This window comes from Brachionichthys hirsutus, chromosome 9, assembly GCF_040956055.1.
Source record: "Brachionichthys hirsutus isolate HB-005 chromosome 9, CSIRO-AGI_Bhir_v1, whole genome shotgun sequence".
Lineage (NCBI taxonomy): Eukaryota > Metazoa > Chordata > Actinopteri > Lophiiformes > Brachionichthyidae > Brachionichthys > Brachionichthys hirsutus.
The window spans coordinates 624,040-696,128 of NC_090905.1; the positions used below are offsets into that span (position 1 = coordinate 624,040).

The window sequence follows — 72,089 nt, forward strand, 5'->3', positions numbered from 1 at the left end:
TTTGTCCCGCTCTCCATCAGGGCCCTGAATGCAACAGAAAGGAGGTGAGCCTGCTTGTGTTTATGTATATAAGTTACCGGTTTGCACTGGTTTTAATACGTAGTCTGTATAACTTTACAACTATGCTGCTCAACTCATTGTGTTCTATACGTCCCTTAAATGTTGTAGAATGTGTGATTGCTGTAAAACAAATTGCCCTCCGAGGGACAAGCCAATAAAAGTGAAGTGAAGTGAAAGCATGGACAATTTTTTCTGCATCTTTTCGGGTCCGTAGGTGCCTGATTTGTTTAATATTCCGAGGGTGAAAGAGCACAGTCCTAGAAATATGCTTTATCTGGGACTGAAAGGACAGGTCCTGGTCAAAGATTACCCCCAGATTCTTGGCAGTGGTGCTGGTGGACACCGAGACTCCATCTAGTTCAACTCCAACACTAGAACAAGCATTTCTGAGATGCTTTGTCAGGAGGTGATCGCCGGCTCATGAGTGGCTCCAGCCAAAAGGGGCGTGGACAGCGTTGCAACATGTTCCAGTGGTGTCAGCCTGCTGATTGGTGTCTCCCTTCCTGCCCTCGTCCAGGAAGTTCTTGGTCTGAAGTCTAACTGACTGATCAACTGTCGTCGAGGCCCAGACCCCAGTGACGGGCTCAATCTACACACCCTCAATTTCCACTGAGGGATTTCAATGTCAGGCAGCTCGTTCTTTCTCCTGAGGAAATGTACCCTTTCATGTGAATTGCATAAAGACATTCTTTGGCTTAAGTTTGAGGCCAGCTGCCTGGGGGAAATGCTAGATCAACAGATTGGGACACATGACACCATAATATCCATGCCCCGGAGCTGCAGCCTACCGCAGGAACCATCCAACAAGGCATGTCGTGCAGAGAGGAAGTTCAGCCCAAGAATAGTTGACTGGGTGGACTTCCTGAGAACATGGAAAACACGCCGCAACAGCTGACTGGCCGTCACAGTCCCTAAAGTATCTAATAACTGGCCATATACAGCACTGGCTGCTGTAATGTCTGTGGACGGAGGCCGCTGACGCAAAGCAGGAGTGGATTCAGTGGAACCAGAGTCAATCAAGATATTAATTTCAGTACCTTCATTGCAACCCTGAACGTACAAGATGTCCTGCACAGCATGCTGTTTGTGGACTTCAGTTCAGCTTTTAACACCGTCCCGCCGGACATGCTGGCTCTGAAGCTCCACAGCCTGGGACTGTCTCCACCGCTCTGCTCCTGGGTCAGAGACTTCCTCAGCAACCGGCCCCAGGTGGTGAGGATAGGAGACACCACATCCTCCCCTCTGATCCTGAACACTGGGACCCCCCAGGGTTGCGTTCTCAGCCCTGCTCTCTTCACCCTCTTCACCCACGACTGCTCTGCATCCACTCCACAAACATGGTTGTGAAGTTTGCTGATGACACCACCGTGGTAGGTCACATCTCCAACAACGATGAGACCCACTACAGAGAGGAGGTCCAGAACCTGATGCTGTGGTGCTCGAATCATGAGTGCTCGAGTAACAGCCTTGTTCTGAACACCAGCAAGACCAAGGAGGTCATAGTGGACTACAGGAGGTCCAGGAAGACTGAACATGCCCCCCTGTGCATACGAGGGGAAGCAGTGGAGCGTGTGGAGAACATTAAATTCCTGGGCATCCACATCTCCTCTGACCTCTCCTGGACACTCAAAACCAGACACCTGGTGAAGAAGGCCCAGCAACGGCTCTTCTTCCTCAGGAAGCTGAAGCGGGCTGGACTCTCCTCTGTGCTGCTTGAAGACTTTTACCGGGCCACGATAGAGAGCATCCTGTGTCTCAGTGCGACCGTGTGGTACGGCAGCTGCACCGCGCAGGACAGGAAGGACCTATCCCGGGTGGTGAGGACAGCTCAGGGGATTGTGGGTCACCGTCTGCCTGATCTGGACTCTGTTTACACCTCCAGAGTCCAGAGGAGGGCCAGACGCATCGCCACAGACCCCACCCACCCGGGCCACAAACTGTTTGTCCCGCTTCCATCAGGGAGGCGGTTCAGGACAATAAGAAGCAGCACTGCGAGGCTCAGGAACAGCTTCTTCCCCCGAGCTGTGAAAGCAGTCGTTCCCTCGTAGCGATCTGGGACGCTTTATGCCGGCCCTGTTGCTGCTGCTGCTGCTATTTTGCACTACTGCCTGTGATTCTCACTCTCTCTGTGTGTATATATATTGTTTCTTAAGAGAGAGAATTTAGTTTATGTTATGATGTGTGCCTTAAGCCGTGGGCCTTCTCACGATTTTATTATGTTCGCATAATGACAATAAAGTATCTTGAATCTTGAATCTTACGGGCCGGGCCGCAACATGCTGGGAGGGTTCATCCTTCCAAGGCGCTGTGGATGTCGTAGCTGGGGTCTGGCCTCAACGACAGCTACATCTCGTTTCCCTGCTGTTGGTGTGGTCATCTCGGCCTGGAGAAAGACATCTGACCGCTCCCCGTTATGGCGAGTTTGTTTTGTGAAAGTTACATTAAAGCTTTGAAATATACAGCAATACTGTTACTGTATTAGAAGAAAAAAGTGTTTGTCGGAGTGTGGGAAAGGGTAATACGGTAGATCAGCTATTGCAGGGGTCCTGAAACGTAACAGCCACTGCATTATCCTTCGTCTGTGTTATTAAAAAGTGAACCGAAATAAAATCAATTCATAATAGAATTCGGTTGTAACCAATGAATGCACTGTTTGGGAGAGAACCATGGTCATTTTGGCAAAAGTACCAAGACTGTTGAGAATGTCCGGCCTGTTTCAAGAAATGGCCAAAGAAAGTGAGAAGGATTCTTAGAAATTTGGTGTCAATGACTATTTACATGGGAATTTTATTCTGAAACATGAGTGAACGTTTTATTCTGAAACATGAGTGAACGTTTTATTCTGAAACATGAGTGAACGTTTTTTGGGAGATATATTTTTGCCGGTAAGGTATGGTTTTGTGGTGAACTGTAAAACTGTTTCGCCAAATAAGCTAGTTTTGTTATTTCGCCTTCAAGAAATGAGCCAAACCAATTGAGAAAAACGGTAATATCAAATGTGCAATCGACTAGATTATTACCGAGGAGCAGGCGCTCCACAAAAGAGGCTTTCATAGATCCCAAATTCAAGTGGAAACTCCCAAAAATATTTAGGGAATCAAACATTTCAAGCCCCACTGAAGCAGCTTGATTAGTCAATTATGGATTATGGTCGGGACTGGAAATAAACTACAGAGCTGTAGCAAGCTGGTATTATTTTCTTGGCATGTTCTTCTTCAGAGGCGCACTAATAACAGAAAACTATTTAGGACAGAAAGAAGAAATTAAAAGAGTTTATTTTCACAAGTATAACTTGGCATATTTAGTCAGCTCCCCCGACAGTTGATTTATAATGTTGTAGTGACGAAAGAAATACAGAATTAAAGTATTCTCAGGTACATTTCGAAGTGCATTAAAAAAGCAAACAAAAGGAAGCTCAGTGAACAAAATATAATTGGAACTAGTAGATAACAGTGGAAAATCATGCACAGTAAGAGAGCAAACATTTATACTGTATGTATTCGTGAAGAATGAATATGTACACTCACATAGCATCTACTTTAAATATACACACAGCACAGGCACACTGTAAAAGAATCTCTAAGAGTGAGGCAGCAAGATAGAAATGCTTTTATTCTTCTTAACCAAATCTCTTAAATGTTAAAATCAAAGCTTTATAAAAGCTGGAAGTTTTTAATTTAAATGTTGGTTAATTATAGTAAGTAATATTAAATATGTGTACTTGACTAAAAGAAAAAGAAAAGTGAAAGCAGGTAATATGAAGGTCACTCACGGAGGGGAAAACAGCACATTACAGGACGGGAGTCTAAATAACGGCTAGTGCTGCTCTCCAAAGCAGTGAAAACATTTCAAAGTGACATTTGGAGAGGCATGGAGTCCAGAACACAGACACGATACTCGTTATCGTTAGAGAACGCCAACGACTGTCTGTAGGCAAAACCCAGAACAGTATTCAGCAAGTTTCAGTCAAACCGCTCAAAGAAATTTGCTGAGATAATCCATGAGCGAGAGCAGAAAGGTGCAGACCGCCCTTCATTTTTACCAGAGCCAATCACAGAGCGCCCCTGAGGATGACGCGGTACCGTCCCACTTTGATCCCACTGAGTGTGGAAAGATGCGTGAAAACCGGTCAGTCGTTATTGTCTTTGCCATATTTGTTCCTCAGCGAGACGGCGTTCTCAGATAAGGTGGGTGGTTGAACGACTGAACGTGTGGTACTTCCTCTCAAACATGGAAGACAGGTTGGCCATGGAAGGGGAGCGCTGCGCCTGCAGAGACAAATAGAACCATGGTTGTTGTCTGTTCCCAGCCGGGTTCATATATGCAGGTCAAAAAAGCTGGGACACTGTAAAAGAGAACAGCCAACCAAACGAGGACGATTCGGAGCACGCTTGCCTGGAACATTTGTAAAGCCAATAAATGTATTGCTGAACTTTGAAGAGGCAACAGGACCGTTACATTTAGTCCAGATTTAGCAGATTTCTAGGATTTCTTTCCTGAAAAGACAAAAACTATGGAAATGATTTGCGTGAAACAGCAAAGAATGACACTGGTAAAATGTGAACCCTGTGTTTGGAACATCCCTGAGGCGAACAGGTCCACTGGTAACCGGATCAGAACGACCACATTGGCAGGGGAACGTGCGGCGCTACTGCTGGTAACCAGGTTTAAGTCCCTTGTTTTTCAGTAACGGTGCCGTTACCTGCTGACGGTCAGGATGGGTGAGGTGGAAACACGAGCATTCAGACACCTGTTACTGAAATGTCTTTGATGATACAAAATGGCACAGACTTGAAAGGATGCGGTAAAATATAAGTAAATAGTAATGAAACATTTAAATAAGGTTGACAGACACACCGTGTGGAAAAAGAAATGAGGAAAGTTCAACCCGGTCTGATGCCAGCGGCTCTGCGCCGCCTCATTTTAATCACTGATAAATGATTCCTGCTTTTCTGTCTCAAAAGCAAACGTTGGCACTGAACTAACTGAGACAAACTGCAGTGGATTTCCACCTGTTAAATTGAAGTGTCTCTCCTTTATAAAGCGCTTGGCGTTCAGGGCCACACCCACAAACTAACCGATGTCTCATCTTGCATCAAATGAGCTTCATAGAACTGGATCCGTGTGACAACATGGATTTACACTGATTTAAAAAGAATACGTTTCCTAAATGTGCTTGTTGATCATTTTGTTTTAAATACATTATATTTGCTACCATGCATCATTTCTTTAAAAGAGAAGGAAGGGAAGAGTCGCACCAGCAACCCGCCTAACATTCCTCTGTATTTAGTTTCATGCCTAAATCCAGCATGAATCTCAAGAGTAGAATGACATGGTGATTCACCCAGTTGCCGTTTGTGTGGTTCACATCTAAAGGCACTCATCCCATCACGCAAAGGCCCATTTCCTCAGCGAGAGTGCGCCTCACGCAGGCGGGGCAGTGACGCACCTGCTTCTAAAAGTAGATTGAAACAGGCTGACAGGAAAACAAATCATTCCTCATGCGACGGCATGCTTTTAGACGGAAAGCTTTTCATCTGGGCAAAAGCGCAGCTCTTCACCTACAGCCACCGAGTGAGCAGTCCCAGCCAGCACCAGCACCAGAACCAGAACCAGCACCAGAACCAGCCCCAGAACCAGAACCTCCCCAGAACCAGCACCAGAACCAGCACCAGCCCCAGAACCAGCACCAGAACCAGAACCAGCCCCAGCACCAGAACCAGCCCCAGAACCAGCCCCAGCCCCAGAACCAGCACCAGAACCAGCACCAGAACCAGAACCAGCCCCAGCACCAGCACCAGAACCAGCACCAGAACCAGCCCCAGCACCAGCCCCAGAACCAGAACCAGCCCCAGAACCAGCACCAGAACCAGAACCAGCCCCAGCACCAGAACCAGCCCCAGAACCAGCCCCAGCCCCAGCACCAGAACCAGCACCAGAACCAGCCCCAGCACCAGCCCCAGCCCCAGAACCAGCCCCAGAACCAGAACCAGCACCAGAACCAGAACCAGCACCACCACCACCACCAGCACCAGAACCAGCACCAGCCCCACCACCACCACCACCACCAGCACCAGAACCAGAACCAGCACCAGAACCAGCCCCAGAACCAGCCCCAGAACCAGCACCAGCCCCAGAACCAGCACCAGCCCCAGAACCAGCACCACCACCAGAACCAGCACCAGAACCAGCCCTAGCCCCAGCACCAGAACCAGCCCTAGCCCCAGAACCAGAACCAGCCCCAGCACCAGCACCAGCCCCAGAACCAGAACCAGGTCATTCATAGGGGCAAAGCATGTCCAAATCAACCATTAAAATCGATGCCAGACTCAGACCCCCATCAATAAATGACTGGAGCTCAGACTTCCGCTGTAGAGCAGACCATGTCAGATTTGATTTTCCAAGGGGCTGATTTGGAACCAGAACCCTCTGGATTGTGCAGCAGGGACATTGTGAACATGCACGGTGCACCCAGTTAAGACGACAGCACTATTCATGACGGCGCTCACATCAGACTCCAGGGCTGAACTTAGCGATGGTCTAGAGCAGAGTCTCCTTCCGAGGACTGGTCAGCAAAGCCTTGTGTGGGTCCACGGGTATTTTAGGGTCCCTGCATGCCCCAGGAAAGGCCTTCCCTTTGGCATTAAGTGTCTGAGGAGCGGGGGGCCTTGGCTGTAACCCCACAGGTGCATGGTGACTCAATGCCCGAGAGGTTCTGAACTTTTGGACAGCTGGAATGGAAGTGAGCTCCGTTGAAGCGGCCCGCTGGGACGCGTGGAGGCCTGAATGAGGTTGAGCTGACTGCGTCAAGAACGGGGCATGAAGAATGGACTTATAGTTGGGGCAAAGGTTGTGTCTAAACTCAGGGGCAGTGTTGCAGGCAGGACTGCGGCCTGGAACTGGAGACGGGCTGCAGGGGGTACGCATGCAGACAGGGACCCTGGCTCTGACAGGAGGATGATCCAGAGAATTAGAGCGCTGCACCACGGCACCGCCGCTAGACGAGTCACTCAAACTGAACGTGGATGCAGAGCGAGACATCTGGAGCACATAACAGGAGAGAAACACGGAGCAGGACATCAACAAGGGATAAAACATCATCTGTAGGAGCAAGCAAAGACATCTGCCAGGGGCCATGCTTTTCATCTCTCTCTCAGTTGCTATTCTTCTTTTATCACTGCAACAAGCAGGATTTTGGGTCTCCCAGTTTGGGCCACCTAATATTTACGCATTTACCGCTAGGCTAAATAAAGGTGCAACAGTTCCGTACGGACAGGAAACCATCAGAACTTGGTCCCTTGCTATTTTTGAGGCCTTTGGGCTCGTTGTCATATTTATATGGAGCCTGTCAAGGGATGTTTTTAAAAACTGCTTCTTAGTTGGAGACTTAAGGAAGGCATGTGGACAGAACAAACCGTCTCCGGCTGCCGTGCGACACTGACACATCCAGCGATGGCCAGTGGACGATGGCCAAAACAGCGGTAGCATTCGTCACATGTTCACATATCAACGTCCAGTGGACAAGGACCGTCTCCGGAGACACAACCCAACGGCAGCGAGAGCTCGGCCCCGCAGCCAGCGCAGTAAAGCTGCTCGGATGACTGTTCCCAACGCTCTTGGGTTGCTAATCAGGGCTGTAGCAGCATTCTGATCCCAATACCATACACACATCATTTTCTGAAAGATTTTAAAAGGGACGGTGAATTTGGTGACTTGGATCAAATGAATTGAACTGAAAGCATCAATTACAGGTGAGTGAAAATAAACCATGGCGGCCAATTGGAGCAACGTTTAAGCCAAATTAAAACGGTACCCCTCTTAGCAGAGCAGCTTCAGGCCTGTAAGCTCTGACCCTAAACAGAAACCTCCTCCCCACCAGACTGCAGACCAAGGGATCGACGTTCTCTTCAGATTTGTGTTCACGTTTGTGCGACAGCCTGCAAGCCGCCGTACTTCTGTCCAAATTGTTGCTTTCCTTTGTGTTTTTAAAGCCGACACATCCCACATCTGCTTTAAGCATGCGGCCGCTGGATTGATACTCGCCGCTCCGCTTTGTTAGAATCGTGAGATTTGACCTCTTCTAATTCACGCACAATTACTTAAAACCTGTATGAATAGTTTAAGAAAAATGCTACAATCAATTCTCCGCAAGACCTGAAACGTGAGGGCAAAGATCCTTTCCCTGCGTTTTAACGAGGTCGACCCCAATGGCTGACGCAATGAGGGTTTGATGCAGAGATCAAAGGAGAAAACGATGGACAGAACAGAAAGGAAATGAGAAGATGGAAAGGCAGAGCAAGCACACTTTGTAAACACTTACTAGTCCTGACTATCTGACGCATTTATCAACGAGGGATCGACCGATATTGGTTTTTTATGGACGATACCGATTGTTAGTAGTCAGGGAGGCCGATAAGCGATATTTGGAGCCGATATTCATTTGCAGTAAAAGTGAAAATATTGGCACGCGCACGCACACACACACACACAAGCACACACACAGACACACACACACACGCACACACACACACACACAGACGCAAGCACACACACAGACACACACACACACGCACACACACACACACACATACGCACACACGCAGACAGACACGCACGCACACACACACACACACGCACGCACACGAACGCACACACACACACACACACACACACGGGAACACTCAAACAACGCAATGTAACTACAAGTCAATCCCACTTCTGTGAGATCAACGACACCCCCAATAAAGGAGGGTTCTGTAGGTGGTGACCAGACCACCTCTCACTTCTCCTACGCCCTCTAGTGGTAGCATGGGGCGGAGCCTACAACCCACACAAGTGGTTTCCTTTCAATTTTAGGGATGACAAGAACTTGATAATTTTGGTTTTGTCATTCGGGCCCAACGGTGGCGCCGTTGCCTCACAGCAAGGTCACAGCAAGGTCACAGAATGTTCTGCATGTTCTTCCCTGCGTCGCCACCAAAGACATGCAGATCAGAATTGGTTCCCCTGAATGTGTGGCCCTGCGATGAACTGGCGGCTTGTCCGGGGTGTGCCCCGCCTCTCGCCCGTAGGCTGCTGGGATCGGCTCCAGCACGGTAAAGATGAATGAAGGTGTTGCTATTAATTTAACAGAAACGACGTGTCTGCTCCGCCCTTCGTCCATGCTCATTTGCATACAGAGCAGAGGAGTGGGCAGACACGACGATGCCAGGTGGGCGTCGTTCAGACAGGAAGCTACGACTTACAGCCAAGGTGGAGCTGCTGCCAATGTGGTTTTCACAGCTCAGCATCCGGCCTTTGTCTTCTGGGGTACCGCTGGCCATGAACGCCCTCTGGATCACACGCTTTGGGGTTTTTGTGAAGGAAAAAGCCCTCGTTACCTAGTCCATATGAAAACAGACACAAAGAGAGAGAGCGAGAGAACAAACTTAATAACAGTCCTGAGGAGGCCGGCCTCCGTGAACGTCTCCCTCTCAACTCCCTCAGGTGTCGTGTGCTGGGGTGGCAGCGCCTGGACACTGTGGAGACAGTACTGGAGGGGAGGACCATGTCCAAGCTCAGAGCAGCAACCCCCCCCCCGCACGCCGCCGTCAGAGATTCAGGACCATTACCGCACTGGGAGAGGAGGGGGCCCCGTGTCAGGTAGACAATGTGGATGACGATAACGGCTGCACCTGGTTGTCGTTTATTTTTTGGATTATACGTCGCTCCGGATTGTAGGTCGCACCAGCCAAAAAATGCATAATTAAGAAGAAAAAACCATATATAGGTCGCACTGGAGGATAAGTCGCATTTTTGGGGAAAATTTATTTGATAAAATCCAACACCAAACAACATATAGCACAAAGAACATGCTAACACGTTTACCAAAATATCAGGTTTTACTCCGAATCACGAAATCCAAGGAAATCTTCATCCTCGGTGTCACTTTTGAACAACTCCCCCAACTCGGCAGGTAGACAAGACGCCGCTTCCTCTTCTACGTCGCTTACATCAGACTCGTCGTCAGTTGCAGTTCCAATTATTCCAGCCTTTCTGAATCCCGACAGGATGGTTACGGTTGTCACTGAAGCCCATGCTTTGTCGATCCATTCAATGACTTCCAGGAAAGTTGCATGGCGCATTCTCCCGGTTGCCGTGAAGCTGTGCTCTCCATCCGTCATCCACTGCTCCCACAGGTTACGCAAAACTGACTTAAAGCTCCTATTCACGGAGTATTTTGGTTAAGCCTCCAGGGATGATGGCAGGTATGGAGTTGAAAACTTTTAATTTATTTTTTAACTGTGGTGTGATGTGCGCTCTCATGCTATCCATCACAAGCAGAGCTTTGCGTGCTCTAAAGAAGCCATCCGGTCGCTTATTGTAGCACTTTGTAAGCCACAAGTTCATCATTTCTTGATCAATCCACCCTTTCTCGTTCACGGCGACTTCAACTGAGGAGGATTGGATTTTTGGCATGGTTTTTCGTTTGAAAATGACCATCGGTGGCAGTTTTGATCCGTCTCCACAACATGCCAGCACCACTGTGAAGTGTGATCTCTCATGACCAGTTGTAACGATATTCACACTTTTTTGCCCTTTCTCTGCAACACTTCGGCCCATGGGGATGTCAAAAGTGAGGGGGACCTCGTCCATGTTAATAATATGATCCGGTGTCACGTTGTGATCACTTACATGCTTTTCAATGAACGCGCGGAAACTGTCAACCTTGGCTTGGAAGTCCGCTGGCAGTTTTTGGGACAGTGTCGTCCTTGCTCTGATAGAGAGGCGTTTGCGTTGCATGAAGCGGTAACACAAAGAAGGTCCTCCCGCAAAGCCGTTTATATTCACCGCCCTGGCAACCACCTGGGCATGGAGACGCAACTGCACCGTTGACAAACCTCTCCCAGAAGCACGTTGTTCAAGCACCCATGCGTGAACTCGTTCCTCCAACTGCGGCCACCTAGCTTGTCGCCCGCGATTAGCTTTCTTTGTTTTCTTCATTTCAGTAAGCGTAACCTCCGCTTTTCGCCAGTCCCTTACAAGTTTTTCGCTCACTCCAAACTTTCTTTCTGCTGCTCGATTGCCGTTTTCGGCTCCATATTTCACTATCTGAAGCTTGTAAGCCGCGGAATATGACTTTCTTTTCGGCGCCATTTTCAATCAGCCCTTCTAATTTGTGTTTTTAGATAACAGGTGTGACAGATAACTCTGAACCTCCAGAAACCGCGACAGATTCTGACGGGTCACAGAGTTCCCTGTAACACCTGTTATAGAAATGTGTAGGCTACTGTCTCTGCGCTCACAGATTTTGTAAAAAAAAGCATATATAAGTCGCACCCCCGACCAAACTATGACAAAAACCGCGACTTATAATCCGGAAAATACGGTATATATATATATATATATATTGTACACACACACACACAGAAGAGCATAGCTTCGGGATAAGTAAAGTATCTCGTGTGTCTTTGCCTTTTTAGAGGTCTTCTTGATGGCTCTCGAGGCCTTGCTGAGGGTGCTCTCCATATCCTTGGTGTTAACCTGCAGTGAGTCTGGTTCTGTGCTCTGAATCAGGTCCTCCTGGTGACAAGAAAACAATACAAAACACATCATCAATGCAAACAGAACCCCCCCCCACACACGTCATCAATGCAAACAGAACCCCCCCTCACACACGCATACAAAACACGTCATCAATGCAAACAGAACCCCCCCTCACACACGCATACAAAACACGTCATCAATGCAAACAGAACCCCCCCTCACACACGTCATCAATGCAAACAGAACCCCCCCTCACACACGCATACAAAACACGTCATCAATACAAACAGAACCCCCCCTCACACACGCATAAAGCATAAAGGCTCTGCTCCTCGCCCCCCCTCACCCTGCAGAGCCCAACAAGCAAGGCTCCGTTTCATTGACCCAAAGAAATCAGCATTAGGAATGCACCTGCGTTGTGGCAGCCGCCAGAGGCCAACATCGCCCCCTGCCTGCTGTGGTTAGTACAGCACATAGCGTTTACCACTGGCCTCTATCATCGTTGAGCGTAATCAGCCCTTAACAAGTCTGCACTCCATGAATCCCCTAAACTAAAAAGAATAGTCTGGAAAAAATACAAGGAAACAACTATTCTGGAATAAATGCCTGGCATAACTAACATGGATTATCTGTGCAGCCTGAAATATAGTAAAACACATCAAAATACACACAAGCTGCTCGACCGGCATTACCACAAACACAGGGATGAAGAGAACCAAATGTGGATTAAAGAAAGAGTCAATGGTCCCAACAGATATACTTTTTAATCTTCCATTTGAATCAGGTCTAACATTTGATTCCATAGTTCCTCAAATCAGAACACGATCATGTGACGATACTTCATCACAGCAACCGATCCTGGTCTCATCTCATAATGAATTTCATTTCAAAATACAGAGGTATATATATATATATATATATACAGTACACAATTTGTAGAATTTCCATTGTATTGATTAGAGTCTGACAGGTGTTTTATTTGGAAACATTCACCATTCTTCAGTCACATGATAAAAATAAAGCCGTAAACTAGAAAAGGTTTGTACGAAACAAACGTCTTTGGAGAGCTTCTTTGCAAAAGGGAAATGCCCAATTGAGGAGAAAGATGAGGAGAAAGATGAGGAGCCGGAAACCTCCAGGAGACCTTTCTGCCCCAGAGAGGGACAACGCGTCTCCTGGGGCCTCATTTATCAACCTCATTTATCAACCTCATTTATCAACCGTTTGTACGCAAAAGAGCCAAATGAGCAATGCGGGTCTGCTGCGAACGTCGAGCGGAAGAACCTGAGGGTGAAGGGGGGGGGGGCATCGAGCCTCATTCCGCTCTACCATCAAAAATATTGTACCGTACTATGAAAAACACAACAACCCGTAATATCAGGGTCGACCGAACAAAGGAATGGAGCTTCCTGGACAGAGCAGGGAGAAGCAGCAACTCACCGCGTCAGCCTTGCAGATGGTGTTGGCAACATGGCGGCAGAGCGTCTGCAGCCATGTGCTTTTAACCGTTTCCTCGCCGGCGAGCTGGAAGCTGAACAACAAGTTATCTTGTTCAGTTGGAGGATGAACCACCAAGGCAAACGCATTCACACACTCTGAAAGGAAAAGGGGAACGAGTGAGCAATGGCATACATCGATAGAGAATAAGAGGCACCATCAGAGCTACGACCACCGGTACCGGTCCGTGAGACGTTTGGTACCGGTCCGCTGAGGGAGAATAAATCATTTGACAGGTGTTTTATTTTGAAAACCTGAGTGGACTTTCTCTGAAGTGCTTCAAAGTGGAGAGCTTCTTTGCAAAAGGGAAAAGATCAACTGAAGAGAAAGAAGAGGAGCCGACAACCTCCGAGAATAGAAACGTCTTTCAACAGACCAGGAGTCGTACTTAAAGCAACGGCCGAGTCCGCACCGAGTCCGCGCCGAGTCCGCGCCGAGTCCGCGCCGAGTCCGCGCCGAGTCCGCGCCGAGTCCGCGCAGAGTCCGCGCCGAGTCCGCGCAGAGTCCGCGCAGAGTCCGCGCCGAGTCCGCGCAGAGTCTGCTCTGCGTTCACGAGCCCTCTTCATCAAAGAGAAAACGTGGACACGGACAGAAATGACCGAGACCACAACTTAAAAAACGTGTGCGAGCAGATATTGGTGTAATAATCGTTTAATAGTTATTACAAGTTTTGTGGTGGCATAACTAACAGTCACTTCACAGCAAGAAGGTACCGGGTTCGAGTCTCTCCATCAGTATGGAGTTTATATAGATATATATATATTAGAGCTCTGAGTCTGCATCTCACTAGTACTTATAACAAACTATTCTTTTCGTTATGTATTTTTTTAATGTTTGTTCAAATATTGTGCCACCTTGACAGATGAGCTTGCATGAAGTGTGTTTCACTAACACAAAGAGAGCGAGGGCGAGAGAGCACCGTTTGAACGGGGGGAAAACTTCACACAAAGTTCTCACCTGATTTTGAAGAAAACGGGAGAAGGGAGAAATAAATACAATAATATGATAAGTATGAAATATATACTGCATTTATTTATTTTTACTGCATTCATAGCCAGGCATGTTGGGGGCCACAAAATAAGGCGGGCCGCCTGCTGAGTACCGGTAGGGTTACACCATTTATTCACCCCGGCCTGTCAGTCTGTCATCAACGTTCTCCACCTCACCCTGTCCTTTGATCGTCCTCCCCCATGTGTCTTCTCCTGGGTCGTCCTCTAGTCCTGTCCTTTGCATCGTCCTCCCCAACACCAGCCACTCTCAAGTCCTACCTCACTACGTCCATGTCTCTTCTCCTGGGTCGTCCTCTAGTCCTGTTCCCTGTTTCCATCCTCATCATCCTTCTACCGATATAGTCCCTGTCTCTCCTCTGGACATGTCCAAACCATCAACGTCTGGTCTCTCTGACCTTGTCTCCAAAACGTCTAACCTTCACTGTCCCTCTTATTGTCTCATTTCTAATCCTGTCCAACCTGGACACTCCCAAGGAGAACCTCAGCATCTTCATCTCCTCCTCTTCTAGCTCCGCCTCCTGTCTTTGCCTCAGAGACACTGTCTCTAAGCCGTCCATCATGGCTGTCTTCACCACTGTCTCTAAGCCGTCCATCATGGCTGTCCTCACCACTGTCTCTAAGCCGTCCATCATGTCTGTCCTCGCCACTGTCTCTAAGCCGTCCACCATGGCTGTCCTCACCACTGTCTCTAAGCCGTCCACCATGGCTGTCCTCACCACTGTCTCTAAGCCGTCCATCATGGCTGTCCTCACCACTGTCTTGTAGACCTGTCCCTTCGTCCTATCACAGAGCACACCTGATACTCTCCTCCCCCCGTTCCAGCCTGCCTGCACACGATTCTTCACCTCCTTTCCACATTCTCTCCATCACTCTGCTCTGTTGACCCGAGGTACCTGAAGTCCTCTCCCTTCTTTAAGTCTCGTCCTTGTAGCTTCACTGTCCCCCCTGGGACCTTCTCATGTACACGCTGATATTTAAATGCCATGCTGAGGTGGTATTAAACCATTAGGGCTGATGTTTAGTCTCACCTCAAGGCAGAGGAAGGGCAGAGGAAGGGCAGGATTGGCATCGGGCGTTAAACATTGCCAGAATAAAGCATGTAATCAACTTTGCACAGTACTATGTTTAAAATGTGAAAATGAATCAACCTGTCCAGGGACAGACAGACAAAGACGCTTTCAGTGTGTGAGCATTGTAACCGTTACCCTCCGTTTCCTGCAGGTCCAAAACTCTTCGAATCTGGGAGAGAGGCATCAATGCAATGTGTTTGAGTGGCGGGGGCGGTCTCTGTCCAAGTGGACTCTTAAATGTATTGATCACTTTGTGTCGCTTCCTGGCAATCTGCAACGAAGAAGAGAAAAAGAAAGTCACTTTTCAGACAAGCTGTGTGTGTGTGGCCTGAGGGAGTACACGCGTTCCAGCGTGCTTCTGTAGCTGCTGTCGGCTATTTGGCAACAAATCAATGATGCAACTCATTAATTCCAAATTAATTAGACACCCGGAGAAAGACAAAAGGAGGTCGTTATTTTGCCAGTGTGAATGAAAAGGGTCAGGCAATGATTCGTTATGACAAGGATGGAGGCCACACACACTCACGCTTTCATTCTACATACTTACAAGCTGTTAGAAATCCGTCAATGTGGTAATTACACACATCCACACGCACACGCACACGCACACAAACCCATTCGGAGGAAGTCAGTGACATCCTGATTCAGCACAGCCACACAGATCCCCGTCTCAAAAGGCCGACGCCTTCGGGGCTACAATTATCAACACACAATACGTGAACACATCAGGTACCGGTAAGCAAAGAAACGTCACCCAAGCGGAAGCGAAAACTAAAGCAGACACTGAATTTATTCAGAAGCCATGTTTTCTGCACCGTCTGTCTGGGCAGGGTTACATGGAAGGTACCGGACTTGTGTTTCTAAAATCGATCAGAGGAACAGGACGGAGTTCAGCCTGTTACATGTGCCCAAAAACGGAAAGATTAAAGCAGCTAGTGTTTAAGATCAGAGGAAACCAGGGGTGATGGTGCAAATTCCAGAAGCCCGTTCCGCTCCGTCAGAGCGAGCCACGCTACTCCAGAGTGGGTCGTTGACTGTTTACAAAGCAATACAATAAACTGCTGCGTCACAAGCCACACCTCTTTTGCATGTCAGAATGATATTTAAATGCCAGGCTGAGGTTTGTTCAGGGTAAGCAGAGCAGAGGAGTGGCACAGTGGCACCATGAGGGCTAACGTTGAGTCTCACCTCAAGGCAGTCATTAAAGAGGAAGAGTGTAACGTGTTCCCCGCGATCACAGGGCTGCTCTCCCAGGGCAACGGTCTCTACTCGGTAAACCAGGCTGCGGTGGGAGGACAGCAAGTTGGCCTGGAGAAAAGACGAGCACGAAGGGCAAGACAAGGTCAACGGCAGCAGCAACACACGCAAAGTATTTAAAAAAAACGGAAGCTTCTTTTTTATCCACTTGGATTGTCTTAGATTCTAAACATGTTAAATCTCCCTGTTTGTTTGCATCACTTACAGGACAACCATCCACTTCATAAACAACATCAAAGATCTGCTTCTGGCCTTCAGTCTTCCGTTTGTCTTCATTAATGTGACTGGTGGACGAAGGGACAAGCAAAGACAGATGAGCGATGAAAACAACAGCAGCGTCCAGCCCATCAAAGCCGAATACAACACAGAATAAATCAATAACATCAAAGCCCATCATTTGTCCAATCGGCATGAACTAAACCGCTATGGGTGTGATGTTGGCAATACATTTTAGAAATGCTCCTCTTAGACAGGATGTTTGACTGTATTTGTACTGTAATACATGCTACTGTGTGACTGCACTCGTACTGTAATACGTACTACTGTGTGACTGTACTCGTACTGTAACAGATGCTACTGCCTGACTGTACTTGTACTGTAACAGATGCTACTGCCTGACTGTACTTGTACTGTAATACATGCTACTGCGTGACTGTACTTGTACTGTAATACGTGCTACTGTGTGACTGTACTCGTACTGTAACAGATGCTACTGTGTGACTGTACTCGTACTGTAACACATGCTACTGTGTGACTGTACTCGTACTGTAACACGTGCTACCGTGTGACTGTACTCGTACTGTAACACGTGCTACCGTGTGACTGTACTCGTACTGTAACACGTGCTACCGTGTGACTGTACTCGTACTGTAACACATGCTACCGTGTGACTGTACTCGTACTGTAACACGTGCTACCGTGTGACTGTACTCGTACTGTAATACGTGCTACTGTGTGACTGTACTCGTACTGTAATACATGCTACTGTGTGACTGTACTCGTACTGTAATACGTGCTACTGTGTGACTGTACTCGTACTGTAACACGTGCTACCGTGTGACTGTACTCGTACTGTAACACATGCTACCGTGTGACTGTATTCGTACTGTAATACGTGCTACTGTGTGACTGTACTCGTACTGTAATACGTACTACTGTGTGACTGTACTCGTACTGTAACAGATGCTACTGCCTGACTGTACTTGTACTGTAATACGTGCTACTGCGTGACTGTACTTGTACTGTAACAGATGCAACTGTGTGACTGTACTCGTACTGTAATACGTGCTGTGTGACTGTACTCGTACTGTAACACGTGCTACTGTGTGACTGTACTCGTACTGTAACACGTGCTACTGTGTGACTGTACTCGTACTGTAACACGTGCTACTGTGTGACTGTACTCGTACTGTAACAGATGCTACTGCCTGACTGTACTTGTACTGTAATACGTGCTACTGCGTGACTGTACTTGTACTGTAACAGATGCTACTGTGTGACTGTACTCGTACTGTAATACGTGCTACTGTGTGACTGTACTCGTACTGTAACACGTGCTACTGTGTGACTGTACTCGTACTGTAACACGTGCTACTGTGTGACTGTACTCGTACTGTAATACGTGCTACCGTGTGACTGTACTCGTACTGTAACACGTGCTACCGTGTGACTGTACTCGTACTGTAACACGTGCTACCGTGTGACTGTATTTGTACTGTAATACGTGCTACCGTGTGACTGTACTCGTACTGTAATACGTGCTACTGTGTGACTGTACTCGTACTGTAACAGATGCTACTGCCTGACTGTACTTGTACTGTAACAGATGCTACTGCCTGACTGTACTTGTACTGTAATACATGCTACTGTGTGACTGTACTCGTACTGTAATACGTGCTACTGTGTGACTGTACTCGTACTGTAATACGTGCTACTGTGTGACTGTACTCGTACTGTAATACGTACTACTGTGTGACTGTACTCGTACTGTAACAGATGCTACTGCCTGACTGTACTTGTACTGTAATACGTGCTACTGCGTGACTGTACTTGTACTGTAACAGATGCAACTGTGTGACTGTACTCGTACTGTAATACGTGCTGTGTGACTGTACTCGTACTGTAATACGTGCTACTGTGTGACTGTACTCGTACTGTAACACGTGCTACTGTGTGACTGTACTCGTACTGTAACACGTGCTACTGTGTGACTGTACTCGTACTGTAACACGTGCTACTGTGTGACTGTACTCGTACTGTAACAGATGCTACTGCCTGACTGTACTTGTACTGTAATACGTGCTACTGCGTGACTGTACTTGTACTGTAACAGATGCTACTGTGTGACTGTACTCGTACTGTAATACGTGCTGTGTGACTGTACTCGTACTGTAATACGTGCTACTGTGTGACTGTACTCGTACTGTAACACGTGCTACTGTGTGACTGTACTCGTACTGTAACACGTGCTACTGTGTGACTGTACTCGTACTGTAATACGTGCTACCGTGTGACTGTACTCGTACTGTAACACGTGCTACCGTGTGACTGTACTCGTACTGTAACACGTGCTACCGTGTGACTGTATTTGTACTGTAATACGTGCTACCGTGTGACTGTACTCGTACTGTAATACGTGCTACTGTGTGACTGTACTCGTACTGTAACAGATGCTACTGCCTGACTGTACTTGTACTGTAACAGATGCTACTGCCTGACTGTACTTGTACTGTAATACATGTTACTGTGTGACTGTACTTGTACTGTAATACATGTTACTGTGTGACTGTACTTGTACTGTAATACATGCTACTGTGTGACTGTATTTGTACTGTAATACATGCTACTGTGTGACTGTACTTGTACTGTAATACATGTTACTGTGTGACTGTACTTGTACTGTAACAGATGCTACTGCCTGACTGTACTTGTACTGTAACAGATGCTACTGCCTGACTGTACTTGTACTGTAATACGTGCTACTGCGTGACTGTACTTGTACTGTAATACGTGCTACCGCGTGACTGTACTCGTACTGTAACACGTGCTACCGTGTGACTGTACTCGTACTGTAACACGTGCTACCGTGTGACTGTACTCGTACTGTAACACGTGCTACCGTGTGACTGTACTCGTACTGTAATACGTGCTACCGTGTGACTGTACTCGTACTGTAATACGTGCTACCGTGTGACTGTACTCGTACTGTAATACGTGCTACCGTGTGACTGTACTCGTACTGTAATATGTGCTACTGTGTGACTGTACTCGTACTGTAATACATGCTACTGTGTGACTGTACTCGTACTGTAATACATGATACTGTGTGACTGTACTTGTACTGTAATACATGCTACTGTGTGACTGTACTCGTACTGTAACACATGCTGCTGTGTGACTGTACTTGTACTGTAATACATGCTACTGTGTGACTGTACTTGTACTGTAATACATGCTACTGTGTGACTGTACTTGTACTGTAACACATGCTACTGTGTGACTGTACTCGTACTGTAACACATGCTACTGTGTGACTGTACTCGTACTGTAATACATGCTACTGTGTGACTGTACTCGTACTGTAATACATGCTACTGTGTGACTGTACTCGTACTGTAATACGTGCTACTGTGTGACTGTACTCGTACTGTAATACGTGCTACTGTGTGACTGTACTTGTACTGTAACACGTGCTACTGTGTGACTGTACTTGTACTGTAATACATGCTACTGTTTGACTGTACTTGTACTGTAATACATGCTACTGTGTGACTGTACTTGTACTGTAACACATGCTACTGTGTGACTGTACTTGTACTGTAATACATGCTACTGTGTGACTGTACTTGTACTGTAATACGTGCTACTGTGTGACTGTACTTGCACTGTAATACGTGCTACTGTGTGACTGTACTTGCACTGTAATACGTGCTACTGTGTGACTGTACTTGTACTGTAACACGTGCTACTGTGTGACTGTACTCGTACTGTAATACGTGCTACTGTGTGACTGTACTCGTACTGTAATACATGCTACTGTGTGACTGTACTCGTACTGTAATACATGCTACTGTGTGACTGTACTCGTACTGTAATACATGCTACTGTGTGACTGTACTTGTACTGTAACACATGCTACTGTGTGACTGTACTTGTACTGTAACACGTGTTACTGTGTGACTGTACTTGTACTGTAACGCGTGCTACTGTGTGACTGTACTCGTACTGTAACGCGTGCTACTGTGTGACTGTACTCGTACTGTAACGCGTGCTACTGTGTGACTGTACTCGTACTGTAATACATGCTACTGTGTGACTGTACTCGTACTGTAATACATGCTACTGTGTGACTGTACTTGTACTGTAATACATGCTACTGTGTGACTGTACTTGTACTGTAATACATGCTACCGTGTGACTGTACTTGTACTGTAATACATGCTACCGTGTGACTGTACTCGTACTGTAATACATGCTACTGTGTGACTGTACTCGTACTGTAACACATGCTACTGTGTGACTGTACTTGTACTGTAACACATGCTACTGTGTGACTGTACTTGTACTGTAATACATGCTACTGTGTGACTGTACTTGTACTGTAATACATGCTACTGTGTGACTGTACTCGTACTGTAACACGTGCTACTGTGTGACTGTACTCGTACTGTAACACGTGCTACCGTGTGACTGTACTCGTACTGTAACACGTGCTACCGTGTGACTGTATTTGTACTGTAATACGTGCTACTGTGTGACTGTACTCGTACTGTAATACGTACTACTGTGTGACTGTACTCGTACTGTAACAGATGCTACTGCCTGACTGTACTTGTACTGTAATACGTGCTACTGCGTGACTGTACTTGTACTGTAACAGATGCTACTGTGTGACTGTACTCGTACTGTAATACGTGCTGTGTGACTGTACTCGTACTGTAATACGTGCTACTGTGTGAATGTACTCGTACTGTAACACGTGCTACTGTGTGACTGTACTCGTACTGTAACACGTGCTACTGTGTGACTGTACTCGTACTGTAATACGTGCTACTGTGTGACTGTACTCGTACTGTAACACGTGCTACCGTGTGACTGTATTTGTACTGTAATACGTGCTACCGTGTGACTGTATTTGTACTGTAATACGTGCTACCGTGTGACTGTACTCGTACTGTAATACGTACTACTGTGTGACTGTACTCGTACTGTAACAGATGCTACTGCCTGACTGTACTTGTACTGTAATACATGCTACTGTGTGACTGTACTTGTACTGTAATACATGTTACTGTGTGACTGTATTTGTACTGTAATACATGCTACTGTGTGACTGTATTTGTACTGTAATACATGCTACTGTGTGACTGTACTTGTACTGTAATACATGTTACTGTGTGACTGTACTTGTACTGTAACAGATGCTACTGCCTGACTGTACTTGTACTGTAACAGATGCTACTGCCTGACTGTACTTGTACTGTAATACGTGCTACTGCCTGACTGTACTTGTACTGTAATACGTGCTACCGCGTGACTGTACTCGTACTGTAACACGTGCTACCGCGTGACTGTACTCGTACTGTAACACGTGCTACCGTGTGACTGTACTCGTACTGTAACACGTGCTACCGTGTGACTGTACTCGTACTGTAACACGTGCTACCGTGTGACTGTACTCGTACTGTAATACGTGCTACCGTGTGACTGTACTCGTACTGTAATACGTGCTACCGTGTGACTGTACTCGTACTGTAATACGTGCTACTGTGTGACTGTACTCGTACTGTAATACATGCTACTGTGTGACTGTACTCGTACTGTAATACATGCTACTGTGTGACTGTACTCGTACTGTAATACATGATACTGTGTGACTGTACTTGTACTGTAATACATGCTACTGTGTGACTGTACTCGTACTGTAACACATGCTGCTGTGTGACTGTACTGGTACTGTAATACATGCTACTGTGTGACTGTACTTGTACTGTAATACATGCTACTGTGTGACTGTACTTGTACTGTAATACATGCTACTGTGTGACTGTACTTGTACTGTAACACATGCTACTGTGTGACTGTACTCGTACTGTAATACGTGCTACTGTGTGACTGTACTCGTACTGTAATACGTGCTACTGTGTGACTGTACTCGTACTGTAACACATGCTACTGTGTGACTGTACTTGTACTGTAATACATGCTACTGTTTGACTGTACTTGTACTGTAATACATGCTACTGTGTGACTGTACTTGTACTGTAACACATGCTACTGTGTGACTGTACTTGTACTGTAACACATGCTACTGTGTGACTGTACTCGTACTGTAATACGTGCTGTGTGACTGTACTCGTACTGTAATACGTGCTACTGTGTGACTGTACTCGTACTGTAACACGTGCTACTGTGTGACTGTACTCGTACTGTAACACGTGCTACTGTGTGACTGTACTCGTACTGTAACACGTGCTACTGCGTGACTGTACTCGTACTGTAACACGTGCTACCGTGTGACTGTACTCGTACTGTAACACGTGCTACCGTGTGACTGTATTTGTACTGTAATACGTGCTACTGTGTGACTGTACTGTAACAGATGCTACTGTGTGACTGTACTCGTACTGTAATACGTGCTGTGTGACTGTACTCGTACTGTAATACGTGCTACTGTGTGAATGTACTCGTACTGTAACACGTGCTACTGTGTGACTGTACTCGTACTGTAACACGTGCTACTGTGTGACTGTACTCGTACTGTAATACGTGCTACTGTGTGACTGTACTCGTACTGTAACACGTGCTACCGTGTGACTGTATTTGTACTGTAATACGTGCTACCGTGTGACTGTATTTGTACTGTAATACGTGCTACCGTGTGACTGTACTCGTACTGTAATACGTACTACTGTGTGACTGTACTCGTACTGTAACAGATGCTACTGCCTGACTGTACTTGTACTGTAATACATGCTACTGTGTGACTGTACTTGTACTGTAATACATGTTACTGTGTGACTGTATTTGTACTGTAATACATGCTACTGTGTGACTGTATTTGTACTGTAATACATGCTACTGTGTGACTGTACTTGTACTGTAATACATGTTACTGTGTGACTGTACTTGTACTGTAACAGATGCTACTGCCTGACTGTACTTGTACTGTAACAGATGCTACTGCCTGACTGTACTTGTACTGTAATACGTGCTACTGCCTGACTGTACTTGTACTGTAATACGTGCTACCGCGTGACTGTACTCGTACTGTAACACGTGCTACCGCGTGACTGTACTCGTACTGTAACACGTGCTACCGTGTGACTGTACTCGTACTGTAACACGTGCTACCGTGTGACTGTACTCGTACTGTAACACGTGCTACCGTGTGACTGTACTCGTACTGTAATACGTGCTACCGTGTGACTGTACTCGTACTGTAATACGTGCTACCGTGTGACTGTACTCGTACTGTAATACGTGCTACTGTGTGACTGTACTCGTACTGTAATACATGCTACTGTGTGACTGTACTCGTACTGTAATACATGCTACTGTGTGACTGTACTCGTACTGTAATACATGATACTGTGTGACTGTACTTGTACTGTAATACATGCTACTGTGTGACTGTACTCGTACTGTAACACATGCTGCTGTGTGACTGTACTGGTACTGTAATACATGCTACTGTGTGACTGTACTTGTACTGTAATACATGCTACTGTGTGACTGTACTTGTACTGTAATACATGCTACTGTGTGACTGTACTTGTACTGTAACACATGCTACTGTGTGACTGTACTCGTACTGTAATACGTGCTACTGTGTGACTGTACTCGTACTGTAATACGTGCTACTGTGTGACTGTACTCGTACTGTAACACATGCTACTGTGTGACTGTACTTGTACTGTAATACATGCTACTGTTTGACTGTACTTGTACTGTAATACATGCTACTGTGTGACTGTACTTGTACTGTAACACATGCTACTGTGTGACTGTACTTGTACTGTAACACATGCTACTGTGTGACTGTACTCGTACTGTAATACGTGCTGTGTGACTGTACTCGTACTGTAATACGTGCTACTGTGTGACTGTACTCGTACTGTAACACGTGCTACTGTGTGACTGTACTCGTACTGTAACACGTGCTACTGTGTGACTGTACTCGTACTGTAACACGTGCTACTGCGTGACTGTACTCGTACTGTAACACGTGCTACCGTGTGACTGTACTCGTACTGTAACACGTGCTACCGTGTGACTGTATTTGTACTGTAATACGTGCTACTGTGTGACTGTACTGTAACAGATGCTACTGTGTGACTGTACTCGTACTGTAATACGTGCTGTGTGACTGTACTCGTACTGTAATACGTGCTACTGTGTGAATGTACTCGTACTGTAACACGTGCTACTGTGTGACTGTACTCGTACTGTAACACGTGCTACTGTGTGACTGTACTCGTACTGTAATACGTGCTACTGTGTGACTGTACTCGTACTGTAACACGTGCTACCGTGTGACTGTATTTGTACTGTAATACGTGCTACCGTGTGACTGTATTTGTACTGTAATACGTGCTACCGTGTGACTGTACTCGTACTGTAATACGTACTACTGTGTGACTGTACTCGTACTGTAACAGATGCTACTGCCTGACTGTACTTGTACTGTAATACATGCTACTGTGTGACTGTACTTGTACTGTAATACATGTTACTGTGTGACTGTATTTGTACTGTAATACATGCTACTGTGTGACTGTATTTGTACTGTAATACATGCTACTGTGTGACTGTACTTGTACTGTAATACATGTTACTGTGTGACTGTACTTGTACTGTAACAGATGCTACTGCCTGACTGTACTTGTACTGTAACAGATGCTACTGCCTGACTGTACTTGTACTGTAATACGTGCTACTGCCTGACTGTACTTGTACTGTAATACGTGCTACCGCGTGACTGTACTCGTACTGTAACACGTGCTACCGCGTGACTGTACTCGTACTGTAACACGTGCTACCGTGTGACTGTACTCGTACTGTAACACGTGCTACCGTGTGACTGTACTCGTACTGTAATACGTGCTACCGTGTGACTGTACTCGTACTGTAATACGTGCTACCGTGTGACTGTACTCGTACTGTAATACGTGCTACCGTGTGACTGTACTCGTACTGTAATACGTGCTACTGTGTGACTGTACTCGTACTGTAATACATGCTACTGTGTGACTGTACTCGTACTGTAATACATGCTACTGTGTGACTGTACTCGTACTGTAATACATGATACTGTGTGACTGTACTTGTACTGTAATACATGCTACTGTGTGACTGTACTCGTACTGTAACACATGCTGCTGTGTGACTGTACTGGTACTGTAATACATGCTACTGTGTGACTGTACTTGTACTGTAATACATGCTACTGTGTGACTGTACTTGTACTGTAACACATGCTACTGTGTGACTGTACTCGTACTGTAATACGTGCTACTGTGTGACTGTACTCGTACTGTAATACGTGCTACTGTGTGACTGTACTCGTACTGTAACACATGCTACTGTGTGACTGTACTTGTACTGTAATACATGCTACTGTTTGACTGTACTTGTACTGTAATACATGCTACTGTGTGACTGTACTTGTACTGTAACACATGCTACTGTGTGACTGTACTCGTACTGTAATACATGCTACTGTGTGACTGTACTCGTACTGTAATACGTGCTACTGTGTGACTGTACTCGCACTGTAATACGTGCTACTGTGTGACTGTACTTGCACTGTAATACGTGCTACTGTGTGACTGTACTTGTACTGTAACACGTGCTACTGTGTGACTGTACTCGTACTGTAATACATGCTACTGTGTGACTGTACTCGTACTGTAATACATGCTACTGTGTGACTGTACTCGTACTGTAATACATGCTACTGTGTGACTGTACTCGTACTGTAATACATGCTACTGTGTGACTGTACTTGTACTGTAACACATGCTACTGTGTGACTGTACTTGTACTGTAACACATGTTACTGTGTGACTGTACTTGTACTGTAACGCGTGCTACTGTGTGACTGTACTCGTACTGTAACGCGTGCTACTGTGTGACTGTACTCGTACTGTAACACATGCTACTGTGTGACTGTACTCGTACTGTAATACATGCTACTGTGTGACTGTACTCGTACTGTAATACATGCTACTGTGTGACTGTACTTGTACTGTAATACTTGCTACTGTGTGACTGTACTTGTACTGTAACACATGCTACTGTGTGACTGTACTCGTACTGTAATACATGCTACTGTGTGACTGTACTTGTACTGTAATACTTGCTACTGTGTGACTGTACTTGTACTGTAATACATGCTACTGTGTGACTGTACTCGTACTGTAATACATGCTACTGTGTGACTGTACTCGTACTGTAATACATGCTACTGTGTGACTGTACTCGTACTGTAATACATGCTACTGTGTGACTTGCTTCTTTCTTTTGGACCGTTGGCTGAACACAATTAAACACTAATTCATCGTAGACATAATCTATAGAGTTCATTATCCTCATTTACTAGCCGATCACCGATCTGTCAAAGTCGTAACCTGCCGATTCCAACTTTGTCCGACGCTGATTGTAATAATTGACAGCTTCAATGTTCCGATCTTATTTCACTGAACACACTGCAGACCTGTTTTGAGCCTCTCACCAAAAATAAAGCACCATTTGGATCTGATAAATAAAAACATAGAAAATAACCATCTGCAGGACAAACTAACGAAACTCAGGACACCAGTAAGTTTTAGCTTTTCTCTCGTGTAGTTCAAAAAGAAATGCCCAGAAATATCCAGAAATATTCTACAACAAATAGTGCAGCATGTTTACCAATAAGTGAACGGGCAATAGCCAGAAGAGGTGATCGTTCTCACAGACTCATTAGTGGCCAGACAGGCGGCGTCTTTTCTTATACATGTCCAGCCAGGCTCAAGAGGCGCTTGCTTTCACTACAGCAGGGGGCGGAGCAATAGGCACGGGCGGGTAGGAGGGGACGTCAGTGACCTCACGGCAGAGCAGAACGGGATAGCGGCTGTTTCCTAGTGCAACCATCCCTCATCGCCAAAAAGTCCCAAAACGCCAGTGAAGTCTTCATCATTGCATGTTCCACACTCCGACAGCGTTCATGAAAACGATCCAAGCACTGCTAGTTGCATGCAACTTTATAAAAAAGTCCCACCTCCAGCTGAAGGGAAATAAATAAAATAAAAAATGATCTAAGAAAAATCCCAAAACATAATTTAGGCGCCGTAACTGTTGAACATATTTTCCTTTTATCTCTGAATCGCTGTTATCAGCTACCATTTTACGTTCTGTGGCATGAACTGCATTAAGGGTCACTTTTAATGCAGTTCATGCAGTTGCTTTGTTTCGACGTGAAAAATACACTGAAATATCGAACACCACACGTTCGAGTAGAATTCTGGTATACGGTAAGGCGAGGATAAAAGTCCCATTAAATCACTATTTATTTACATCAATCCTGCTTCAACTGTGGTCAATTATTACAAATCAAGCCACCATAACATGATTCGTCAATGCTGGCTGTGCAATGACCTCAATGAACGGTGACAGTTCCCACGGCAACTCACGTCATGACCTCTTTTAGAGACTCAATTGCTTCCTCCAGTGTCACCTTGTCCGGGTTGTCATCGGATGTATGCTTCTTTATGTCTGCAATGGTGGAAGCAGAAAGGAAGGGAGATTAAAAGAAGAACGTTAAGAAGAACGGAGAGGGGGGCGGGCCCTTGAACAAACGGTGTGTGTGTGTGCGTGTGTGTGTGCGTTACCATTCAGAAGCAGAGCTACGCTGGGCAGCCTCTGCACAGGTCTGATGAGCAGCTCCACCAGAGTCTGCCTGCCACACTCCGGCTTGCATTGGTTGATCTGCAGAATGAACACGTCAGTGTGAAAGAGCTCGTTTGTGTCAACAGAAGCACCAAACTACGAAACAAAGGCAGGAAGTATCAATTCAACAGACCATCACTTCAAATGATATCGTCACGACGACTGCTGCCGTTCGGCAAACAAACAACAGACGTGTACGAGCCGCACCTTGAGGAACGCGTGGAAACGGGGCTTTTGCTTCTCACACCGAACGATCGCGTCCTTGCTCATTTCAAAAAAGTTGACAAAAGGAGGGTAGGCCTTCACCAGCTCTTTGGACTGCAGAGACAAGAGGAGATGCCAAAGCATGAGGAAGAGGAGGCAAAGGGGGCGGTCCCTTTAGCACAGATGACATGTTCCTGATGAAAACGTTGAACGTTGCTGAAGCTGGATGTCGGAACCATTTCCTTATCGACACGCTGGCAGGAAATGCTTCCTCCGAGTCGCCGCTACTCGACTTTGTTTCAGCCTCGTCTCGTGGAAGTTTTAATCGACTGAACCTGAAACATTGTTTGTATACCATCATCTACTCCTCTTTTGGTGTATTTAAACTCACCAATTCAAAGCATAGCAACACGTGTTTTTAACCAGTTAGTGACCGTCCAGTGCCAGAATAAGCACCACAGTCCGACCCACGTAGATGTGCGTGGTCTCTAAATGAACTCAGAGCCCAAGCTGCTAGCTAGCACGCAGCAGCAGCAGCAGTTGCCCGTACTCGTTGGCCATCAAAATAAGCAAAGGGCTCGTCTGCACGCGTGTCATTTATTCGTACTCACATATTTGAGAATGACGTTTCCTACACTTCTGTTCTCTGACCAGTCTGTCAGGAGCTCCCGAAGATCATTCTGATGAACAATAAAACAGCATCGTCACGAGCATCTGACCCGTCAAAGCCCAACCGCTGAGAAACACACTACCTTAATCCTGGTGTGAACCTCGTAGATGTCTGGGATGCTGCCAAATATGGTCTTCATCTCTTCCTGGGCCAGTATGGGACCCCCCACCTGTCCTTCTCTTTCCAGTGGAAGCTTGAAAAGCTTCAAATGACGACAACCGACATGAAAAAAGTGGAGGGAAAACCATCGAAAGCATCAACGATCCATATTCAGGAGACGTACCAGCCTCAGAAGTAATACAGTATGGAGTGATTGATTATTACAAATGTGAACGCTAGCATGCTGCTAGTGCAGCCTCTCAGGCTACTCGACACCAGCAAGTTCACCTAACGAATATAAAGAGCAGCCAGAGTTCATCTTTGTGTCAATTCGAGTTCTACTGATCACATGCGCTGTGGACTCTGCCAGTTCTGGTTCTGTCTTTTATGGACCGTTTGCGAGCACCCCCTTAATGAACGTCACGCTTCCACGTGGTTGTATAACCATAAACAACAGAGGGAGAGAAGCACAAAATGAAAGTATGTAATGTCACAATGGAAGAAGCAAAAGAAAGATGGCTGAGAAAACAAGACTTTGAAGGGAGAGTAGAAATCAGTCCATCTGGACAAACCGAGAAGACAGGCCAAGTGAGGACACAAAAACACGGACACGTAACGACTGCAGCATAGCATGAAACTGTTGTCAAGGGCAACCAGCTGGCCAACCTGTGGGAGTGTTAAAATCGTGCACACACACACACACACACACACACAGACAGAGCTACCTGTAGCACGGTGCCTAGAATGTCCACATAGTTGCTCTCCGTCTGGTAGAGCTCCTTGGAGACCTGCCACCGGGCCGACTGCTTGGACAGAGCTGGGGCTGAACTCTTGGAGGGCTTCGTGCTCTCTGGAGGAGCAAGGAGGAACGTTGTTAACACGCCACTGAGGCGTGTGCGTGGGTGGAAACTAAACACCGAATACAAGTGCTTAACGCAAAGCAATAGCCTGTGGTAGTGGTAGTACTAGAACTGCCTGCACCGGAGTGACGGCCACATGCAAATTATCTTCAAAAAGTATTAGATTCAAATTATATTCAGCCTTGATTTGTTTTGACAGCAGCAATTATATCAATATTGATATACAGTATAGTTTTACTGCACAACTTGTTCTGTGGAGTCATGAGAGCAGAGTCATCAAATAGAGACCTGCAGGCCAAACCTGGACTCCGTCCAAACTATGAAGCCTCACATCAAAGCACAACAAAGACAATTCCATTTATTAATCCTGTGCGGCCAAAGCCTGTTTTCACTTAACATACAATTTACACACAGTGGAAGGGAGACAGGGGGACCCCGGGCAGTTTGTACGGCCACGATGGGCCAGGCTCTCAGCCGTACACTCAGGTCAAAATGCTATAATAATTATATATATATATACACACAGCCACAGCTCTGAGCTGCGTTTCAGGGATCACCCTCAGCTTCAGCGTGTTTTGGGGCAATCTCTACTCCCTTTGGAAAACCGACGGCCTTCGTGACTGAGGTCACATCACACCTAAATGACCTCAACTCAAAACCACGAGGCCCGAGTACTGAGTACTGAGTACTGAGTACTGAGTACTGAGCACTGAGTACTGAGCACTGAGCACTGAGTACTGAGTACTGAGTACTGAGCACTGAGTACTGAGTACTGAGTACTGAGCACTGAGTACTGAGTACTGAGTACTGAGTGGGGCCCTTCCGGAGGATTTATCGTTGCATTTCCCAGCAGAAACACATCTTTCCATTAAGAATCCCCGTCTGCCGTTACAAAGGACACTTGGATAGCAGGATAAAAAGATCAAAGGCTTGGAGACACTGGATCTCTTCAGCTTCATTTGTGCTGTCGACTACATCCTTGAACGTAGATTTGTTGATCCGCCACAGCGATCTTATTCTCCGGGCTTGATTTCCAAAGAGCACACTCCCATCTACCTTCCTGGCACGTGTACTAGAGCTTCTTTCAAGTATCATTAAAACACCGCTGTGTTCTACCGAGTGGCCGCGTGGTCCTACTCTCGGACCGAATCCTGACCTGCAGAGGTTCTGGGCTGCTGAAGTGAACTTGTGCTCCTCCTTTCCCTGGTCTTCCTCCTCGCTGGCCTGTTCCTGGTCAGAGTATGATCTCCTGAGCCCCTTCCTGCTCTACCCTCTGTAATGTCGTTACAAACGTTACAACTGCCTGACAACCATCGACCTTCTGCGTGAGCATGTGTTCTGTTGTTACCGGCCAGGGCCTTGCACGTCTCAGGGGTGTTGGAGATGTCCAGCAGCGAGGACATTGACAGGTTGTGCTCTGCCGAGGGTCTTTTGCGTGGCGGTGGGAAGGGGGAGATCTCCGTCTCCTTGGTCAGCTGGGCCAACGTGTCCTTCAGACGCCGACGCTTACGGTTACTGGTGGGGGTGGTGAGGGAGACGAGGGACAACGTCTTCTTCATCGCTGGGCTGTCATTCTGAAGAACAACGGGACAGACGGGGATAGAAGCAGAGAAGGCATTTATTCATACTGTATTGTACTTGTACATTGTACTTGACTCGGTTTTGCACTGTGCAGAGCCCGTTTGCATCACCGTGTGGAAAGACAATAAAGTGCGATTCTATTCTATTCTATTTTATTGTAGATGTCTACTGTGCTAGCTATGCTAGATAGCTACCATGCTATGGTAGCTGCCTCTTTTTGCCCGCGATGGGCTCAAATAGATGCCCCGGCGGCTCACTCAAGTGTAAAAGCACTGAATCCCAAAGGGGGCGCTACCAGAGGACCTAGCATCTCTCCTATAGACATGTCTGAATTCAGCTCGACTCAGAATCCCTGTAAGAAGATAGTGAATACATTTAAGGCACCAGCCTTTGGAGCATAAATAAAATGCGTGTATGGACGATCCATACATTTATCTTGTTTGCAAAAGGTTTTTGTATCTTATATTTTTTCCTGAAAATCATCTCTGTGATGTTTGTATCTGCAATACACACCTTCTCATAGAAGTACATGGACTCTCCAGCCCGAGCGTCCATCTGAATGCTTCCCCAGAACCACTGTGGCAAAGAGAGAAAACGGTTTATCCCATAGGTAGTAGCAAGTACGCACAAACAGTAGTGAAAACTCGTACTACTGATGCACAAACATTGTTTTGAATAACAAGAAAACTGATCATGAAATGAAAACTAAACCTTTATCACCGAATTATTGAGCTTTAAAGGGAAACTGTCATTTATCAGGGTCTAAACTCGAAAAGAACACAAGTAGAAAGAGGGCGGGCAGAAAGCCTCGTCTCACGGGCAACAAAAAAGAATCCTGAGCAGATCTTCATTTGGCATTCTGTTCGGGAGCAACGGATTTATGCGGCAAAACTATTTAGATTATTCCGCTACGTCTCGACAGACCTCAACCAGCATCAGACCGTCAAACCCGCTGGTCTTCACAAGAGTACATGGCCTGCCCTCCGTCCAGAACCTCTGTGCAGGACCTCTGTCCAGAACCTCTGTGCAGGACCTCTGTCCAGAACCTCTGTGCAGGACCTCTGTGCAGGACCTCCGTCCAGAACCTCCGTCCAGAACCTCTGTCCAGAACCTCTGTCCAGAACCTCTGTGCAGGACCTCTGTCCAGAACCTCTGTCCAGAACCTCTGTCCAGAACCTCTGTGCAGGACCTCTGTCCAGAACCTCTGTGCAGGACCTCTGTCCAGAACCTCTGTCCAGGACCTCTGTCCAGAGCCTCTGTGCAGGACCTCTGTCCAGAACCTCTGTGCAGGACCTCTGTCCAGAACCTCTGTGCAGAACCTCTGTGCAGGACCTCTGTGCAGGACCTCTGTGCAGGACCTCTGTCCAGGACCTCTGTCCAGAACCTCTGTCCAGAACCTCTGTCCAGAGCCTCTGTGCAGAGCCTCTGTGCAGGACCTCTGTGCAGGACCTCTGTGCAGGACCTCTGTCCAGGACCTCTGTCCAGAACCTCTGTCCAGAGCCTCTGTCCAGAACCTCTGTCCAGAGCCTCTGTCCAGAACCTCTGTCCAGAACCTCTGTGCAGGACCTCTGTCCAGAGCCTCTGTCCAGAACCTCTGTCCAGAGCCTCTGTCCAGAACCTCTGTCCAGAACCTCTGTGCAGAACCTCTGTCCAGAACCTCTGTCCAGAGCCTCTGTCCAGAACCTCTGTCCAGAACCTCTGTGCAGGACCTCTGTCCAGAGCCTCTGTCCAGAGCCTCTGTCCAGAACCTCTGTGCAGAGCCTCTGTCCAGGACCTCTGTCCAGAACCTCTGTGCAGGACCTCTGTCCAGAACCTCTGTCCAGAACCTCTGTGCAGGACCTCTGTCCAGAACCTCTGTGCAGGACCTCTGTCCAGAACCTCTGTCCAGAACCTCTGTGCAGAACCTCTGTGCAGGACCTCTGTGCAGGACCTCTGTCCAGGACCTCTGTCCAGAACCTCTGTCCAGAACCTCTGTCCAGAGCCTCTGTGCAGAACCTCTGTGCAGGACCTCTGTCCAGAACCTCTGTCCAGAGCCTCTGTCCAGAGCCTCTGTCCAGAGCCTCTGTCCAGAGCCTCTGTCCAGAACCTCTGTGCAGAACCTCTGTGCAGAACCTCTGTGCCAGAACCCCACAGACTCACCTCTTGTTTGACTGCAAATAGTTTCTTGGAGGGAGGAAATGGCAGCTCCTTGACCGAGCTTTCCTCCACCACCATGTGTGTGCACCTTTCGTCTCCCACCACGAGGTAACTGCCACCTTGTGATGTAGAGAAACAGGGAGATGAAAAGGTTCTCGAGGCGGGCTCCAGAACGCTAGCGCTTCTAGTCCTTGCCTGCCAAATCCAACATGACACGGCAGAGACCTGAAACACAGATCTAGAAATGGCTAACTTCACACAGCAGCTCCTCCCGGTGACCGGTAACCACGCTGCTGTGCTGCTCGCGTGTGCATCGGACAAGCGAGTGACACGGGCAGTCCATCAGGGGACGCCCTTATACGGCGCCGTCACAGCAGCAGACAGGAAGAGGCCAGCTCGGTTCTGGGATGCCCTCTAGAATCTGTGGAGGGAGTGGGTGAGAGGAGGATAGCAGCCGACTCCCACCCCCTCCAACACACACTCACTGCACCGAGGAGTTCCATCAGTCACAGAACGTGAAGAAGTGTTGATTCATTACTGCAGCTGGTACACTATAAAAAAAGTATTCTTTCTCTTTCAACTAGTCCCATCTGAGGTCGCCACAGCAACCCAACGGTCTCCAATTCACCTTGTCCTCCCCAACACCAGCCACTCTCACGTCCTCCCTCACTACGTCCATGTCTCTTCTCCTGGGCCGTCCTCTAGTCCTGTCCTTTGCATCGTCCTCCCCAACACCAGCCACTCTCATGTCCTCCCTCACTACGTCCATGTCTCTTCTCCTGGGTCGTCCTCTAGCCCTGTCCTTTGCATCGTCCTCCCCAACACCAGCCACTCTCATGTCCTCCCTCACTACGTCCATGTCTCTTCTCCTGGGTCGTCCTCTAGCCCTGTCCTTTGCATCGTCCTCCCCAACACCAGCCACTCTCATGTCCTCCCTCACTACGTCCATGTCTCTTCTCCTGGGTCGTCCTCTAGTCCTGTTCCCTGGCAGTTCCATCCTCAGCACCCTTCTACAAATATAGTCCCCATCTCTCCTGTGGACATGTCCAAACCACGAAGTCTGGTCTCTCTGACGTATCCGTTCCTCTGGCATCTTCTTCCTCTTGGATTGTATTAAACTACCCCGTTAAACTCTACAGCTTCCTCTCCTAGACACTTCCACACCTGCACAGGTACGTCTCTGGTCCAGCTGCCTTCCCATTGTTCATCCTCCTCATCGCCTTTCTAAATTGACCTTCACTAATCGTTATAACTTCCTGGTCCATGCACGTGCCCCTACTACCCTTTGTTCTCTCTCATTTTCCTATACAACAAAAGCTGATCTTAATAATCAGTGCAATACATGTTCATTTCAGATCACTCACATTCCATGCTCTTACTTCCACTTCTGATGTTCGTCTGCTCTCCTATAACTATATGTATGTATATGTAATAATTGCAGGACTAATAATGGGAATATTTGTTATTTTATCTTATCTTAATCACCACAGAACAATAATACAAGTGTGCAAGTGCAGGAAAGACGCACAACGACAGACCTTTCTGCTGCAACACTGACCATGCTTTAGAGTTCTCTCCTCCATGTTGGTCTTCTCTTCATCTGAAAAGCCAAAAAAACTCAGGATGCAGTCCTGGAAGGGGGGCACTTTGAACTGCGTCCGAAAGTCCTCTTCATCTGCTTGAAAGTTCCTTAAAACACGGAGGTGGGAATGTAAGGTTAAATAAAGATAGGGTGACATTTTATGTGATGTCTTCTCAGCAGGTGAACATGACAAAATAAGAAGTATACAAAAATACTACTTGTGATACAAATTACAACAAGGACAGGAATGCATATGGCGAGGCAGTTTAGCACAAGATCAGTCACAGTAAACAGGGACGGTGGCGCTTGTTCACAAAGCCCTGCAGCTGCAATAGCCTCACACGCTTTTGTCAGCAGCATCGGTGTCTTTTCTTGTGCTACACTGACATTCAAGCAGCATCATTAAAGGAACGATATTGTCTTCATCCAATCCGTTTTCACACTAGTCATAAGCCATGATGGAATTATGAACGTTTGAATACGTGGGTTCAAACGAGGGATTCTACTACACAGACGTGTGGTTTTAAATGGCATGCTGGTGTTCCAGGCATGACGTGAGGTGCTAAAAGCAGAGTCATCGTCACACGTGGGCAGCAGCCAGCGTTGGCGATATCGGCTTCACTTATCTGAATCTGTGATTATTGGCTGAACGGGAAGGGAAGCGATCAAACGCTCAAACATTAACATGAACACCTGCGCTGGTTCATCTCAACGCTTAAGGACTGGACAGAAGTGGGGGAAACACAAGGCTCAAAAGGTCTCGACTTACAACTGATCTCTTCTCTCCCACGCTTTATGAATCCATGATGGGTTAAGGATAGGCGTCCCCATACAGACTGCCAGCTGAGACAGGAATATCAATGAAGGAGAAAAACAGAATGTAAACGTGTCATAAACAGAGGAGTTAGAGGACAGCAAGGAGGGCATGACATTTATCGATGCAGTTATACAACTAAAAGACTGAAACGGCTCCACGGCGACTGCTCTCTGGTCGCCTCATCATTCTCAATCGGCCTGGATCACAGCACAAACACGGCACGCACATCAAAGCGTGAGGGATGTGCGGTTGGAGCGGTGCCTTCTTTTTTTAGCCTCTCTTTGGTTAGCATAACACTTTTAAAATGGAAGCAGCCTCGGCTGTCTGTCATGAAGCCAACAAGTCCTTATTACATCTCATTGTGTTCAACAAAGTACTGCCTCCTCAAGACTGAGGCGGAAAAGTGGAGGTGGTGAGGAGGAAAGGAGTGAAGGCGGTAACAAAGGAGGGAGGGAGAAAGAAAAATAGAATCTCTTTGCTACAGACGAGTGGAGAAAGTAGAGCGTCAGACAGTTCTAACGCATGCACAGAGAAGCCACGGAAATGAACCGTATCTCACTATGTGTCCCGCTGGGGGGGGGCCACGCCTCTACGATCAGCTCAGCGTAAACCGTTCTCAAAGTGCAATACATTGAAAATCACAAAAATACTGCAGGATTCAGGATTCAAGCTCTGCAAAGACGGGCAGCAAATCATTTCCCTTTCATTACATTTGTCAACCAAAGAAAGGCAAATGAGGAGTGGTGTGCCGTGAAAGCAGCGTCTGACAGCAGTAACGACTCCTACCCACTAACACATAGCAGACCGTGTGTAAAGTGGCTCGTCAGTGTGCACAAACCCTGTATTTCTCTCCATGAGTAGACTGGGAAATGAGCTGCGTGACCTTGGTACTGAAGTCTTTCCGGATTGTCCCACCCATGTGATGAACCAGGTTTGCCAAGTATTTCTACATGGAAAATAAAAACAACAAGCATAAGTTTGTGCGATGAGAACGTGAGACCTCAGACAGGTACGGACTCGGGAAGTACCGGTAGATAGTCACTCCACATACCCGAAACAAGGATAGATGAAAGAGTGATGCAGGAAATGGATTGACACACTCTCTTCTTGTTTGTTACAAGCAGAATTTTACACTATAAATAGGGCATGTTGGTCTATCGCTCTTTTTTTTTGCATTGGCACATATCCTGATTTTTATATTTATATATGTCTTTTTTGACAAAGATTTATAATCACAGTAAAGAAATTAATTAGACAATGAGAAAGGAACTCCATTTCCTAAATGACTCAGGAAGCAACATTTTGACTTTTGGTAAAAGGACGGGAAAAAAACTGACGCAAATTTGAATTAAATTTTAAATATAGCCGACACACACACACACACACTTTGAAGAAACTAACGCATGGACATCCAAGGTAAGGACATGGAAAATAAATCAAGGGCCATTTTTCATTAACTGACAGCAAGTGTTTGCCGAAGATAAAGTAGGTTTAAGGAATCCATAACAGCTTTACAAAAGGGGAAGTCGAGACGTGGCCTGGTGAAAAATGAGGCTGCGCTATGAAAAATAACAATATAATCTACCCACTCAAAGTTTAAATGAATAAACGCACCATTTCATCTTTGTGCCGGAAGCCGGTGAAACACAGCGACAGATTGAGCATCGTGGTGGAGTAGAGAGGACGACATGAAAACGGTAACGGCTGCGGTGAAGAGAAAACACAAATATCAGCAGGATGAAGTAGCACCATCGTGTCTTTCAAAGGTCTGATTCCCGTTTCCACAGGAAGTCAATTTCAACAACTACAACGTAACATTAGTAAGATACTTTTCAGGACATCTGAAGGTTTCAAAAGGTCAATATAAAGTGTTGCACACAGAATAACGTTCTATCAGTGTTATCAAGGGGCATTGATCTTTATGGGTCTCTCCAGGGCAGCATGTCTGTGCTGCCGTTGGTAGCAGCCATTCAGGGCATATTATTCATTTGAGCATTATCTGGAGTCAGGTTTCAGGGGACGAGAAGACAGTCCAGTAGTAGTAGAGCCAGTCGGACAGGCAGCCGCTGGTCATCCAGTTCAGAGCCATAGTTCACTCATGCTTCATCTCCGGTCCACCTCTGGCAGATCCAGAACTTCCCACACAACAAGCAGGGACATTATCCTGAGCGAAGACGTGAATGTTCATTTGAAGTGAGGGAGTAAACGAACTGTTACCTCCTCCTTGGCAGCACAGTTCAGCACGACAGGCGGCCCGACGATGCGGTTGTCACGTTTGTAGAGGTACGCGTAGTCCGGAGACTCAAAGTCTGTGAGGACGAACACCGTCTCGAAGTCCGTGTTCTCTCCATCGCCGAACTCCTGAACGTTGTCTGTAATTATGCACGGGGCGTTGATGTCCTGCAAAGGGACAGGAAGAGTGAGCAGCGATGGGCGGTGAAGAAAATGAAAGTCACACGCAGGTAGGTAACACGAGTGTGATCACGAATGAAAGGTATGTTAGCCTCGCTAATAAGGCTGCAGGGCGGGGCACTTATTAGGGGATGGAGTCAGAGGAAAGGTGTCTCTGTAACACAGCAAAGCTGCAGATTGACAATCCATTCACGAAACCTCTTGAAACTTTACACCTCTATATGGAGGGAGAGAGCCAAACATCACTTCCGTATGCCGTATTCCAGGCATGGGCAAACCCAGGCCCGGGGGCCGTATACGGCCCGTTGGGTCTTTTTAATCTGGCCCACCAAACTTGTCCAAATTATATCATTAAATAAAATTGTCTTATAATCAAACCTCTTTCATTTGACCTTTTCCCTGTAATGCTGCCTGTAAAAGGCCAAATCCTTTCATGCTATAGCTTTCATGTGTCATTTATATTAGCTCACACAAATACTTCGTCCATCTGTTCTTGGTCCAGCCCCTCTGTCAAATTTTAGAACCTATTGTGGCCCGCGAGTCAAAAAGTTTGCCCACCCCTGCCGTATTCTCACAAGACTTTACTGATCAAAGTCATATTTATTATTTTGTTATGGTGTCCAAATATATGAATCGTCTTAACATTTACCAAATTCCACAGAAAGTTGACTACATCAAAAATGTCAGTGATGACATCCCGTTTAACTTAAATGAGAACTAAAGTTTGAGTCCAATAACGTTAGTCGCTGTATTTATTCATAATATCAAGGTCAGGAAAGGCGTCAGACTATTAGGACCTTCAGAATGTCACTCTGAAATGAGTGCATGCTACGTGCTGCCCATCAAAGCGAGGACCTCAGGAGACGCGTCCCAATAAGCAACACGTGTTTGGTATTCCAGTTCAGATCCACGACACACAAGACTCGTGTGAACATTCCCTCTTAGAGGAGATCAATATGAAACCCGGAGCTGGAACGGGGGAAACAGTAGCGTCTGTCTCTGGCTAAGATTCACGAAGACCAAAAACAAAGAACCAAATCCTGCTTCAGTTTGGTTGAAGTCGTTTCACCTCGCATCCCTGCTCGGTTCCAAATGACTGTAGAGTCCAGATACCGGTACACAAGGCGTGAAAACACCACTTGGTGGTTTGGATCAAGTGAGTGATTCAGCTGGACCAGCATGACCAGAACCTACACAGACATTCATCTCCCTGCCTGCCAGCGTACCCGTCCCCTCCACAGGTCCAACCCGTTGAGGCACGGACTCAACAAAATGGTATCTGGCATCGAGACATTAGCATTCCATGGATTGAACGTGATCAGAATGGGATCTGGGGAGAGCTTTGGAGAGCAAGTCAGCACCTTGAATGCGTCTTCCTTAAAGAGAACCATTCCATTGCTCTGTCGTCCAGTGTAGAACCTTTCACTAATGGACGACGGGCCAGCCCAGATAATCTCACATGGGTGTGGCTAAACAGCCCAACACACAGCACGCCATGGCTGAGGTGACCCAAATCGGATTTGTCTTCATCTCTATGCGACCTGTACCCGATCCATTCGTGACAGAGGGGAGGAACAGAGGCTATTTTTTGAAACGCGGCCCAGGCCACTCGGATATTTTGCCGTGTGACCTCAGTCTGAACGGCCGGGTCGCACTGATATGCGACTCCACTCGTTTCTTTGCACAGATGTTGCTACTGCCCTACAAAACACCATGGCTCTCTCCCTTTCTAAGAGTCTTCTTAAAGATATGAAGCTGTAAATGTGCTGCTCCGGTTGGACAACAGTTCTTATGTAAAGCCTGAGCGTCACACACTGCGTCTGACGTTGTCGTGTCCTCTTCCGTGCATGCGGGACACTTTTGGGTCACATTGCATTCACACAGGAAATCACACACAAGTCACATTTAAATGGAAATGTGAAAAAACACCTGCATTTCACAAATAAAACCCGAATTGAGCAATAAGCCCTGCAGTGTGAAGGTATTATATATATATGAAGCATTCCAGTGATGGAGTAGCTGTTAGGATGTCTCTAGAGGCTTTAACAGTAGCTCTTCTGTGGGATTGAAAAACACAGGCGAGTCTTTGTTCGACTTAAACAGCACATCAACATGATCTTGTTAGCGGTGCACAAATCGATCCATTGATCCTGGGTAAATCCAGAGCTGCCGTTTTGAAGACGATCTAACCAACCTGTCTAACACCCAGGAAGTCGCTCACAATGTGAGGTGAAACTAGCCGTGTGTAGTGATGTATTTTTCAACGCTCCGTTTCCCCCTGCTTCCAGTAGTGTTTACATTTGCCGTATCTGAAGCGGAGATGATCAATATTCCCTCCTAACCCAAAAAGCTGCTTCACAAGGTTTCTCAAAATGTTGAACAATTTCCTGAACCGACGACTCGCAAAGACAAAACAAAAAAAATCTAAAATCATTTTACTTTGTGTTAAACTTGCTTTGTGAAATCAGCTGTTCTCAAATGTTAAGCAGACATTTGAATCCTCAACATGAAAAGCTGCCATTGATTTGTGAGTGCAAATCTATTGGGGTAATTTAGATGTCACTACATGATTTATGTTAAAAGCCTCGCCCACGCATCAAGCCACCATCTTTGCCTGAGCCATGCACCATGTGAGTGAGCGTTACGTGTGAATCGAGACATGCAGCATTCACCCGGCTTCCCATCAGGGTACCGTACCATATTGACTATAGATTTTATCATCATTTTCTCCTCTGCACCGGCTTCTCCTTCCCTGATCCTTACCACCGGCACCTCCATGACTCTGATGGCCTGCAGGAAGCAGACATCAAACAACGGCATTTGAGAAAAGAGCAGAGGAAAACCTGGAAGGACAAAATGTTGGTCGAGAAAGACTAAAGCAGAAGAGAAGGGACAAATGAAGACAAAACAGAGTACGTCTTTGTGTCTTTGTGTAAAGACACCGACTCCAAACAAATATCAGGCTTCAGAGGGGTAAGTATAGTGACAAGACGTTTCTGTTAAAACTTCATCTTAAAGTTCAAAGCCCTCGACACGGTAGAGGACAAGAAGAGGACAGAACGGGTAGACGTTGACAAGAGATGGTGGGGGGGGCTCCTTTTCTGTGGGGAAAGGCAGCGTTAATGGGGGGCGGTCAGGCAGACAGTCAGCAGTGTTCTGATGGAGCTGTCAGCAGGTGTCTTTGGATGTGGCCGCCCCGCTGACTGGGGGGGGGGGGGGGGGGTGTATGATTAAAGTACTCAAGACTGACGGGGCTCCGGAGACCCGGGAAGGAAGTCATCCCTGCCACCCCCCCAGGTCACCTTCATCTGTTGAAGGGCTCCTCCCCACAACGAAGCCCCGCCTGTATAATAGTTACCGGGGCGGACACCAATATGCAACGGTTACATTTCTATGTTGCTAGGCAACACCGACCACTTGAAGCTCACGATGGCATGCCTCGAAAGGACACTTCCGTTCTTAGTCGTCTCCGTTGTCAGGGCAATGGTGCGTTTCGTTTCACTAACGTCTGTCACTAGTGCCTCCTACAGTCCGAGTGAGGAAAGGATTTTAACCACGACTAAATGCGACAGGAACCAAACGTTAGCGCCTCACACACATGAATAAAGGCGTGTCCTGTTGGAGCCTTTCTACACAATGACAAAGACAGACGTGATCAAGCTTTGCCGATGCAAGAATAAATGGGCCAGAACTTCATAATGTACTTCATTTGAAGTGTCCGATCAACTCTTTGTACAGACGTTTGTTCTCCATGGAAGTGAAACACACCAGGAGTTGGTGCAGCATCCAACCGTCTTAAACCCACCCATACCGGGCGGAGACTCTAAGAAGCACACGCACTATCGTTTCTGGAAAGGCCCTCTCATCTTACCGTTGTGGAGCGAGGTCATAACATCTGCTGGGTCTATATGCTAGTCGGGGAGTGGAAGGCACCAACGCCCCAGCCCCAGAACCAGAACCAGAACCAGCCCCAGCCCTAGCACCAGCCCTAGCACCAGCCCCAGAACCAGAACCAGCACCAGCCCTAGCACCAGAACCAGCACCAGCCCTAGCACCAGAACCAGCACCAGCCCTAGCACCAGCCCCAGAACCAGAACCAGCCCCAGCACCAGAACCAGCACCAGCCCTAGCACCAGCCCCAGCACCAGAACCAGCCCCAGCCCTAGCACCAGAACCAGCACCAGCCCCAGAACCAGCACCAGCCCTAGCACCAGCCCTAGCACCAGCCCCAGAACCAGCACCAGAACCAGCCCCAGCACCAGCCCCAGCACCAGAACCAGCACCAGCCCCAGCACCAGAACCAGCCCCAGCACCAGCCCCAGCACCAGAACCAGCACCAGCCCCAGCCCCAGCACCAGAATCAGAACCAGCCCCAGCCCTAACACCAGAACCAGCACCAGCCCCAGCACCAGCCCCAGAACCAGCACCAGAATCAGAACCAGCCCCAGCCCTAGCACCAGAACCAGCACCAGCACCAGCCCCAGAATCAGAACCAGAACCAGCCCCAGCCCTAACACCAGAACCAGCACCAGCACCAGCCCCAGCCCCAGAACCAGCACCAGCCCCAGCACCAGAATCAGAACCAGCACCAGCACCAGCCCCAGAACAAGAACCAGCCCCAGAATCAGAACCAGCCCTAGCACCAGCCCCAGCACCAGCACCAGCCCCAGAACCAGCACCAGCCCCAGAACCAGCCCCAGAATCAGAACCAGAACCAGCCCCAGAACCAGCCCCAGCACCAGCCCCAGAACCAGCACCAGCCCCAGCCCCAGCCCCAGCACCAGAACCAGCCCCAGCACCAGAACCAGCCCCAGAACCAGCACCAGCACCAGCCTGAAGCAGCCTGTAAAACTCAAGGCGCTCATTTTCATGCAGAAGCTCCACTGACACACGTTCGCTGCCTGTGGACTCCGCGGGCTCTGAGGGCTCTGCGGGCTCTGCGGGCTCTGAGGGCTCTGCGGGCTCTGAGGGCTCTGCGGGCTCTGCGGGCTCTGAGGGCTCTAAGGGCTCTAAGGGCTCTAAGGGCTCTGCGGACTCTGCGGACTCTGCGGACTCTGAGGGCTCTGAGGGCTCTGCGGGCTCTGCGGGCTCTGCGGGCTCTGCGGGCTCTGCGGGCTCTGAGGGCTCTGCGGGCTCTGAGGGCTCTGAGGGCTCTGCGGGCTCTGCGGGCTCTGCGGGCTCTGAGGGCTCTGCGGGCTCTGCGGGCTCTGCGGGCTCTGCGGGCTCTGAGGGCTCTGCGGGCTCTGCGGGCTCTGAGGGCTCTGCGGGCTCTGCGGGCTCTGAGGGCTCTGAGGGCTCTGAGGGCTCTGAGGGCTCTGAGGGCTCTGAGGGCTCTGAGGGCTCTGCGGGCTCTGAGGGCTCTGCGGGCTCTGAGGGCTCTGAGGGCTCTGAGGGCTCTGCGGGCTCTGCGGGCTCTGCGGGCTGCTTCCGTTACCGGTAAGGCGAGACCTCAGCACGACGATGCCTGATCACAGACGGCAGGTTCAAGAGAGCGAGACGAAACGGGCACTTCTCCCTTAAACACTCATCTGTGCAACCTCACTAAAGCAGGAATAACCGAGGTATTACTCAGCAGCTCTCCGAGCAGCGTCGAGTCGAGTGGATCCTGATGTACCGTGTTCTGTATACGTCTGTGACGATTAAAGAAATCCAAATGCCTGTCATGAGAATGCATTTGTGAACGCTTAAAAAACGTCTTTCCTTGTTCTGCAAGGAACCGATTCTTTATCAGACAAGGCAAAGCTAAATAACAAGTAGAACCTTGAGATGGTCAGTGATGCTTGCATAAGTAGAAACAGCTTTTATATTTGAGTTATACGACACACATTTTGGAGTTAACTTCACCGTTGGGACACAATAGAGCTTCAGAAGCAGCAGAGGGGGGACGTACCTGCAGTGCTTTCAACAGCGCTCCGCTTCTGCCCGCCGCTCCCACGAGAACAACCCTCATCTCCACCTTGGGTAGCATCTCTGAGGTAAAGAGCACCAGAGACGAGCTGTTGATTGGGGAGGCCACCGATGAAGGAGGTGAAGTTTGTCATCACTTTAACCGACAGCCACATGGTATGCATGTATAATGTATAATGCAATGCATATATAATGTATAATGCAATGCATATATAATGTATAATGTAATGCATGTATAATGTATAATGTAATGCATATATAATGTATAATGTAATGCATATATAATGTAATGCATGTATAATGTATCATGTATAATGTAATGCATGTATAATGTATAATGTATAATGTAATGCATATATAATGTATAATGTAATGCATATATAATGTATAATGTATAATGTAATGCATATATAATGTATAATGTAATGCATATATAATGTATAATGTAATGCATATATAATGTAATGCATGTATAATGTATCATGTATAATGTAATGCATATATAATGTATAATGTATAATGTAATGCATGTATAATGTATAATGTAATGCACATATAACGTATAATGTAATGCATGTATAATGTATAATGTAATGCATGTATAATGTATCATGTATAATGTAATGCATATATAATGTATAATGTAATGCATATATAATGTCTAATGTATAATGTAATGCATATATAATGTATAATGTAATGCATATATAATGTATAATGTAATGCATGTATAATGTATAATGTAATGCATATATAATGTATAATGTAATGCATATATAATGTCTAATGTAATGCATATATAATGTATAATGTAGTGCATACATAATGTATAATGTAATGCATATATAATGTATAATGTAATGCATATATAATGTATAATGTATAATGTAATGCATACATAATGTATAATGTAATGCATATATAATGTATAATGTAATGCATATATAATGTATAATGTAATGCATACATAATGTATAATGTAATGCATATATAATGTATAATGTAATGCATATATAATGTATAACGTAATGCATGTATAATGTAATGCATATATAATGTATAATGTATAATGTAATGCATACATAATGTATAATGTAATGCATATATAATGTAATGCATATATAATGTATAATGTAATGCATATATAATATATAATGTATAATGTAATGCATATATAATGTCACCGTTTAAGAGCAAGGAGAATAAAAGGTTTCAGGAAAAACGTAGTGGCCAAGCATCTGACACCACATGTTGTTGCAGAGTATAGAATTTTAAAGAATTAAAGTTACTGTCAATCATCTACTGATGGATGACTTCAATTTATTTTAATATTTAACAATTCAGTTACAGTAAACATTAACTATGCCCGATTCCCTCCCGATGGGTGCATTTCAGTGAAGGAAGGCGTGATTGAGAACTTCTTTAATTATACTAGACACCATTTCCCTACTTGGTTGTTGTGTAACGAAAGTTGTAGTCAAAAATGTTGAATGGTATTTGAGAGCTTCTCCGGAATAAAAACCAGCCCCCAGTTTGCAATCAAGGAAACAGAACACAGCAGCATTTCACTTTGAAAGAAAATCACATCATGTTTTGATCAGGAAACAGAATAGATGAACTGACAGAACTCATTTGTATATTCCTTTCATCGATTTAATAACAGGATGTGGGTCAGCACTGTATTTGGAAACAACTTGTTCTCTAAAGTCACCATTAAGCTTGACCAACAAGCGAGTTCGTATCACACTTCTCTGAACAGCGTAGCTCCCAAATCTGCCCAGAAAATGGCATAAGGGTACATTTTTCAGTGGATCCGTCTGCCCGTCTAATTTATCACCACGTTTTACTCATTTATTAGCCCTAATCTTCCTATTATTAAAGGATCCCGTTGCCTGATTGAGTTGAATGCGATTGATGATGACAGGACTCTCAAATCAAAAGCACGAGAACAAACCCGGACCACAGAAGGCTTCTACACGGAAAACATCCTACTTACCGCTACAACTTCTGCCTTTCCGAAGGATTTTGAACAGGCACTGCTTGGGTCCTTTATTACTAAGCTGCTATGTAGCATCAGGTAGTAAACGAGGCAGGTACACATTGGATAAATAAGACTGTTCTTTGCACAACAAAGGCATCATAAGATTGCGGGTGGTGGTTTTAGGAGGACCAACATTTAGAGGAAACGTGAGTTGACCCTGGTGAACCAACCTTCGCCGTCTTCACACGCCATGCCCAGAAACACGAGGTCCTTGGTGGTTTCAGCGATCCTCGATTCACAGACTGAGGAATCCACCAGCAGACTCCGAGCCGTCCCTAAAGTCACGATGCTGCTGTCAGCCATGACAGGATGGCAAGGAGGCCCGGCCTACGAAGTCCAGACAATTACAAGTTACAAGGTCCAGAGACACCCAGAACAAAGAGGAGAGGAAGGACAGCAGCGAGGATCAAAGGCAAAAGGAAAAAACGAAACGAGCCATGTGGAGACTGTGGATACGACAAACACGACGAAGACGTGGCGCCATGACGGAGGCGAGCAGCAGCCATGTTTAGTTTTCTGTCCCGGACGCCTGAACATTCATAACCGAGAACTTGCACTGGTCTCTTTGCACTGCGTGATTACACTAGTTTACTGCTGCTAGTACACATCTGTGTACCCACTCCTGATGCTGCTGTTTTGTCATGTGTCTGTACTTGTGTGTTTTTTGTATTTAGTCATTACTGTTACATGTAGCATGACTTCACAGAGAATCAGTGAACCCTCACTGACAAACTGATTCTTATTCTGAGACACAAGCCTCACCCACGCCTCCCCCACGCCTCACCCACGCCACCGGGAACACAAGCCTCACACACGTCTCACCCACGCCTCACCCACGCCACCGGGAACACACGCCTCACCCACGTCTCACCCACGCCACCTTTTTTTAGGCAAACAACAGTACATGGTTGCTGTTAGCCTAAATAATAGTGTCACTTTTTCAGTAGGATTTGAACCTGCTACTCATATATATATATATATATGTATGAGTAGCAATAGTGACACTATTATTATATATATCATATATATATATATGAGTGAATTACTGGCTACATCTACGTATTTAGACATGACACCGGATCCTCTGCTATATATTCGCTCTGTCAGGATTTCTGTGTTTTGTTTTCGTGCCCCCCTTTATTCGTGGGGCGAGGGGCCCCCTATTGAAGGCTTTAAATAGCTTCCTTGGGGTCACCCTTTTTGCACATCCACCCACAATGTAAATATATATGTATGTACACATATACATATGTATATATACGTATGTATGTATATCTGTGCTCGATATGTCGACGTGCGCGTAAACTGGTCTGAATCTGAACCTTGATCAGTGGAAGCACAACAAAGGTCATTGCTAACGATGTAATCCACGAGCACCAACGTTACATTAGTTACGTTACAGTTTACTCACAACTGGTCCACAGAGTAAACGAGCGTTTCACCGCTGTAGCGGCTAGCTGCGGTGAAGTGCGTAAATACGCAGAGGGCGGCTAGCTGCGGTGAAGTGCGTAAATACGCAGAGGGCGGCTATCCAAAAGCAGAATAAAAGTGAAACAACAACTTACCGTCTGCTTCCTGTAACTAAAGACAGCAACAGCCAGTGGAGGTGAAGGGTCTGCAGCCGCACTAGCTAACCTAGCTAGCTACCGAGCTAAGTCAACAAGACGCTGACTAATGTCTGGAAAGCCTTGGGTGGGCCGAAGCAGTCCTGAAACAATGGCCCGTTCTCGAGTCCGTCCGGTATCAATACATGCCGTCCGGTATCAATACACGCCGCCCGGTATCAATACATGCCGTCCGGTATCAGTACACGCTGCGGTAGTCCCAGATGTTGCTGCATTAGCATAAGCTACATAACCACACTGCTAGAGCCGAATTCAAAAACACGGCAAAGAGCTGGGGCGCGCGCTGATTGGACAAGAGTGACGGGAAGCTAGTCGTTGATTGGTTCGTTCCGACGGCGGCTGCTGAGGGATCGAACGCGAAGCGTCCCAGGACTGCAGGAACACCGTGGCGGGGGTCGACGTGACATTTAGTTGAATTTAAATCTGCTGTTTTGTCATGTCGGTCATTCAAAAACTAGTCATCTGTTCAGCAGCTCTTCTGCTGTATCTAAACAACAGAAACACATGAAAGTATCAATAGTACTCGTGAAAAGCATAATAAAAGTCAATTTAACACCATTCTGTATCATTTACCGTTTTCATGCCGAGCATATGTATTTATATATCACAGACTTCCACTATATTGCAGGATTCTGCAGTATGTATAGTTTTTTTCATTTCCATTAATTTTAATTGTTTTAATTTTCTCGACTAAGAAAAATAAAACACACAATAAAACACATAATATAACACATATACAGTATTGCAACATATAAAATACAGTACCGTTATAGTACTGTACATATTGGATGAGATCTGCGCTCCTAGAGGCTGTACACAGCATGCTACTGGCCAACGGATACTTATACTGTACAGCAGGGGTCAGGAACCTATGGCTCGGGAGCCAGATGTGGCTCTTTTGATGGCTGCAGCTGGCTCGCAACAAATCTTTAATTATAAAAATAATTGTAGAAAGCCGGTTCGCTACGAGGCAGCGGTCAGGAAGTCCGGCTTATAAACGGCGTTCTGCTCACTGCGAAAGGGACAAACGGCGATTGATAGCGGGTCCATCTGCGTGGACCCGCTAATCTGTGTCAAACCAGTAATCTCACTGGGAAAGTGGCAAACATACATGTCGTTGTGTCTATCTATCTATCTATCTATCTATCTATCGCCTAGGCAACGAGGATGAGGCAGACACTGTTCAAGTGTTGTTTCTGTATTTTGCTGTCGAAAATAGCGGTCGATGTGCAAAAGGGTCCGTCCAACGGCCGGTTGTGCGATCAGGAAGTAAACTTCCCTCGTTTTAGTCGCGTTGTCGGCTCGCTAACTTTAGAAACGCTTTTGAGAAGATAGCTGAAAGAAAAAAAGATGAGGAGAATCGTACTTTTCACTTTGTAGTCACAAAGAGATCAGCAAAACAGCAGAAGTCTCATTAATGGTAAGAAATATCCGTCATTGGTTATTAACAGCATAACAGCATCATTAAAAAGAATTCAGAGACGTATTGTTCTTTAAAAGTGTTATTACATAAAAAGCACACATTTACTTCACATTTACTTGTATTTCGTTTTAAACATATTTTATGGCTCTCACAGAGTTACATTTAAAAATATGTGGCATTCATGGCTCTCAGCCAAAAAGGTTCCCGACCCCTGCTGCACAGTACAAGTCACTTAGGATTAAGAGTACAGGTAGCATTCAAGACACTGACAGTGTTTAAGAGCATAAGGAAAGTATTAGAATACAAAAGTGTTTCTAGGCGTGTGGGAAAGGGTGATAAAGTAAATGGTTGATGATGAATATAAATATGGTGTTGCTATGCAGATTTTCACCTTTTGCAGGGGTGGGGCTCCTGGCGTCACACCCACAATAAACGAAGGACGACTGAAAGTAATAACTTGTAAATCTATGATTTTTGGAGGAGCATAGTCTCAATGATTTGCATGGCCCCTGGAGAATGCCGTTCGCAGCTCGCTATTAAGGGATAGATTTCTGCATCTAATTTGCATACAGCGCTTGTGGGCAAAGTCAGATAACATCTTCCAATATGAATTGATTGAGCCATTCACCCATCGATCGTATCCCAGCTGACACAGAGGTGAGGCAGCCTGGACATTACAGGCCACACACATTATTCACTGAAACGCTCAGAGGCAGGTACAGATACACTGATGATGCAATCAAGCCAAACACACACACACACACACACACACCCTATCGTTAACAGCTAGGGACAGTGAAGACATTCCTTTTGGTTTTGTTCTTGTACTTCAGCATGCTGGTCACATTCCCGGGGCTGCTGGGCTGCTCCTCCCGTCGTCTCCTTGACACTTGCACACAGTCTCTGTCCGTCTTTCTCTATTCTGTCCTCAAGAGGGTCACTGTGAAGAACAAAGCTTTGTCAAGATCCTATCTTCCTTCTGCCCGTCTTTGTCCTCCCTAAACTTCCTCCTACCTTTGTATTTCTGCTTCAGTCTGGCTTGTGTGTAAATAGAAACACGAAAGATAGTCAGTTGCTATTTTGACAGTTAAACTACTTTTTTTTGAAGATGTCATGATGGTCTTCACCAGTAGACGCAGTACAAAAGCAAACGAAATCATACATTTCAGAATAAACATATTGCAACCTAAATTCTAAATGTAATTTGATGATTAATGACGTCAGTAAAAATTAGGGATTTTTTTAACGTAATGAATTTTTGTCTGGCCCAGACAGTCCATTTGGAACATATAAGGCGTGATCTTGGGGCCCTGGAAAACGGCCACAGACAGACAGAACTCATTATGCCTGAGGGCTAACATTAAGCGCTTCTTCTCCTTCTCCTTCCCCTGATGGGAGCAGAGGCCAGACAGGAATGGTAATGATGCCATTCTGTATAATCATTGATCATTGACACAAAGGCCGTCTGCCAGGGCTCCTCGTGATGTCTGTACAACACAGATCACACGAGCACATATTTCTGCATCGACAAATCCATTTACACTTGTCAACTTGTCATCTTGATAGCGTTGTCCGTGGCACACACTCAGGAAACCTTCCTTCATGCTTGTTGCTGGAGCCTCTCCTAGTAGACTACTGGCTGGGTAGAACCCGAACGCGCATCACGGTGCCACACATAGACAACCAGCAGAGAACCCGGAGAAAACCCACGCCGGCACGGGGAGGACATTCCAACGCCGCACAGATAGAGATCGAACCCGGAACCTTCTTGTGACGCCGCCACCCACTACGCCAGCGTTCCTGCCATTTAGAATAATAACCTTTACTTTTAATGCAGTCTTAAATCATTATAATTCAAAATGTGACAACTTGTAGAGAGGATTCTTCCCAGGCAGCAACTGAATTCACCACCTGCTGATACAGCCATTAATAACATCTGGTTTGAACACCGCTCTTCCCTTGACACAAGCCTGGTGGAGGAGAGCGTGGGACAAGATTGACTTTCCTTCAGTCAGGCCTTGTGTTTGCTGAGTAGAGCAGCTTGTATGTTTCTATTGAGCAGATAAGAGAGGCATCAGTGAAATGGTTTTCACGTTGCTCCTGGTCCACAATGGCAGTAAACACAGAGAAACAGCGAAAAAGATTACAGAGTGGTGATTTTCCATCTAATAAGAATGCTCCATTTAATGGAGGAAATAGTCGACGCATCAGCATATTACCAGTTTTAGGAAAAATAAGGGAAACGATTATATGTAACCAAATTCAGAAATACTTTGTTTGCTCTCTAAAACGAAAGAAACAATTTGCTCTCTAAATTTCAGCATGCATCCAAACCTGGTTGTTCCACCGCCACAGTCCTGGTTCATAGGGCAGATAACTGGTATCAACATCTGGATGAAGGCAGCTTAGTTGGGGTGCATTTTTAGAGTTCAGTGCTGCTTTTGATTTAATAAGGCGCCTCAGTCCTCTCCTCTTCCCAGTTTGTACTAATGACCTGCCTTATTCATTGCATCAGGCTTCCATTGCCATGTATGCCGACGACTCAACTGTGTTCTACTCTAGTTCGAACGTTGATAATATATCCAATGTGTTGGAGAAGGAGCTGGACGAGGTTAGTAAACGGGCCAAGAATAACAACATGATCCTGAACATTTCTAAAACCAAATGTATGTTAATTGTCAGGAGACAGTGTGTAACGAATAACCCAAATTACAATGAACAGCTCTACAATAGAGCAAGTTCTCCAAATCAAATGATTAGGCATCACTGTGGTGGACCCCTTATATAGACAATGTTGTCAGGAAAATGGGTACTGGTGTGGCCGTTGTGCGTCGACACTCCTCTGTCAACAAGCCTCCAGCTATGAAAGAGGTGGTACGATCTCTAGAATACTGTTCCGTTTTATGGTCTGCAACGACTAAAGCCAATTTATCAAGGCTTCAGATTGTCCAGAATTAAGCAGCTCCTCGTTCTGAGATGCCCCTATGCTACCAGTGTTATTGAGATGCACCACACTTTATTATGGGCTTTAATTGATGTTAAAATGCATCTTAACTTAAGAAAATTATTTTAACCAGTCACCCAAACTCAATTTATGAAATGCTTATATGCTTTCACCAGATTCACTCACAATACTCGACTTGCCTGCAACTCCAATTGAGTTAGCAATCGCCCCAATACTATTATTTTGTTTACAATCACTGTCTTTTATAGATCCACTCAACTTTGGAATCAATTGCCTAACAAGCTAAAGGACTTGTCAACTCTCTGCACTTTTAAAATAGCTTTGAAGTCCCAGTGTAGATGTACGGTTGAATGAATTGTAAGACAGGTTTTATATCTGTTATCTAAAGGGTCTGTATATAATTTATGTATTATGTGTTTTTATATTGTATATTTTGTGTATTCGAATTTTGTCTTTTTATGTTCGGAGCCCAGGAAGACGAGCAACTACCGAGGTGGGAGCTTAAACAATGTCAAGTTACAATTGTTGAATGATAGAGCCAAAGATGGCTTAACAAAAAGTCTCTTTTTGAATACCAGCAATAGCAGCTGTTACACAAATGTTACTGAACCTGGCAGCATTTCCAAAACATGGATCTGTGCAGGACGGAACAGAAATTATTAAGGTTGAAAAATTCTGGGTGTTAAACTTGTGCTTCTTTATTTGTCTTGGTTTGCACTGCTCAATGAGAAATATGGAAAAAAATACCTATTTGTTTAACATTTAAGTAAATATTACATTGTCAAACCGCTGCTGCAGGTTGAAGGTCAATGCAGCACATTTTATAGGAGATCAAGAATTTGACTAGGCTGCAATGGATCGTTACTAGGCTGCAATGGACCGTTACTAGGCTGCAATGGACCGTTACTGACTGAAAATGCTTTACAATGTCATTCACCAGTGAAACAGCCACTGGGACTTCAGTGTCTAGAGGTAGTAACGGTCCATTGCTCTTACTAAGCTGCAATGGACCGTTACTAGGCTGCAATGGACCGTTACTAGGCTGCAATGGACCGTTACTAGGCTGCAATGGACCGTTACTAGGCTGCAATGGACCGTTACTAGGCTGCAATGGACCGTTACTAGGCTGCAATGGACCGTTACTAGGCTGCAATGGACCGTTACTAAGCTGCAATGGACCGTTACTAGGCTGCAATGGACCGTTACTAGGCTGCAATGGACCGTTACTAGGCTGCAATGGACCGTTACTAAGCTGCAATGGACCGTTACTAGGCTGCAATGGACCTTTACTAGGTTGCAATGGACCGTTACTAGGCTGCAATGGACCGTTACTAAGCTGCAATGGACCGTTACTAAGCTGCAATGGACCGTTACTAGGCTGCAATGGACCGTTACTAGGCTGCAATGGACCGTTACTAGGCTGCAATGGACCGTTACTAAGCTGCAATGGACCGTTACTAGGCTGCAGTGGACCGTTACTAGGCTGCAATGGACCGTTACTAAGCTGCAATGGATCATTACTAGGCTGCAATGGACCGTTACTAGGCTGCAATGGACCGTTACTAGGCTGCAATGGACCGTTACTAGGCTGCAATGGACCGTTACTAAGCTGCAATGGACCGTTACTAGGCTGCAATGGACCGTTACTAGGCTGCAATGGACCGTTACTAAGCTGCAATGGACCGTTACTAGGCTGCAATGGACCATTACTAGGCTGCAATGGACCGTTACTAAGCTGCAATGGACCGTTACTAAGCTGCAATGGACCGTTACTACCTCTAGACACTGAAGTCCCAGTGGCTGTTTCACTGGTGAATGACATTGTAAAGCATTTTCAGTCAGTCAAACCAGAAACAGGTTTTGAAGTATTTACCATTTACAATCACCAAGCTGTAAATAGGACAGCAGACATGAGAGATCAGTCAGTACTTCCTAAAGTATAAACAACATTAGAAGATAAAGGAACTGTTCTATAAAAGGAATGATGATTTTAATGTAAGCTATGCTGAACTGGTAGGATTCAGCATACCAGTAAGACATTAAATTGTGTTGGAGAAGACAAACACCTACTACTACTACTACTACTGTACTTTCTTTTTATCCCATACCTTCCCCACTTCACCCTGTCCTTTGCATCGTCCTCCCCAACACCAGCCATTCTCATGTCCTCCCTCACTACGTCCATGTCTCTTCTCCTGGGTCGTCCTCTAGTCCTGTTCCCTGGCAGTTCCATCCTCATCATCCTTCTACCGATATAGTCCCTGTCTCTCCTCTGGACATGTCCAAACCATCAAAGTCTGGTCTCTCTGACCTCGTCTCCAAAATGTCTAACCTTCACTGTCCCTCTTATTGTCTCATTTCTAATCCTGTCCAACCTGGTCACTCCCAAGGAGAACCTCATGGCCTCCTTCAAAACGGCCCTAAAAATACACCTTTCAGGGGGGCAGAAACGGAGATAGTCATCACGACTCCGGATCAATCCCACCTACGTTGTCCATATTATGTTTCCTTTTAATTTATTGATATTTTGCATCAATTGAGTAATTTAATATTAGTTTTATTTGTATTGTTAAATGTCGATGATTTATGTACGAAGGACTTTCAACGGAAACAAGACCGCAAGGGCTTTTTAGAAATGCTCCTCTTAGACAGGATGTTTGACTGTACTTGTACTGTAATACATGCTACTGTTTACTGTACTTGTACTGTAATACATGCGACTGTGTGACTGTATTTGTACTGTAATACATGCTACTGTTTGTCTGTACTTGTACTGTAATACATGCTACTGTGTGACTGTATTTGTACTGTAATACATGATACTGTTTGACTGTACTTGTACTGTAATACATGCTACTGTGTGACTGTACTTGTACTGTAATACATGCTAATGTTTGACTGTACTTGCACTGTAATACATGCTACTGTGTGACTGTACTTGTACTCTAACATTCTATCTAATAAATATTTCCATCATCATCATTGTCATCTCCTCCACTTCTAGCTCCGCCTCCTGTCTTTTCCTCAGAGACACTGTCCCTAAGCCGTCCATCATGGCTGTCCTCACCACTGTCTCTAAGCCGTCCATCATGCTGTCCTCACCACTGTCTCTAAGCCGTCCATCATGGCTGTCCTCACCACTGTCTCTGAGCCGTCCATCATGCTGTCCTCACCACTGTCTCTAAGCCGTCCATCATGGCTGTCCTCACCACTGTCTCTAAGCCATCCATCATGGCTGTCCTCACCACTGTCTCTAAGCCGTCCATCATGGCTGTCCTCACCACTGTCTCTAAGCCGTCCATCATGCTGTCCTCACCACTGTCTCTAAGCCGTCCATCATGGCTGTCCTCACCACTGTCTCTAAGCCGTCCATCATGGCTGTCTTCACCACTGTCTCTAAGCTGTCCATCATGGCTGTCCTCACCACTGTCTCTAAGCCGTCCATCATGCTGTCCTCACCATTGTCTCTAAGCCGTCCATCATGGCTGTCCTCACCACTGTCTCTAAGCCGTCCATCATGCTGTCCTCACCACTGTCTCTAAGCCGTCCATCATGGCTGTCCTCACCACTGTCTCTAAGCCGTCCATCAGGCTGTCCTCACCACTGTCTCTAAGCCGTCCATCATGGCTGTCCTCACCACTGTCTCTAAGCCGTCCATCATGCTGTCCTCACCACTGTCTTTAAGCCGTCCATCATGGCTGTCCTCACCACTGTCTCTAAGCCGTCCATCATGGCTGTCCTCACCACTGTCTCTAAGCCGTCCATCATGCTGTCCTCACCACTATCTCTAAGCCGTCCATCATGGCTGTCTTCACCACTGTCTCTAAGCTGTCCATCATGGCTGTCCTCACCACTGTCTCTAAGCCGTCCATCATGGCTGTCCTCACCACTGTCTCTAAGCCGTCCATCATGGCTGTCCTCACCACTGTCTCTAAGCCGTCCATCATGGCTGTCTTCACCACTGTCTCTAAGCTGTCCATCATGGCTGTCCTCACCACTGTCTCTAAGCCGTCCATCATGGCTGTCCTCACCACTGTCTCTAAGCCGTCCATCATGGCTGTCCTCACCACTGTCTCTAAGCCGTCCATCATGTCTGTCCTCACCACTGTCTCTAAGCCTTCCATCATGGCTGTCCTCACCACTGTCTCTAAGCATCCATGGCTGTCCTCACCACTGTCCCTAAGCCGTCCATCATGGCTGTCCTCACCACTGTCTCTAAGCCGTCCATCATGCTGTCCTCACCACTGTCTCTAAGCCGTCCATCATGGCTGTCCTCACCACTGTCTCTAAGCCGTCCATCATGCTGTCCTCACCACTGTCTCTAAGCCGTCCATCATGGCTGTCCTCACCACTGTCTCTAAGCCGTCCATCATGCTGTCCTCACCACTGTCTCTAAGCCATCCATCATGCTGTCCTCACCACTGTCTCTAAGCCGTCCATCATGGCTGTCCTCACCACTGTCTCTAAGCCGTCCATCATGGCTGTCTTCACCACTGTCTCTAAGCTGTCCATCATGGCTGTCCTCACCACTGTCTCTAAGCCTTCCATCATGGCTGTCCTCACCACTGTCTCTAAGCCGTCCATCATGGCTGTCCTCACCACTGTCTCTAAGCCGTCCATCATGGCTGTCCTCACCACTGTCTCTAAGCCGTCCATCATGGCTGTCCTCACCACTGTCTCTAAGCCGTCCATCATGCTGTCCTCACCACTGTCTCTAAGCCATCCATCATGCTGTCCTCACCACTGTCTCTAAGCCGTCCATCATGGCTGTCCTCACCACTGTCTCTAAGCCGTCCATCATGGCTGTCTTCACCACTGTCTCTAAGCTGTCCATCATGGCTGTCCTCACCACTGTCTCTAAGCCTTCCATCATGGCTGTCCTCACCACTGTCTCTAAGCCGTCCATCATGGCTGTCCTCACCACTGTCTCTAAGCCGTCCATCATGGCTGTCCTCACCACTGTCTTGTAGACCTGTCCCTTCGTCCTATCACAGAGCACACCTGATACTCTCCTCCCCCCGTTCCAGCCTGCCTGCACACGATTCTTCACCTCCTTTCCACATTCTCTCCATCACTCTGCTCTGTTGACCCGAGGTACCTGAAGTCCTCTCCCTTCTTTACGTCTATTCCTTGTAGCTTCACTGTCCCCCCTGGGACCTTCTCATGTACACACATGTACTCTGTTTTACTCCTGCTCACCTTCATTCCTCTCTTTTCTAGAGCAGACCTCCACTTCTCTAGATTCTCCTCTACCTGCAGATCACAATGTCATCTGCAAACATCATACTCAGAGGAGCTTCCTGTCTCACCTCATCTGTTAGTCTATCCATCACCATGGCAACAAAAAGGGTCTCAGAGCTGATCCCTGGTGCATCCCACCTCTACACTAAACTCCCCTGTTGCTCCTACTGCACACTTCACTGCTGTCCTAGATGTCCTGAAGTACTCTGACGTACTTCTCTGCCACTCCAGAGTTCCTCATGCAGTACCACAGTTCCTTATGCAGTTCTACAGTACCTCATGCAGTACCACACTGTAAGGAATTATGCAGTACCACAGTACCTCATGCAGTACCACAGTTCCCCTCTGAACACCTTGTCCTAGGCTTTCTCTAGATCTACAAAGACACAATGCAGCTCCTCCTGACCTTCCCTGTTCTTCTCCATTGCTAGCCTCAATGCTAACGTTGCGTCTGTGGTACTCTTCCTCAGCATAAAGACATACTGCTGCTCACAAATACTCACTTCTGTCCTTGGTCTGGCATCAAACACCTTTTCCCATAACCTCATCGTATCTCATCAGCTTTATCCTCTGTAGTTTCTACAACTCTGTTTGTCTCCCTTCTTCTTGAAGAACACCAGAACTCTTCTCCTCCGTTCCTCTGGCATCTTCTTCCTCTAGGATTGTATTCAACAACCCGTTAAAAACTCTACAGCTTCCTCTCCTAGACACTTCCACACCTGCACAGGTACGTCTCTGGTCCAGCTGCCTTCCCATTCTTCATCCTCTTCATCACCTTTCTCACTTCACTAGTTCTAATCTTCATCACTTCCTGGTCCACAACAGGTTCCTCTACTCCCCTTTGTTCTCTCTCATCTTCCTCACTCATTAATTCCTCTAAATACTTCTTCCATCTTCCTACACACTACTGGCCTCTGTTTGACCTTTGACCTCTCTACTCTTCATCACTCTAACGTGCTGAACATCCTTCCTGTCTCTACTCTTCATCACTAACATGCTGAACATCCTTCCTGTCTCTACTCTTCATCACTCTAACATGCTGAACATCCTTCCTGTCTCTACTCTTCATCACTCTAACATGCTGAACATCCTTCCTGTCTCTACTCTTCATCACTCTAACATGCTGAACATCCTTCCTGTCTCTACTCTTCATCACTAACATGCTGAACATCCTTCCTGTCTCTACTCTTCATCACTCTAACATGCTGAACATCCTTCCTGTCTCTACTCTTCATCACTCTAACATGCTGAACATCCTTCCTGTCTCTACTCTTCATCACTCTAACATGCTGAACATCCTTCCTGTCTCTACTCTTCATCACTAACATGCTGAACATCCTTCCTGTCTCTACTCTTCATCACTCTAACATGCTGAACATCCTTCCTGTCTCTACTCTTCATCACTCTAACATGCTGAACATCCTTCCTGTCTCTACTCTTCATCACTAACATGCTGAACATCCTTCCTGTCTCTACTCTTCATCACTCTGACATGCTGAACATCCTTCCTGTCTCTACTCTTCATCACTCTAACATGCTGAACATCCTTCCTGTCTCTACTCTTCATCACTAACATGCTGAACATCCTTCCTGTCTCTACTCTTCATCACTCTAACATGCTGAACATCCTTCCTGTCTCTACTCTTCATCACTCTAACATGCTGAACATCCTTCCTGTCTCTACTCTTCATCACTCTAACATGCTGAACATCCTTCCTGTCTCTACTCTTCATCACTCTAACATGCTGAACATCCTTCCTGTCTCTACTCTTCATCACTCTAACATGCTGAACATCCTTCCTGTCTCTACTCTTCATCACTCCAACATGCTGAACATCCTTCCTGTCTCTACTCTTCATCACTCTAACATGCTGAACATCCTTCCTGTCTCTACTCTTCATCACTCTAACATGCTGAACATCCTTCCTGTCTCTACTCTTCATCACTAACATGCTGAACATCCTTCCTGTCTCTACTCTTCATCACTAACATGCTGATCATCCTTCCTGTCTCTACTCTTCATCACTCTAACATGCTGAACATCCTTCCTGTCTCTACTCTTCATCACTCTAACATGCTGAACATCCTTCCTGTCTCTACTCTTCATCACTAACATGCTGAACATCCTTCCTGTCTTTGTCTCTCTGTCTGTCCAGCCTGTTCAGATCCTTTTCTCCCTCTATCTATCTAACCTGCATACAGGTCATCATATGACCTCTGTTTGACCTTTGACCTCTACCTTTGCCTTGCGTCTCCTGTCTACTCTCTTCTGTCCTCTCAATGTTCCTCTTCTTCTTAGCTAACTTGTCTTCCTGTAGACACTTCTGCAGTTCCTGGTTCCACCACCAGGTCTCTTTATCTCCTTTCCTTCCAGAAGACACACCCAGTCCTCTCCTACCTGTGGAGCGTAAGAACTTCTCCTTCTCCTCTAACTCACCTCCTACCTGTGGAGCGTAAGAACTTCTCCTCCTCCTCTAACTCACCTCCTACCTGTGGAGCGTAAGAACTTCTCCTTCTCCTCTAACTCACCTCCTACCTGTGGAGCGTAAGAACTTCTCCTTCTCCTCTAACTCACCTCCTACCTGTGGAGCGTAAGAACTTCTCCTTCTCCTCTAACTCACCTCCTACCTGTGGAGCGTAAGAACTTCTCCTTCTCCTCTAACTCACCTCCTACCTGTGGAGCGTAAGAACTTCTCCTCCTCCTCTAACTCACCTCCTACCTGTGGAGTGTAAGAACTTCTCCTTCTCCTCTACCTCACCTCCTACCTGTGGAGCGTAAGAACGTCTTCTTCTCCTCCATTTCTCTTTCCTCTCCTCCGTTATGAACAACTTGAATCCTGCTCCTCAGCTTCTAGCCTTGCTTCCTTTCCTCCTGGTCTCCTGGACACACGTCCACCTTCCTCCTCCTCCTCCTCCTCCTCCTCCTCATCACCAGCTCTCTAGCTTTTCCCGTCATCGTCCCAACATTCAGAGTCTCTACTCAGTCCTGAACTCTTCCATTCCCTCTTCTCTTGCTGCTGATGCACTCGTCTTCCTCCTCTTCTTCGTCTCTGTCTTCGACCCACAGTAATGCAGGGGGTTAACCACGCCGCTGGAGGTCGTTGTTAACCCGGACCTCGACCGATCCGGTGTGACTTCCTTCTTTACATTGACTTGCATATTAAATGTGACGGATCTTTATGGCCGACATTAATCTTACAGATGAAGTGTGCAGTAATAGTAAAGCTACTTTTATGTTTCTGCAACAATCGGTTGAATTAGAAGAAGCAGTACTGATCTTCTCAAGACAGGACAAAATATATTAGTTCAAATATTTATTGAACACATTAAATACAATGGTTGATAAACATCTCATATCAAGCTGTCTCTGTATGTGGGTGTGCGGCATCGAGAGCTAACGGAAGTATTTGAATATGCTAAAGTCATCTTAGATAAACATGGAGAACCTTATTCAAACCATCCTCATCACCCTGGACGGATAACCAGTCCATGCACGGATGGCTCGGCCCCCAACTGTGTAACAGGATGAAGCATTCTTTAGCTGGAACACATGCAAGGAATACCTTCACCCCTTCCTCGGCCAATCGCTCAGGACAGCTTGACCTTCCCGGAATGCATTTGGGACGCGAGGCCGAGAATATTATGTCCTTCACAGGAAACGTGGAAACTTTGAGCAAGGGAGTATCAACAAGTTATCCAAGTCCACATAAAGTCATTTAACATAACAGATTAAACCATGAACGTATTCTGGTTTTCATATGGAATAAAAACCACTACCCCCCCCCCCCCCCCCCCCCCCCCCATCCTGGGTCCTTGATCCCTGGATAAAGCTGGGAGTCACAATCATTTCGGACTAAAGTTGCTTCTGACCTTGTTGACCCTGATCGATGCAGGTGAAGTCAAAAACCCTTCATGACCCTCCGACTGAGCGGTCGCCATATTAGCCTGCAGAGAGGTCGATTGACCAAAGTTAAGGTGCTTGAACATGTTCATAACATCCACAGATAAACATCCCAGAGTTTGAACCCCGTTTTAAAACTCCAGATGTTCATATAAGCTGCTGCAGAATTCTTGCTCCGGCGTTTACAATGAAAGTTCAGTTTCCAAAAGTTACTGAAAACCTGAAAACTGTGATGTGATGATTGTGTAACGATCAAAGTCCTTTATTGATCATTGATTCAGCTCGCTGCGTAGATCCCTGCTGGGTGACACACGGGGGCTGCCATGTCGGAGAAGGCCGCCATTTTCACCCCTTCCTCTTTTTGTTCACTCGCATCGTCCTCGTCACTGGAAGGCTCTCCTTTCTTCTCCGCCATCCTCCCATAGGGGGGGGGGGGGGCTGCCTAAACCTAACAGCTGCCTCTCTATAGAGCAAGTGAGCAGGAATCCTAACGTTACGCTGCACGTCGGGGAAGCTGGACCCGAATGACGTCCTGCTAGCTCTCTGTTAGCGGCTAGGCTACGCCCTTCGCTACCTTTAGCAGCCTCTCCTGGTTTCGTCGTCGTCTCAGGGCTACTCTTATTGTCTACAGCGGCTCCAGGCACCCAACCGACGTTACTTTTTGTCATTTCCCTTTCGATCGATGTTGTTGTCTTTTCGATCTGTAACATTTGGATCCAGAGCAACCAGGGGGGGGGATTAAGTATTTATCATACTCATAGTTCCAACAATATCTGCAGCCACTCTAGTACTGGTTGCTGGTGTCTGCGAGTTTTATGTGAATTTTCCCATTTATTTATCCAATGAATAAATATCTCAAGAATGTCTTTTGCGTTTTTGACAGTTTAAAATGTTGAAAATATTGAACAATTTTCTTAAATCCACGTCTTCAGAGAATTGGAAATGTAAGATCGGCTTTTATGAGAAGTTAGCACTCATCTTTCTTTTTTAGTGGAACACCTGATGCCTCCGACCGTAGCCTCCTGCGGCCCCCCAGGTAATTTGAGTTTGAGACCCCTGCTTTAGAGGAATGAGCATCTGGACAACCATTCCTGTTATGGCTAAGAGGAGGCAGAGACCCCCCCTGCAGGGAAGCCACTCCCTGGACTCATCATCCTCTACATTATCATTATAAACAGTCTGTGACAAGTTCCGATTCACGTTTTACCTTCTTGTAAATAAAGCTAATGAGCTCAATTGAATTGTTGTGTCTGCTTGTGCTTAATAGTTATCAAAGTGAGAGCCAGCCGACGGGCGGTTAATGAGGATGCGCGTGGAGAAACGGTAAGAGACTCGGAGCGTTCCATCGAGAACTGGTTCACGAAGGACACCGGATCATTCCAGAGAAGAACCGGGTCCGTGAACCAAGAAATAAAGAGCAAACCAAGCATTTGTTCTCTTTTGTTCCCAAATCACTCACCGTATATTATTATTATAATTATTATTATTGATAATTATGTTTGCATTAAAGTTCTGGAAATACACATAAGCCAACAATAAATTTGAAGTCCAGACAGCCCTAACAAAAATGGAAATATCTACAAAACAAACATAATTTGTGATTTTCTGCATAAAAGGCATTATTATTATTATTATTATTATTCTTTCATCCACAGCTGGGATCATTTCAAATGTTCACATATAAAAAGGGCACTTCTGAATCTCTGACAGCAATTTGTAAGCATTGCTGCACAGGGGTCCCCAAGGGGTCCCCTGTGGGGGCCACATAACGTTTCCCTTCTCTGATGGGGGGCCGGTCTTAGTTTGTACAGGAAAAGCGTGACGATGGCAGGGGGGCCTAAACATTTATTGTTTTCCAGACAGCCACCAAATAACCCTTCACAGAAAAAAAGTCAGGAAATAAATAATAACACTGTTAATAAAATAAAGAATAACTAAATAACGCTTTCGGGGTTCGTCATGGAACATTACCTTTCTGGTGTGATCATCATTAAAATTGTTCCAAACAAAAGGAAGAATGCTTTTCATCAGAATATTAATATATCAATCAATCAATCTCTATCAATATTATTTTTAGGAAACAAAATATCAAATTAATGACCCCTCTTAATTACACCCCATATTGATCCCCCACCGGCTACTCGTGTCTAAGACGTCCGTTCTTTATTGTCTGCATGGTGCTAATAGTGTTTGTAGCTTCAATCTAAATTGAACTTTTTCTTTTCGCTAAATATTATTTCTGACCAGTTTCTACTATTTTAAAATTTTCCACCACATAGTCAATTCGACACTTTTGTGTTTTTCTAGTAATATGGGGTTTCCACAAAGCTGATTAAAGCAGAATGATTTAGAAACCTGTTTATTGTTTGAGGGTGTATTTCCAGACCCAAATCATTCACCTTTGCTCTCGGATTTGTTATTAAATATTTTATTTCACTCAAACTTTTGCGTTTAACGTGAGCACTAATCTTTGTTGGTCGAGCAGAAGATTTTTTTCATATTGTCATTGTCTTTGTTTGCCAGGTATTCACCAGCTACCTGCTGTGAACGGCCTCGATTGCGACCAATTTCGCTATTTGACAACTAAACTATCCAAAATGTTTCCCTTTCTGACAACGCAATCTTGTGTACCATTAAGGGTATATCCTCCTGGGACCCAGCTTTGGGTTAGCAAAGCTGGGTCCCAGGAGGATATAGAAATATGTTTCCGTTCAAAGTCCATGGAACATTAACTTTCTGGTCGTATGTGATCGTCATTAAAATTGTCCCAAACGAAAGGAAGAATGCTTTTCTTCGGAATATTAATATATTCTCCTCTATCAATATTACTTTTAGGAAACAAAATATGAAATTAATGGCCCCTCTTAATTGCACCCCATACTATTATTGATCCCCCACCGGCTACTCATGTTGCATGGAAAGGAAAATAATAATAATAAAATAATAATATATATATATATATTGTCTGGTATTGTTCAGGGGGCCGGTCCAAATGTGGAGGCGGGCCGTAGTTTGGGGACCGCTGCTCTACAGGGTGTGAGATAATAAATGAGATGTAACAATGGTATAATCAGGCAAGCATGACAAGTTCACTGGCGTGAAGTGAAGCGGAAGCTCTGAAGTACAGCGGAGCAGCGAAACAGGGCGCCTCGCCACGGCCGGCTCACGACCAGCAGAGACACAAAAGAATTGCATTTTCCTGTATCCAGCAGGACCAGCAAAGAATCCAGATCGGTCCACAGATGAGCTGCTACCAACACAAACGTCAAGTCTGGCTGTCCCGGCACGGACTGGAGCGTCAGATTCCAACTCCTTCCAAAGGATTCAGCGACAGTTGAGCAATGATGGACGGCCGTTGTTGTTTGAGTGGAAAGCAACACATCAATAGTCCGTCTGAGGAAACTACAGAGCATTTGGGCTCTCATGAAGGGTTTGCTGCTCGACAGCAGCACACGTCTTCCTGCGTCCCGCCGTGTGAGTCGGAGAAGTCTCTGAAGACATCTGCAAAAAAAGAAAGACTGAAATCAGAAGGAAAGTTAAACACAATCCAGGAGCAACACTGAGGCAGGCCAGAGAGCTCTTTATAAAGCACCACTCCACCAAAAGGCCGAAGGTCAAACGTAGAGAGACGACCTCTGTCCTCGTCAAGCACAAAAAACAATCCGCTAAGGAGGACAGGTGGATAAAAGGGGGTAATCGAGAGGACATGGGGGGGCAGCTGTTTTGAAGAGGGGCGGCCAGGACTGCACTACAAAACATGCAAGGCCACGAGAAATATTTCAAATCGCCTTCAAGCTGGCATGAAAGGGAGGGGAGAGAAGAGAAGAGAAGAGAAGAGAAGAGAAGAGAAGAGAAGAGAAGAGAAGAGAAGAGAAGAGAAGAGAAGAGAAGAGAAGAGAAGAGAGATGGATGGATGGATGGTAGACAAAGGGAGAAGAAGAGGGAGAGAATGAGAAAGAGCCTGGGAAGGGGGGGCTGCCTACCAGAAAGAAGGTTCGTCTGGCACCAAACGGTGAAGTGGAAACATACAATAGAATAGAATAGAATAGAACAGAATAGAACAGAATAGAACAGAACAGAACAGAACAGAACAGAACAGAACAGAACAGAACAGAACAGAATAGAACAGAACAGAACAGAACAGAACAGAACAGAACAGAATAGAATAGAATAGAATAGAATAGAATAGAATAGAATAGAACAGAACAGAACAGAACAGAACAGAACAGAACAGAATAGAATAGAATAGAATAGAATAGAATAGAATAGAATAGAATAGAATAGAACAGAACAGAACAGAACAGAATAGAATAGAATAGAACAGAATAGAATAGAATAGAATAGAATAGAATAGAATAGAATAGAATAGAACAGAACAGAACAGAACAGAACAGAACAGAATAGAATAGAATAGAATAGAACAGAATAGAACAGAACAGAACAAAATAGAATAGAATAGAATAGAATAGAATAGAATAGAATAGAACAGAATAGAATAGAATAGAATAGAATAGAATAGAACAGAACAGAATAGAACAGAATAGAACAGAACAGAACAGAACAGAATAGAATAGAATAGAATAGAACAGAATAGAACAGAACAGAATAGAATAGAATAGAATAGAATAGAATAGAATAGAACAGAATAGAACAGAATAGAACAGAACAGAACAGAACAGAATAGAATAGAACAGAATAGAACAGAACAGAACAGAAAGCCTTTATTGTCATGGCGTAGCGGCTACACAATGAGATTAGGAGCGCTGCTCCGTCTGGTATTTAGTAACAGCATAAAATTAAAGTAATAGATTAAAACGACACAAATTTAAAGTGCAGAGAGATTGTCCAGTACCTTGCATATAGTAGTAGTATACATTAGTTATTGCACATGGTGAGTAGTTGTCCTGTTTAGTACACATGGTGAGTAGTTATATTGTTTAGTACACATGGTGAGTAGTTGTCCTGTTTAGTACACATGGTGAGTAGTTATATTGTTTAGTACACATGGTGAGTAGTTCTATTGTTTAGTACACATGGTGAGTAGTTGTCCTGTTTAGTACACATGGTGAGTAGTTATATTGTTTAGTACACATGGTGAGTAGTTGTCCTGTTTAGTACACATGGTGAGTAGTTATATTGTTTAGTACACATGGTGAGTAGTTGTCCTGTTTAGTACACATGGTGAGTAGTTGTATTGTTTAGTACACATGGTGAGTAGTTGTATTGTTTAGTACACATGGTGAGTAGTTCTATTGTTTAGTACACATGGTGAGTAGTTATATTGTTTAGTACACATGGTGAGTAGTTCTATTGTTTAGTACACATAGTGACTATTTGTCCTGTATAGTCCTGGTTGTTGTTCTGATGGCTCTCGGTATAAAACTGTCCCTGAGTCTGTTGGTCCTGCTCTTGTTCAACCTGTAGCGCCACCCAGAGGGCAACAGGTTGAACAAGGTGTGTCCAGGGTGGGAGGAGTCTCTGACGATGTTTGTAGCTCTGCTGAGGTAGCGAGATCTGGAGATACAGTCCAGGGGGGGCAGAGAGCAGCCGGTGATACAGTCCAGGGGGGGGCAGAGAGCAGCCGGTGATACAGTCCAGGGGGGGGCAGAGAGCAGCCGGTGATACAGTCCAGGGGGGGGCAGAGAGCAGCCGGAGATACAGTCCAGGGGGGGGCAGAGAGCAGCCGGTGAACTTCTGGGCTGTGTTGATCACTCTCTGCAGTACTACACCGTGATGCAGTACCACACCGTGATGCAGTACCACACCGTTATGCAGTACCACACCGTGATGCAGTACCACACCGTGATGCAGTACCACAGCGTGATGCAGTACCACACCCTGATGCAGTACCACAGCGTGATGCAGTACCACGCCGTGATGCAGTACCACACCGTGATGCAGTACCACACCGTGATGCAGTACCACACCGTGATGCAGTACCATACTGTGATGCAGTACCACGCCGTGATGCAGTACCACACCGTGATGCAGTACCACACCGTGATGCAGTACTACACCGTGATGCAGTACCACGCCGTGATGCAGTACCACGCCGTGATGCAGTACCACACCGTGATGCAGTACTACACCGTGATGCAGTACCACACCGTGATGCAGTACCATACTGTGATGCAGTACCACGCCGTGATGCAGTACCACACCGTGATGCAGTACTACACCGTGATGCAGTACCACGCCGTGATGCAGTACCACACCGTGATGCAGTACCACACCGTGATGCAGTACCACACCGTGATGCAGTACCCAGGATGCTCTCCAGGGGGCTCTCTAGAAGGCCAGCAGCAGCTTCTCCTCCAGCTTGTTCCTTCTGAGTCTCTGCTGGGCCTTCCTCACCCCCGCCGTGGGGTTAGCAGACCGGGACCGGCCGTCCCGATGTGGACGCAGACTAACGTCTACAGGGCGTCAAGGACAACGCTGAAGGGAACCGCTGAAGGGAACCGCTTCACCAACGTGCTCCTTCCTCGTATCCTTTAGCCGAGAGATACCAGGATCCGGTCCCTCATGGCTGCTGGAAGGCGAATCCGATAGCCTGAGCACAGCCTGTCCTTATCTCGCCACGCGGCTGGAGTCTCCGTCCCCTCGCCGCCTCATTGCTGTGTCTAAAGACGCTGTTCGCCGACGGTCCTCGCGGTAAACTCGCAACCCAACCGTGTGCTGACGCTCGCTGCTGTTGGAGACCCCACGGGGGCCAGGCCATGTCCAGACGGGGACCCTGCTTTCATTCCTGTCCTATTTGTGCTCGTTTTCTGAATGCTCACACATCCAGAGCCAGACACCAGGGGGGCAGACGGGCAGGGATGAAGCGTCACAGGACAAATGTCCGCCGACATAAGAACCTCCCAACATTTTCAATGTGCATCGGCTCCCACGGATTGGACATGAAGCGGAACAGAGGAGCCGTCCTTACCGTTAGATCAGAGGACGCTCGTCTTCCGGAGCTCTCATCGGTGCGTTTTCCCCGCTAATCAATGAAGGGACAACATTTTATACAATGATTCAGGAACAAGTTGCCGTGGATCGGCTACCACTCCGCCACTGCGCACGTCTGTGATCATAATTAATGATCGAGCTGGTATGTGACCCGTCAGCAGCACCAGTAACCGGCCCAGACTGGACTCCGTACAACCACGTCCCTGCAGGGCCCCCATTCTGGAAAGTTAACTCTGAGGACTCGTCGCACGTTACACACCACAGTGACGTAATCGTCCTTTATTGGGCAAACTGTAGATTAGTGTCGACAGCATGTGGTCTGATGTGCCAGTGTGTTCTTATATAAATATATCACATAGTGCCAATAGCAAGCCCACGGCTGGGGGGGGGGGGGGGGGGGGGGCAGCGAGCTGAGGGTGTGAAATGAAAGTCTAAATCTGGAAAGGTACAACGCACTCGTGGGAAGGACGCATTAGCAGGCACATTAGCAGCGCACACACTCAGACACGCACGCAGTTGTGCCAGAGGTTACACACTCGAAGAGCACACACACAAATGCGTGACCCCCCCCCCCCCCCCCCCATGCATATGGTGTGTATGACACACAGCAGCACACGGTTCATCAGTCACATCCGGTATCGCTCGCATTGACGTTCAACCAAAAAAGTCGGAGAGGAAACTTATGAATTCTTCATTTTCCTCAAGTGATTTGGAGGCAAGCGTGAGCGAGGGAGACCTTTCAGCAGCGAAGAGCATGCAGACGACAGGGCATGGTTTTATGGGCTGAAATATGCATGAGCCCATGAAAAATGAGCACATAAGGCAAGCTTTCATTATTAGACACTTCCTGCAGAGAGCTTCCACCAGGCCAAAACAGTCTTCTATTCCAGGGGCTATTCTTCAGAAGGGCAGCAGCCTCCTTTATTTCTGGGGTGATCAAAGGGTAGGTGGGGGTGTGGCGGTATATGAAAGAGATCTGAGATTGATTATTCATCTGAAACCGCCTCTCGTGTTTTTGGTAGCAGACCATTAGTCACACATTTTGGTGTCAGTTTGTCAGGAAAGTGAGATCTTAATTCAAAATGAGGCACAATGTGCCTTAAAAGAGAAGCTTCCCTCCAGAGAACCAGCCCAAATGATTATTATTGTGAATTATATAAAAAAAGAATTCTTTACCGTTGTTAGCTAACACAATTTGATTAGCACTCAGCAGCTAGCTTGTTGGCGGAGCAATGCAGCATGATGGATTTCCTGTGAGGCTGAGCTTCACACTCATTTGTGCCTGAGCAGGTGTTGAAGGTGTTTGGTCAGGGTGCAAAGCCCACCAGGGCTGTCACAACTGAAGAGCCCCCCCTCCCTCAAAGACGCCGTGTTCACCTCCACGCTACCCCGCTCCACTCAAAGCACCCACTGACTGCAATGACAACAAATATTTCAAAATGATCCATGATTCCAGGATCTCTTCTGGATCAGCACCATAATTTGTTCCTGGTAACATTCCAGACATTTCCTGATCAGTCCGTAACTTTCTTTATCTTTCTGACAGACAGACAAATCAACACCAGTGATTACATCAATCGATCCCAGATCCAGACGGACAAACTGGTGACGTCCAACCAGCCTGACGGAGAGGTGGTGGACAAACATCAGAAGGTAGCGGGAGTGATAGAAGTAGCATCCAGAGCGACAGAACATCTGGAAGAAAGACCACAAAGAGCTGGAGAAATACCAACAGCCAGTAGTGATGGGGGCATTAGGGGCAGTAACCCCCAAGCTGGGTGCATTGCTCCAGTAGTGATGGGGGCATTAGGGGCAGTAACCCCCAAGCTGGGTGCATGGCTCCAGTAGTGATGGGGGCACTAGGGGCAGTAACCCCCAAGCTGGGTGCATTGCTCCAGTAGTGATGGGGGCACTAGGGGCAGTAACCCCCAAGCTGGGTGCATGGCTCCAGTAGTGATGGGGGCATTAGGGGCAGTAACCCCCAAGCTGGGTGCATTGCTCCAGTAGTGATCGGGGCACGAGGGGCAGTAACCCCCAAGCTGTTTGCATGGCTCCAGTAGTGATGGGGGCATTAGGGGCAGTAACCCCCAAGCTGGGTGCATTGCTCCAGTAGTGATCGGGGCACGAGGGGCAGTAACCCCCAAGCTGTTTGCATGGCTCCAGTAGTGATGGGGCATTAGGGTCAGTAACCCCCAAGCTGGGTGCATGGGTCCAGTTGTGACCGGGGCACTAGGGTCAGTAACCCCCAACCTGGGTGCATGGCTCCAGTAGTGATTGTGGCACTAGGGGCAGTAACCCCCAAGCTGGGTGCATTGCTCCAGTAGTGATTGTGGCACTAGGGGCAGTAACCCCCAAGCTGGGTGCATTGCTCCAGTAGTGAACGGGGCACTAGGGTCAGTAACCCCCAACCTGGGTGCATTGCTCCAGTAGTGATGGGGGCACTAGGGGCAGTAACCCCCAGCAACATGAGCAAAAATATTTGTAAGCAATGTGGCGGCAACATTAAAATATTCTCGGTTGATTAATTTGGCCCAAACGTTGCAGACATCAAACAGTGATAATGATTACACTCAAGTGGTAAAACATGCAACAACATTTCTTATGCAAAGCTGTGAAATATCTCAACACTGAAACATTCTGAGGCAGAGTCGAGCAGCTCTGCATCACATGCTGCCTTTGTTTGTCTTCATTCTCTGTCAGGGAAGATGGATGCAACTTGCTATCCGAGGCTGCCGTTTATGATGCTGCTGTATCGCTCTGTGGAATGTTGTAAAGCTCCATCGATCCATCTTCTGCGACCAGCGATGTCTGTCAGGGTCATGGGAGGCTGGAGAAAAGAGTTTATTGGTGCAGAGGCAGGAGACTCTGTGGGCAGATGGGCAGCCCAGCGCTGGTTAAAGAAGCACCAGCATGTCTAGAATCTGTTTGTTCAGTTTTATGCACAGGTAAAAATAACTCGTACTCATTTGTGTTTGTGTTGACAGTGGTCATTATGGTTAACGCTTCTGCTCACACGTATAAACACAAGAGCTGAATCAATGAAGAAACCGGAAATGCGCAGATGAAGTTTATTCAGCACAGGGACTTTCTTATAATAGAAAGAATGATAACATGATGTTTACCTGCTGGAATGCATCTGACCACCATGACACTGAAGTACCTTGACATACGAGCACTTTGAAATACGTCTGCGATCGCGCTAACCACTACACCCCCAGTTTTCATTCAGTATGTAAAAATGTTTATTTATACAATATATAAGTTGATCAAACTATAAAATACATATACTATTTTTCTCCAGCTCCATGCAGGAACACAGGATACAT

General features: G+C 46.4%; 1 protein-coding gene across 1 annotated transcript; it reads right to left on the reverse strand.

Moving 5' to 3' along the window:
* Window positions 1-6,600: 6,600 nt before the first annotated feature.
* ect2 (epithelial cell transforming 2) lies at window positions 6,601-46,960 on the reverse strand. The gene is made up of 24 exons (XM_068743391.1): window positions 46,828-46,960; window positions 44,600-44,679; window positions 41,407-41,499; window positions 38,515-38,697; window positions 37,912-38,001; window positions 37,136-37,243; window positions 36,250-36,323; window positions 35,457-35,587; window positions 33,902-34,017; window positions 32,276-32,338; window positions 31,530-31,755; window positions 30,047-30,171; window positions 29,305-29,424; window positions 29,164-29,232; window positions 28,556-28,666; window positions 28,291-28,387; window positions 28,093-28,174; window positions 16,626-16,704; window positions 16,352-16,471; window positions 15,299-15,434; window positions 13,027-13,181; window positions 11,515-11,622; window positions 9,306-9,440; window positions 6,601-7,101 (listed from the first exon to the last, which is right to left on the reverse strand). The coding sequence occupies exons 1-24, from the start codon at window positions 46,958-46,960 to the stop codon at window positions 6,601-6,603; spliced, it is 3,135 nt and encodes a 1,044-aa protein (XP_068599492.1).
* Between the last annotated feature and the right edge of the window lie 25,129 nt (window positions 46,961-72,089).

What these genes read in the sequence shown, in the direction of transcription:
- ect2 (XM_068743391.1), bottom strand. Translation starts at nt 46,960, where the DNA reads ATGGCTGACAGCAGCATCGTGACTTTAGGGACGGCTCGGAGTCTGCTG. An exon ending in CTCATGGAGAGAAATACAGG is followed by an intron (nt 36,324 to 37,135) that starts GTTTGTGCACAC and finishes TTCCTGTCTCAG; the next exon opens with CTGGCAGTCTGTATGGGGAC. An exon ending in CCATCTGCAAGGCTGACGCG is followed by an intron (nt 11,623 to 13,026) that starts GTGAGTTGCTGC and finishes TCTTGTCACCAG; the next exon opens with GAGGACCTGATTCAGAGCAC.